This window comes from Podarcis muralis, chromosome Z, assembly GCF_964188315.1.
Source record: "Podarcis muralis chromosome Z, rPodMur119.hap1.1, whole genome shotgun sequence".
Taxonomy (NCBI): Eukaryota; Metazoa; Chordata; class Lepidosauria; order Squamata; family Lacertidae; genus Podarcis; species Podarcis muralis.
The window spans coordinates 8427449-8499537 of record NC_135673.1 but is presented as its reverse complement, the minus strand read 5'-3'; the positions used below and the strand labels follow the sequence as shown (position 1 = coordinate 8499537).

Genomic DNA, 72089 nt, shown 5'->3' with positions numbered 1-72089 from the left:
ATATTCCAATGTCTGTAACAAGGATGGACCTGTTGGTGTTTAGTCGTGTCCGACTCTTCGTGACCCCATGGACCAGAGCACGCCAGGCACTCCTGTCTTCCACTGCCTCCTGCAGTTTGGTCAAACTCATGCTGGTAGCTTTGAGAACACTGTCCAACCATCTCGTCCTCAGTCGTCCCCTTCTCCTTGTGCCCTCAATCTTTCCCAACATCAGGATGGAACTGTGTAGAGGCAAATGGGGTAATATCCTGGCAACTGCTACCTAGACATAGAGAGGTATGGAGGAATAAGCAATGGAGAAAGAGTGAGATGCTGGAACAGGAAGCCCCACACCAAGAGTCTCACAAGGAAAAGGCTTCCCCTCTCTTCCCTTCCCTACACATTGCCTTACAGTTGGCCTGTGAGGCAGGAATGGAGCCAGTGTGGTGTAGTAGTTAAGTCTCATAATCTGGGGAACCGGGTTCGCGTCTCCGCTTCTCCACATGCAGCTGCTGGGTGACCTTGGGCCAGTCACACTTCTCTGAAGTCTCTCAGCCCCACTCACCTCACAGAGTGTTTGTTGTGGGGGAGGAAGGGAAAGGAGATTGTTGGCCGCTTTGAGACTCCTTCGGGTAGTGATAAAGCGGGATATCAAACCCAAACTACTACTACTACTACTACTACTCCTCTCCTCCTCCTCCTCCTCCTCCTCCTCCTCCTCCTCCTCCTCCTCCTCCTCCTCCTTCTTTCTGCATCCCAAACCCAATTCAAGGTGACACCTTGCCCTGTGGGAAAAGGGGAGGGCAGGTGGACAAAAGAGCTCACCTTCTCGTCCTTTCACCATTTCCCTCCATCCCCCCTCCCCATCTTATTTTACACTTGAAACCACTGGGGCCGGGTATAGGGGGCGCTAGGGGCTCCAGGCCCCTCAATATTTTGAATCAGCCCCCCCACAATATTGAGGGGGCAAACATCCATTGCTGAGTGCCCTCCGAGCTCCCCAGCCCCCACCCAGGAGCCAGGAGGGGGCTGGGACGAGCGAAAGCAAAGATCACCCTTCACGCATCTCCCCCCCCCCCCGCGCATGCCCCGTGAAGGAGGTGGAGCAAGGAGCCCAGCGCTGCACTCCTCCCCGTGGCATGTCCCACTGGGCAGGACATGTCACGTGATGCACCCTTTGCATGGTGCATTTCGCCCTTGGGGAGATGAGGGGGTAGCCAAGGTGGAAATGGGAGTTTGTTCCTGCTTGCCTTCAGAGCAAGGGGTGTGAGCCGCAGTTAAGCAGCCAGCCATGGTTATGGGGAGGTACTGAGGCTGGGACTGTTCTGCCACTGGAGGGAAGGGGCACAGAAGGCAGCTGAAAGGGAAGGCATTCAAAGGGAGCATCCTGCTTTCCTCATCTTCCTGACATTTGGAAGGTAGCAGCCAGTGACCTCACCGTCCCCTGGAGTGTTGAACAGTTTGTGATATATTGCCAGATCAAATATTCTGAAACCGTTATTGCGATGGCACATTGCCCAGCTCTACTGCAGTCCTCCTTTTGACTTGCACTGGGAAACCAAAATGGCAGTAACAAGCTTTCTCATGTAAAATGTAAAAGTAAAGGGACCCCTGACCATCAGGTCCAGTCGTGGCCTACTCTGGGGTTGCGGTGCTCATCTCATTTTATTGGCCGAGGGAGCCGGCGTACAGCTCATGTGGCCAGCTTCCGGGTCATGTGGCAAACCAGAGAAGCACACGGAAATACCATTTACCTTCCCACCGTAGTGGTTCCTATTTATCTACTTGAACTTTGACATGCTTTTGAACTGCTAGGTTGGCAGGAGCAGGGATCGAGCAAAGGGAGCTCATCCCGTCGCAGGGATTTGGACCACCGACCTTCTGATCAGCAAGTCCTAGGCTCTGTGGTTTAACCCACAGTGTCACCTGCGCCCCTCTTTCTCATGTAGGGGCATGGTTTTTGGAGACATGATAACTCCTCAAGGGGAGATTAACCCTGACAAATTTCAGACAGGTAGATAGGTGTGTGTGCTATGCTAGCCACCATAAAGTACCCCCCCATCAAGAAATAAAATAACTTATTGAAAAGTAAAATGGCCACAACTGTCTAGTTATTTCGCATACATACATGCAACTTGCAGAAACGGTAGAGGGTATGAAGCTTATCAAATTCTGCCAGTTATCATGCTCCTGTTTGGCATGTCAGGTGGCTGAAAACTATGCCAGAGCATAAACCTCCTCAAATAACCACCTGGTATTTGGAGTAGGCTTGCTTCTAGTCCCAGCAGACGGAGGACAGGGAGGAATCAGGATTGGCTGCTGCTGATACCACCCACTGCTACTCCATGCAGGACTAGATTAGACCATGGGTAGGCAAACTAAAGCCTGGGGGCTGGATCCGGCCCAATTGCCTTCTAAATCCAGCCCATGGACGGTCTGGGAATCAACGTGTTTTTACATGAGTAGAATGTGTGCTTTTATTTCAAATGCATCTCTGGGTTATTTGTGGGGCATAGGAATTCGTTCATTTCCCCTCTCCTCAAAAAGAATATAGTCCGACCCCCCCCCCCAAGGTCTGAGGGACAGCGGACCGGCCCCCTACTGAAAAAGTTTGCTGACCCCTGGATTAGACTAACCTGACTGGTGAAGAAACCAGTGCTACTACCTGCACCTCTGCTGCCTTTGTGACACGATTAACACATATATGCATGTTCTTGGGGGTGAGATAAATTGTGTGAGTGTGAGACGAATGTGTGTGTGAGAGAAGGTGCAGAATACAATAGTGTGCATAAGTGGAAGAGAACATATGCACATCCATGTGTTGTGAGAGGTAATGTGCATGCATATGGAGTTGTGAAGATGAACATGAATAAGTTGGGTATGTCTCTGTGTGAGAGGAAATAAGTGAGAGTAAGAGGAGGATGGAATGTGTATTTGCATGCTCTAGCGTGGGGTGAGCGTGAGGAAGGAAAGTGGATGGATGAGCTGGATATGGATAGGGTATGTGAATAAAGGTAGTATCTTCGTGTGGAAACAGGCAAGAGTGCCCCCAAACTAGGTGCAAAGAAGCCATTGCCTTTGAACAGAACATTAGCTCTTTATCATATAAACCTAGAAAGCTGCCTTATCCTGTGTCTGAGCTTTGCTCCATTTAGTTACCGTATTTTTCGCTCCATAAGGTGCACTGGACCATAGGATGCACCTAGTTTTAGGGGGGGAATTCAAGAAAAAAAATCCCCCCCCCCAGCCCCAAAGAGCAAAGAAGCCAAGACAGCGAGTGGGATCTATCCCACTGGCTGTCTTGGCTTCCTCTTTAGCCATGCGCAACCTCTCCAGCCGGGAGAGGCTGCGCGCGGCTTTGGCAGAAGCCAAGACAGTGAGCGGGATGGATCCCGCTCACTGTCTTGGCTTTGTTTTTAGCCGCAGGGCTGGAGCGGGGGAAGCCCGAGCTTCCCCTGACCCCAGCCCCCAAAACAGGTCAGGGAGTGGCGGCAAGGTTGCGAAGCCTTTGGAGTGCAGTACGAGTTCCCGCTGCTCTCCAAAGGCTTCAGGGATAGCCGCCGGAAGCCTTTGGAGCGCAGCAGGACCTCACGTTGTGCTCCAAAGGCTTCGGGTTCCTTTCGCTGAAGCCAGGAGAGTCTTGCTCTCCTGGCTTCAACAAAAGGAACCTGAAGCCTTCGGAGCGCAGTGTGAGTTCCCGCTGTGCTCCAAAGGCTTCCGGCGGCTATCCCTGAAGCCTGGAGAGCGAGAGGGGTTGGTGCTCACCAACCCCTCTCGCTCTCCAGGCTTCAGCGAAAGCAACGTGAAGCCCCCGGAGCATGGTGGGAGCGCTCCCTCTGCACTTCGGAGGCTTCGCGTTGCTATCGTTCAAACCAAGGAGCCTGTATTCGCTCCATAGGACGCACATACATTTCCCCTTAATTTTTGGAGGGGAAAAAGTGCGTCCTATAGAGCAAAAAATACAGTGTGTATTTTCTACACCAAACCTCCTCAATTTGATGCACTCCAGATGTTGCTGAACTATAATTCCTCACACCCTTGTCCATTGGCCCAGCTCGCTAGGGCTCAACTGTAGTTGTCTTCTAAACATTTGGGTGCGCTGGGTTGTGGAAGGTTGATCTACGCAGACTTGACTTCTCTCCAGGGTCTCAGGCTGGGACCTTTCCCAGCCCTACCTGTAGAAGCTGGGAATTGAATCTGAGACGTTATCCATGCAAAGCCAGATGCTCTACCACCAAGCTAAGGTCATTCATCTTTACCTAGACGTCGATGAGATCCTGATGACTGGGAGAAGGGATGAAATAAGAGACATTTGGGTCTGTCTAGTCCAGCATCCTGTTTCTCACAGTGGCCAATGAGATGTTTCTGGGAAGCCCATGAAAAGGAGACACCAGTCTGCCGTTTCAACCTGTCAGAAGTTCTGAGAAGCACCCTGAGTCTCTAGTAGTTTTGGAAAGCCAACAGAATTCTTTTTGGATGACCTAGTGATTCCAGTCACTTGATACAGAACCCATTTCCACATGTTTTGGAGCACTGGCTCCTCACAGTAACTCTGGGAATTTTGTCATTCTCTATCGTTTTGTTCAGTCTTGCCTTTCTTTCAAGTAAGGCATGTTACAGTGTTACAGGAAGTTAACAGGAATAGGAGTCCCTGGATGGACTAGACAAGATGTAACCTAGTTTCTACAGCAAACTGATCGATTTTGGATCTGCTCTGTGACTTTTCGATTCAACTTGTTCTTCAGGTCCAACTCAGATCCATTATACTTGAATTTGTTTAATTATCTTTTATCTTCTTTTTAAACTTTTTGTGTTTTATCCATGTTTGCTTTGATTTTTGTGAGCTGCCTTGAGTCCCAGTTCTGGGGGGTGGGGGGTGGGGGAGTAGGACAACAACAACAATTCCAGAGCTCTACTTTCCCTCACTGACTATAATGAGGAGTTGAAAAACCACTAAAAGTGCCTGCAAGCGGACCAAGTCTGCCAAATTACAGGCAGATGAATTCAGCGGGTTTTCTGTAGGGAACCTTTACCATTTGTTTTTAAGGGAAAAAAATCTAACTTTTTCTGTCAGAATTGGTTGCAATTTGAAGGCATGTTTGTTCCGTCTAGGACAGGGGTCAGCAACCTTTTTCAGCTGTGGGCCGGTCCACCATCCCTCAGACCATGTGGTGGGCAAGACTATATTTTGAAAAAATAAATGAATGAATGAATTCCTATGCCCCACAAATAACCCAGAGATGAATTTTAAATAAAAGGACACATTCTACTCATGTAAAAACACGCTGATTCCTGGATTGTCCGCGGGCTGGATTGAGAAGGTGATTGGGCCAGATCCAGCCGCCGGGCTTTAGGTTGCCAACCCCTGCTCTGGGATGTCAGTGGCAAGGTCACACACTGAGGCATATAATACCAATCCTGGCCTGACTATAGGTAAAGGTAAAGGGACCCCTGACCATTAGATCCAGTCGTGGCCAACTCTGGGGTTGTGGTGCTCATCTCGCTTTATTGGCCGAGGGAGCCAGTGTACAGCTTCCGGGTCATGTGGCCAGCATGACTAAACCACTTCTGGTGAACCAGAGCAGCACACGGAAATGCCATTTACCTTCCTGCTGGAGCGGTACCTATTTATCTACTTGCACTTCCTGCTCTCCAACTGCTAGGTTGGCAGGAGCAGGGACCGAGCAACGGGAGCTCACCCCGTCACAGGGATTCAAACCGCCGTCCTTCTGATCAGCAAGTCCTAGGCTCTGTCGTTTAACCCACAGCGCCACCCGCGTCCCTTTGGCCTGACTATACTGGCTGCCAATTAGTTTTCAGGCCCAATTCAAATGCTGGTTTAAACCCTATAAAGCTCATATAATGCTATAATGGCTCAGCACCACAATACCTCAAGGACCGCCTCCCTTATATGAACCGACTGAAACCCTGTAATCATCATTGGAGGCCCTTCTTCCTGTGCCCTTTCCATGAGAGATCCAGAGGGTGGCAACATGAGAATGGGCCTTTTCTGCAGTGGCTCCCTGCTTGTGGAATGATCTCCCCAGAGGGGCTTGCCTGCCACCTTCATCACATATTTTTACATGCCAGTCAAAAACATTTCTCTTCTCCCCGGCCTTTGACTGATGAAACAATCTATGCCCTTTTAAGTTGTTTGTGTGCAAGGGTATCGTTCTGTTTGTATTAGGTTATGTGTTTTTGTATTTTTATACTTTAAATCACCCTGTGATCCTCAGACGAAGAGCAGTACTGTATATGAATTTCATAAACAGACAAACAAATTAATACTGCCGACCAATTTTCAGGATGATAGGTGCAGTGGTTCTCACACAATAGAAGATTTTACCAATTTGGAGGTGGGTAAAACAGAAATTATTTAACCTCTCCTCATGTTTTTTGGGTAATCTGTCTGATGATTGATGGTTCTGGGCCAGTGGGCAGCAATAAGCTGGCAATCACCAAACAACTGGGAGGTTATTTTGGAGACATACAGTTTTAGATGAATGGGGACAAGGGCTCCAACTCCTGGGGGCTGAGCCCTTTCACCCCCCTCCAATATTTTGGGGGTGTACCCCCCATGTAAAAAATAATAAATCAGGGGACAGAAGTTGCCAAGCTCAGAGCTGAGAACAGTGTAGCTTTGGTGGCCCACTCCTCTCTTTCTCCCACTGCTGCAGAGGGGAAGAAGGGTCAATCAATCAATCAATCAATCAGTTTATTACAGTCATAGACCAGCAGTCAGAGAATAGAATATTAAGTGGATTAAAAGAAACACCTGATAATTAAAACAGGTAAAAACAAATAAAAACATTCAGTTAAAACAACTGTAAGAGCGTAAGAACTAAAAGACTCGCAGTTAAAACAACTGTAAGAGGCTGCAGAGTAGAAGCCTCTGAAATAGAGGACACTCACAACATTAGAAACTGATATGCAAATATGGTTAAAACAGACAATTAAAACAATGTACAAAAATAAATTTAGACACACTGTGCAACAATAAACTATCCCAGGGAGCTGACTCAGAGTCACCCATGGAACCAGGTTTGGGGATTTTCATGCCGGACTATTTTGAGTTGGGTTATGGTCTGCGTCTACAGATTTGCACACAGAATCTGGCGACCATCCAGGTCATCGTCTGATCTTTGCCCAACAGCAAAAGGTCAAATTTTTGCTTTTGCGGGAGGTCGGCGAGCCTCACCAGTAGGGGATCAATGAACTTACTGCATGCCTCTTCGTAAAAGGGACATTTAAAGAACAAGTGTTCTGGGCTTCCTATCCCCCCCTAATGGGCAGGTGCAAAGTCTCTGGACATAGGGGACTGTTCTAAAGGCTCCATCCAGAACCGGCGAGGGAAGAGCCGCACTTCTGGCAAGTGTAAAGGCCCTTCTTGCATTTCTAGATATGAAAAAGGAGAGATATGCTGCTGGTGCGGCTATGTATCTCTCAATTTCTTTTATAGTCGGGGCAGCTTGCGCAGTCCTGTTGTCTCTCGGTATCTATTATTCTTTGTCTGACTGTGGCTTTTGCCTGGCCCAAGCCCAGACTTAGAAGGGCTTGAGGGGCAAAACCCAGTTTCTGCCAGCCTGACTGGAATTGGTCGCAGAGGATCAGTGGGCCTATCCCTCGGGGGAGCAGATTCAATGTTAGCCATTTGTATATTGATGTTAAGCAAATGCTAGCCTCCACTCTCATCATCCCCGTTTCCAATCTCACCCATGCGTTTGAGACACATCTGGGGACTTGGAGGAGAGCTCTAAGAAGTCTAGATTGAACTCTCTCAAGTGGGGAGAAAGCAGAGGAAGGCGGACCCAAAAAGGAACCATACAGGAGTTGTGCCAAAGTTTTGGCCTTGTATAATTTTAGAGCTGCGGGGACAAAGAAGCCCCCTTGTGCTCTGAAGAATTTAAGAATACAATTTGTGTTTCCCCCCGCTGAACTCCCGATGGAGTTTATGTGTAGTTTGTTGGTTCCTGAGGCCTGTACCACCATTCCTAGATACTTATAGTTTGTGACTTGTTCTAATTTATGGCCTTGGAGTTCCCAGCTTCTAAGCTTTGGTTTTTCCCCAAAGGCGAGTATCTTCGTCTTTTGAAAGTTGATTTTGAGACATTCAGATTCACAGTATGCTGCAAGCTTTCTTAGTGCTCTTTTGAGTCCAATGGGGGTTAGGAAGAAGGGTCAAAGCAGCCCCCCACTGGTGGTGGTGGCAGGAAGAGGAGGAGCCACAAGCCTCTGAAGCCATACTGCAGCTGAATTTGGCTCCCCACCCCCCGACTCCTCCTTATGTACTGACACCACATGCCTGACGTTTGCCCCCACTCCCTGCAATTGCCCTTGCAAGCTGGTGCCTCTGAATGGAGATGTTATCTCCAGGTAGGAGTGAGAGCAGTTCCCACTTGAAACACTTGGGAGCTGCTGCCAATCAGTGAAGTGAACCAGGTGGAAGTTGGTCTGACTTGCTATAAGGCAGCTGTCTATGGTCACATCCACATCCTACATCAAAAGCACTCTTATACTACTTTTAATAGTCATGTTGTTGTTGTTTAGTCGTGAAGAAGAAGAAGAAGAAGAAGAAGAAGAAGAAGAAGAGGAGGAGGAGGAGGAGTTTGGATTTGATATCCCGCCTTTCACTCCTTTTAAGGAGTCTCAAAGCGGCTAACATTCTCCTTTCCCTTCCTCCCCCACAACAAACACTCTGTGAGGTGAGTGGGGCTGAGAGACTTCAGAGAAGTGCGACTGGCTGAAGGTCACCCAGCAGCTGCATGTGGAGGAGCGGAGACGCGAACCCGGTTCCCCAGATTACAAGACTACTGCTCTTAACCACTACACCACACTGGCTCTTAACCACTACACCACACTGGTTTACTCGTGTCAGACTCTTCGTGACCCCATGGACCAGAGCACGCCAGGCACTCCTGTCTTCCACTGCCTGCCACAGTTTGGTCAAACTCATGCTGGTAGCTTCAAGAACACTATCCAACCATCTCATCCTCTGTCGTCCCCTTCTCCTTGTGCCCTCCATCTTTCCCAACATCAGGGTCTTTTCCAGGGAGTCTTCTCTTCTCATGAGGTGGCCAAAGTATTGGAGCCTCAGCTTCGCGATCTGTCCTTCCAGTGAGCACTCAGGGCTGATTTCCATAAGAATGGATGCGTTTGATCTTCTTGCAGTCCATGGGACTCTCAAGAGTCTCCTCCAGCACCATAATTCAAAAGCATCAATTCTTTGGCGACCAGCCTTCTTTAATAGTCATAGCTTCCACCAAAGTATCCTAGGATTTGTAGTTTGTTAATGGTGCTGAGAGCACTGGCGGATGAAGGTGGGGGCGGGGGTGCCATCAAGGGGGGGTTGTGCTATCACGTCTGCACCCTCCTGCAATGCTCGGCCCTCACCGCACACCCCTGTGATGCTCGCGGCACACATCTGGGATGCTCTATGCTCGCCACGCATGCCCTGTGATGCGTGACACTTGCCCCGATGCATGCCACGCCCCCTGGGAGGCGTGCCAGCCATTCCTCCAGATGCATGCCACTCCCAGTGTTGGAGCAGGTAACTTCACCACTGGCTGAGAGTTAGAAGGAGACCCTTCAAAAAGTTACAGTTCCCAGCCCCCTGAACCAACTACATTTCCCAGAATTTTAGGGGGAAGCTATGACTGTCAAATTGAAAGAGTGCTTTCAGTTTATAGCATGGATATGAGTGGAGTTGACTTATGCAAAACTTACAGGGAAAGGAAATAGGGTGATTCATCCATCACTACTTTTCAGAGGATTACACTGGAAATAAACACACACAAATATATTTAATCTACTGGATCCTAGATCTGATATGTGCTTTTGGTGATGCTGTGCATCTAATTATATTCTTACTTGCTGCTACATAATTTTTTTTTGGCCCTGCTTTTTACTGTTTTATTGATTTGTATTGTATTGAAAGTGGCACGGAGAACGTTTGCAAACTGAATTGTTCCAGTGCCACAATAAAAAAAACAACAACCCAATTCTGTGACATCATCTTGACTCAGCAAAACAATCCACAGAGCAACTTGACAGGAGCCCTTTACCAGAAAAGTTTGAGTCAGCAACACTTTCCCCACACTCCATCCAATAACATGGATTCTACTATAGCCATGGACATCCAACTGCACTTTATCTACTCTTTTTCAAGACTGCCAGTGTGATCTTACAATGTTTACTTTGAAGTAAATCTCAAGCAGCAGAGGTGAATTTAGGGCATGGAGCCTTGGGGGTGCCATAGGGGGTGCTGCAAGAATGGAAGGTGAGAGGTGGGAGGGACACACCAAATTTTGGTGTTGCACAGGGTGCTGCTGAAAATTGAGACCCCAAGGCCTGTCACTGCAACCAGTCCCATGTTTTGCTGGCATCTTCTAAGAAAGCAAGCATGACCACCACCACCAGCAGATACTATGCGATTATCAATGGGTGTCTCCAGTCCTCCACTTTTTCATCAGTTCTTTGGTGGCACATGTCACTGGATCTCATGGTAATGGTTCAGCTTGTTGGGTCTGTTCAAGCTCCATTCAGCCCCAATGAACACAGTGGGACTTACTTCTGAGCAGATTGAGCTGGTAATAGTGATGGAAGAATTTGTCCATTCTGCTTTCTCCTACTTTCTTATTTTTTCCAGTCTTAAGTTCAGGTCACCGCATTTCCACAGCAGTCTGCAATTTTCGTTTTTTAGAGAGAAAAAAATGTGGCTCCCTGGATCTTTGTGGAAAGCATCAAGGAAAGGAGATTTTGGATTATTACAACCGAAAACCCAAAAGAGAGCTTAACAAAAGCATTGGAAATAATAAATAACTATGAGAAAGTAGCCGGTTTCAAGTTAAACAGTTCCAAAACCAAAAGTATGGTTAAAAATCTCACGGTGAAAGAAAAAGAAGAAATCGAAACTCTAACTAAACCTAAAGTCTGCCAAAAAGTAAAATATCTCGGAATCTATATAAACACCAAAAAATATTAATCTTTACCAATCTTTACCAAGATGTGGTCAGAATTTTTTTTAAAAAAAGGAGATATGGAGTAGACTGAAATTATTTTTATGGGGACGGATTTCGATAATTAAAATGAATATCCTCCCAAAAATGCCTTTTCTTTTCCAGACCATTCCAGTCTTGGGGGGAACAGGCTGCATAACAATTTGGCAATATATATCTAAATTCATTTGGGAAGGACGGAGACCTAGAATCAAGCACAAATTGTTAATTGACATTAAAGAGAGGGGTGGATTTGGCCTTCCCAACCTGAAGCTTTATTATGAGGCAGGCTGCCTATTCTGGATAAGGGATTGGTGTCTACTCCAAAATACGAACTTGCTTGATTTGGAAGGGCATGACAATCTTTTTGGTTGGCATGCTTACCTTAACTACGACAAGACTAAGGCACACAAGGGGTTTCTGAATCACATTATTAGAAAAGTGCTATATACAGTTTAGATAAAATATAAAGACCTGATTGAATATAAAACCCCATAGTGGATCTCCGCCTTGGAGGCTAATGCAGTAAAGAAAAAGAATAGGCAGGTAGGCTGGCTCATGTATAAGTCATTATTAATGGAGGAAGGCACCAACTAAAGTTAAAACAGTATGATGGTATGAAAGAACATTTTTCAGGATCGTTGCAGTACTTCCAACTAAACAAGACACTTAATAAAAAGAAGGGCTTTGCCAAAGAACCCTCTAAATTGGAAACAGAATTGTTAAATAATAAAACTAAGATACTTTCCAGAATATATGGACTCCTCCTAGACTGGAAAGTCAAGGAGGAGGAGATCAAATCAGTAATGATTAGCAGGGGCGTAGGAGGGGGGCAGGGCTGCCCTGGGTGCCACTCTGGGAGGGGTGACAAGATGGCCCCTGCCTTCCCCCGGCTGTAGAGCGGCCGAGGGCACGTGCAGTCCATATGGGCGCCGCTCATGCGGCATCTGTACGGGCTGTTGCTCTTGCGTGGTGTCCGTACAGGCGTCCATACAGCTGCTGTATGCAAGCGGCAGCCCATACGGTCACTGTGCAAGTGGCAGCCCATACAGACTGCGCACACATGGGATGCCACACATGCACAGTCCGTATGGGCTGCGCCACCCTGGGTGCCAGAGAGGGTTCCTCCGCCACTGATCATTAGGTGGGCCCAGGATATTGGTCATACTATTCCAATGAGTGATTGGGAAAATTTGTGGAAAACAAATATGAAATTTACAGCCTGTTATAATACAGTGGTACCTCGGGTTACATACGCTTCAGCTTACATACGCTTCAGGTTACAGTCTCCGCTAACCCAGAAATAGTACCTCGGGTTAAGAACTTTGCTTCAGGATGACAACAGAACTCGTGCTCTGGCGGCGCGGCGGCAGCGGGAGGCCTCATTAGCTAAAGTGGTGCTTCAGGTTAAGAACAGTTTCAGGTTAAGAATGGACCTCCGGAACAAATTAAGTTCTTAACCCGAGGTACCACTGTATTGCCTGCTGCATGAGCTAGAGTGAGCCCCATCTGACAAAGCTTCAAGAAGAGATAAGCAGACATGTGAGTTTGGCAGCAAGGCAAGGAGGCCAGTGCACACTGCTCTGTCCAACAGCATCCCAAACTCTCAGAAATGCAAGTAAAACAGCAGCAGCAGCAAATACTAACAATTATGCAATGTACGGTAGAAAGCAAGCAGGGGCAAGGGGGCTTTCCAGTGTTTTGCATATGTTAGGGTTGTCATACGTTTGGGAAAACCCACATGCCCATCTGGGAAATGTCCAATTGTGTGTGGGGGGGGAGTTGGGCTTGGGTTTGAGTGGTTCGGGTTCAGGCTGCTCTGCACACCATTGCAGCTGCCAGCCCGAGCTGGGGAAAGAGCCATGCGGGCGTGAGTGCTCTGCACTCCACAGCCACTTCCAACCCGAGACAGGGAAAGAGGCTCGTGGGTGTGGCGATTGTAGCTCCACACGTCTGCACGTACCTCTTCCCCCAGCTCAGACTGGCAGCAGCTCATGCTGTCCTCCTTTTTTGCTCTTCAAGATACTGGCTAGGGAACTACATTGCAAAATTGAAGCATATTGCTTCATAAACTGTGAATCTGGTAGGCTCACCTATTAATGCAAGCTGAATCAAATTTCTCCTCCTGTATGTAGGGACGCGGGTGGCGCTGTGGGTAAAACCTCAGCGCCTAGGACTTGCCGATTGCATGGTCGGCGGTTCGAATCCCCGCGGCGGGGTGCGCTCCCGTCGTTCAGTCCCAGCGCCTGCCAACCTAGCAGCTCGAAAGCACACCAAAAAGTGCAAGTAGATAAATAGGGACCGCTTACCAGCGGGAAGGTAAACGGCGTTTCCGTGTGCTGCGCTGGCTCGCCAGATGCAGCTTGTCACGCTGGCCACGTGACCCGGAAGTGTCTGCGGACAGCGCTGGCTCCTGGCCTCTAGAGTGAGATGAGCGCACAACCCTAGAGTCTGGCAAGACTGGCCCGTACGGGCAGGGGTACCTTTACCTTTATGTACACCTGATTTAGTGTGTTGGGGATGTTTTATTTACACATATGGTGTGTGCAGGGACGTCTTTACCATTGGGAGTAGTGGCGCTGTCAGACAGGGTGCCAAGCAGTGGAGGGGAGAGCAGGGAGGTAGGTAAGCGAGGCAGAGCCGAGGTTTGGTGCCTGCGCGCCTCCAGCGCCCGTCGGAGGCACTAGGACCCTGTTCCGTTCTGCAGCGCCAGGGTCATGCTTCATCCCGGCGCTGTTTCGTCATTTAGCACCTCATCGATCTCCCGCTGCGAGAACAATGGACTCTACCGAAACCTTGTTATCTTGTTAACTCTTTCATAACCTGGATGAAACGTAACAAATCAATGTCAGAGTGTTTCCGAAACCTGCCGACTTTAGGAAAAAGCCTCAAAACTTTGGAAATTCATATAAAATCACTAGTTCCACCGATTTGCTTCATTACAACGCCATTTAATACCTTTGGCCAAGGACTTCAAACCCCATCAGTGCCCGCCATGATCCCTCAGGTGTACTGTCACGTACGCAAACTCTCCTGGGCAGCCCCGTTGCCACTGCAGAGCGCTCCTTCGGCTCACCGGGTCTCGCCTGGTGAATGGGGCTTGGGCTACAGGGCACATACCAAACGTTCTGTGGGATGGCCGCCCCTGGAGCCCTTTCCAGTGACTGCCACAGAGAAGCCCGTTTATTTATTTCCTGGAGTATTTTAATCATAGTATCACAGAACTGGACGGTCTAGACCAACCCCCTCCAGTGCAGGAATCACAGCACAAGCATCTCTCACAAAACAAGTTTGCTCCATCTTCCCTGTGAACAGCCCTTCAGATACAACAGAATAACAGAACCATTCACAGAGTTGGAAGGGAACCACCAGGGTCATCAAGTCCAACCCTCTGCAATGCAGGAATATTTGCCCAACATGGGGCTTGAAACCCTGAGATTAAGAGTCTGGTGCTTTACTGACTGAGGTATATCTAAGTTCAGCATTTCCCCCCCCCCTCATTTTGGAGCCAGGTGAAGCTATGCCATTTTGCTTTGACAATTTAAGACCAGCAGTGACTTGTCAGATTTTGGCTGGCTTATATGCACCCGAGAATATATAAGTGTGTATCTAGGTGCATTGTTAATAAATGAGCAACTAAAAAAAGTTTGTTTATGCTTCCTGTTTTCTTTTCCCAAGCAGAGATAATGTGTAAGCGTGGTGTCAGCTCCCTAGAAAAAAAGGTCAACAACTTTGGGGTCCCCACCCTTTAAAAAGTTCTGGGAAGCGGGGGTGGGTGGGCACCAGAGGGATCTTTGCACCACGGGCGCTGGATATGCTTAAGACGGGCCCTGGGTGTGGGTGTATGCATGTATGTGTGTGCATGCCCCAGGTACTGAACCGATTTGTCCCATCTCTTGGAACAGCAGGGAATATGTTCCCCTCAAAGATGGCATTCAAAAAGCATTCCAAAGAACTGAGAACTCTCAAACTTTGAAAAGGGGATTTCTCCAGCAGCAGCTGCGCTCACCCAGGCATGCTAAGGATGAGCTGATTTCTTTCCTCAACGGGATGCATACCCCCCTCCCCCTGCAGATGTCTTAAAATAGCAACTAACTAATGCTTCTGGGCATGATGAAATTCCAGGCTTGGGAGGAGGAAGTATTTCCCTTTTGTTCCATGTTACATCATATCAGATGATGTTTGGAAGGCTTATGGAGAGGCTGTCACGAGTTGAGACAAGAAAGCTAGATTCCACACTGACATTTCCACTCTGCCTGTGAAAACACAAGAGGCAGCTTCCTTCCGCCATCCAAGCCACAAAGCATGTGAACAATGCTCTGAGATGCTGGTGGCCTTTTGATGCCCCACTCACAAATTTCTCTTCATTACTTGTTTCCTCTTAAGAAATGATGTGATGCAGAGCCTGAACTATGCATTAGAAGAAGGGTGGAGTATATGTGGCCCACCAGATGTTTCTGAGTGACAGCTCCCAGCATCCTACTGGGCTATGCTTCCACTGCCTTCCGCAGTTTGGTCAAACTCATGTTCGTAGCTTCAAGAACACTGTCCAACCATCTCGTCCTCTGTCGTCCCCTTCTCCTTGTGCTCTCAATCTTTCCCAAAATCAGGGTCTTTTCCAGGGAGTCTTCTCTTCTCATGAGGTGGCCAAAGTACTGGAGCCTCAGCTTCAGGATCTGTCCTTCCAGTGAGCACTCAGGGCTGATTTCCTTAAGAATGGATCGGTTTGATCTATGTTTGATAACATAGCCATCTTCAAATATGTGAAGTGTTGTCCCATGGAAAATAGAGCAAGTTTGTTTTCTCCTACTCCAGAGGGGAGAAATCCAGAGGAATGGATTCAAACTACAAGAAATTAGGTTGCAACTAAACATTAGGAAGAATTTTCTGGTGGTAGGAGCTGTTTGATAGTGGAACAGACTACCTCAGAATGTGGTGAACTCGCTTTCATGGGAGGTTGGATAGCCATCTGTCAGGGATTCTTTAATTACAGGGGGTTGGCCTAGATGCACAATTCCATGTACAACTATGTTCAACTCGTTGTTGTTGTTTAGTCGTTTAGTCGTGTCCGACTCTTCATGACCCCATGGACCAGAGCACGCCAGGCACTCTTCATGGATCACTGCCGTGCCCCTTCATGGATCACTGCCTTGCCGTGGCGAAGGGGCTTGAATAACTCAGAGAAGTTTTGGGCTATGGCGTGCAAGGCCACCCAAGATGGACAGGTCATAGTGGAGAGTTTTGACCAAACGTGATCCATCTGGAGCAGGAACCGGCAAGCTACTCCAGTATTCCTGCCAAGAAAACTCCATAGGCAAAGACAACAGGCATGTACAACTCTACAGTTCTATGATTCCAGGATTCTGACATGTGGAAGACCACAGGTTCCCTGTCTTTGTGGTAACTGATTGGAACATACATTCTGAATATGTGGTTAACAGCTTAACACCAGTTGCCCACAATCATCATTCATCTGGTTGGAACAACCCCGGCATCCCTGACTATTGACTCAGCTTGCTGGGGCCAAAGGGACTAGGAATCCAACAGCATTTGGAGGGCTGCTGAGTTCCTCACCTCCAGATTAGAAAGTCCCTAGCTCAAATCTTCTCTGAGCCATGAATGGCCAACTATTTCTTAGCCTCCCTGTCCAGTCTGTGAACTGAACACGAACAGTACCAATTTGTTTTGTAAAGGGACAAATGTGAACTGGAATTATCTTCTTTTTGGACATTTTGAACTTGAACTAGAACTAATTTCTTCTAAAAATGAAATACCCAAGTGCTGCATTTAACTTGATGTGCCTTTCTTCTGAGTAAAGAGGCAGCATTTTGGGCTATAATGTGTTAGTGCAGGGGTAGGCAACCTAAGGCCTGTGGGCTGGATGTGGCCCAATCGCCTTCTCAATCCGGCCCACGGACAGTCTGGGAATCAGTGTGTTTTTACATGAGTAGAATGTGTCCTTCTATTTAAAATGCATCTCTGGGTTATTTGTGGGGCATAGGAATTCATTCATCCCCCCCCCCAATATAGTCCAGCCCACCACATGGTCTGAGAGAAGGTGGACCGGCCCACGGCTGAAAAAGGTTGCTGACCCCTGTGTTAGTGCTAGCTTGGCTGGCATTTGTCTGTGCACCTGCACAGTGAGCCTTCAGGGGTGAAGTCAAACTGTTGGAAAGGTACAGTGCCTGCTATGGCTGTAGAGACCAATACAGGAGAGACATGTTTTGTTGCAACTGGGGCAGATGAAGGCATCTGGTTGTGCTGATGCAGGTGTACTATGGCATTTCTTATTGCTGCACTCCTCCAAGTGTTCATTCCTCCTATGGTCACTGCTGTGGATACATGACCTGACTGACTGCCTCTAGGAACTGTGATCATTCACAAGGGATTCCCACATGGCAGGGCTGGTGTTACCAGCTTTCATGTCACTTTTGCAGACATCTTTGTAATTCAGAGTTGGTCTGCCAATTGGCATGGTGCTTGAAGCCAGCTCACCATACAGCACGTCTGAGGATCCTGCTATCTTCCATTCTGTGGACATGACCAAGTCAGCATAGATGTCACTGAGACAGAGTGCAAGCATGCTGGGGATGTGGACTTTGGAGAGCACATCTTTGTGACTGTCTTGTCATGTGATGCTCCAAATCCTCCTGACACCGTGCATGTGGAAGGCGCTCCTGACAGGTATAAGTTGCTCATGTCCCCCTACCATAAAAGCAGTGTGCTCAACACTGGTAGACCTTCATCTTGGTGTTGGTCATTAGCACTGCATTCTCCCAAACCCTTTTGGAGAGGCGAGCCATTGCCATAGCTGCCTTGTCAATATGTTTGTCTAGCAGAGTTTCAATGGAGAGGTTACTGGTTAAGGTGGAGCCAAGGTAGAAAAAAATTACCTACCACCTCAAGCATGTGGTCACCTGCATTGATGCATGGAGTGCTGACAATGTCCTGACCTAGGATATGGTCTTCATCAGGCTGATAGTAAGGCCAAATTTCCTGCAGGCTTAGGTAAAACAGTTGACGAGACTCTGCAGCGCTTCCTTGGAGTGCACTGTCAAACAACATCTCTTGGATACGAGCTCACCACACCTTTGTTTTGGTGTGGTGATGTCCCAGGTTGAAGAGACACCCCCCCCCCATCATTCCCTGAATGAATGTACACATCTTCAGTCAAGCTGAAGGCATAGGAGAACACCAGGGAGAAGAATATGCTGAAGACAGTTGGGGTGAGAACACAGCCCTGTTTCACACACCACTATTTGTAGGGAAGGCATCCAAGGATGAGCCAACATGCTGGGTGGTGCTGCACATGTAGAAGGACATGGTCATCTTGTGGAGGTTAGGTGGGCAGTGTGAATAATCATTTCTGGCTGTCAAGGTCAAAGGCCTTTGTCAGCTCCACAAAAGAGATATACAATGGGTGTTTTGGTTTTGGCATTTCTCCTGCAGCTGGTGCAGTGAGAAGATCATGTTGACTGTTGACGTCTGAGCTCTAAAGTCGCATTGTGAGTGACTAATTTGTTGAGAACTCCACGGGTGAAGGCTTTCTCCACAGTATTCAGTAGGGAGATTCAATGGTAGTTGTTACTGTCATGGTAGTCACAAAGCTGAAGCCACACATGTCTTTTGGCACATATCCTGTTTCCAAACACTGCAAGAGAAAGCCATGGAGATGCATCATGAGGAAGGAGTTGGCACCAGCTATCAGAACTTCTGTTGGGATTCCATCCTGTCCCAGGGCTTTACCAGTGCCTGAGAGTTGATGGTGTTCTTCAGCTCATCAAGGGAGGGAGGGACACCTTCCAAAAGAGGCAGTCTGGATGCTGTCAACTGCTATGCAGTGACCATGTTTCCCACGATTATAGCTCTTGATAGTGCTCTGCCCATCACTTCATCTGTTTGCTGTGGTCTGTGGTAACCTCTCTAGACCTGGTTTTCAATGGTGCACTTTTCTTGACTGCCTTGGTCCAAAGGCTTCCTTCATGCATTTGTACATTTTGGAAGTGTTGCCACTGTCAGCAGCATGTTGAGTGTTCTGACACAGCTATAGCCAGTAGCCATTGGCATATCATCTGGCAATCTGCTGCACATCACTCTTTGTCTTTTTCAGTGCAGCAAGCACACGCTTGTAGTTCACAAAAGCCTCACACTTTGCAGCAATAACAAGTTCCATGTCCTGAATGCTGGTCTCAAACCAGTCAGGGACCTGCTGATCTCTTTTGCCAAAGGAGGATATAGTTGTTTTGTATGTTTTCCTTTTTGATGTAGTTCCACCTTGCTACATTTCAGTGGAGCTTGTTCGACAGAATCACAGAAGCATTCATAAAGTTCAGGTATGGCTGTACTGGCAGTGGTGATTCATGGCCACACTTTCTGTTGGCACTGTGATATACATACAGCTCTATGTGACACACATACAGTTCAGTGCTGGCCGATCAAGTCCAGTTCATGCCAGTGACCTGACCTTGGATCTCTCCAGGACACTCCGTGTTTTGCCTTGGTAGAGAAGAAAGTGTTTGTGATACAAGCACAGTTCAAGCAGCCTTTGTCCATTCTTGTCCATGTCCTATGCATGGATTGTGTGTGATGATTGCTGCCAACTCTGGCATTGAAATCTCCCAGCAGGAATAGGTGTTCACAGGCTGGGACCCCCCTGACAGCCTGGTCTAGGTTCTTGTAGACCTGGTCTTTGGTCTATATGTCAGAACATATAGAAGGAGAATAAGTGCTCAAGATTTTAATTGAGCCAGAGGTGGTTGAGAGGCAGAGGAGAAGCAAGCATTCTGATCCTTTGGTCAGTGGTTCTATCACAGACAGAAGAGAATTCCTTACTGCAAAAACTATGCTGGATGCCCTTCTTGCCAGAAAATGGTGTAGTTCTTCTCTTGGAGGAAGCCATTTGAAGTAACTCTAGTCTACTGTAGAGCAGCAAGGTCAATGTTGAGCGTTTTCAGCTCACAGTCAAAGATGGCCATCTTCTGTGAGTTGTTGACCTGCAGCATGTCAGTGGACAAGCCAGTGCACACGGTCTTGATGTTCCAGCTTGCTAGGGGCAAAAGGGTTTGCTTCTTTCCTTTTTTTGGCCTGGTTCAGTAGTTTGGTCCACTTGTCAAGTGATACTCTGAGCTCCAAGCACCCATTAAAGCAGTTGGACAGTGGCAGGTCAGCACTTTATTGACCAGGGCTTATGGATAAGAATAATCTTATGCACAATTTCTTGCAAGTATACCGATGAAGGCAACCAGTAGTGCTCATACTTTACGCCAAGCAGGCTGAGCTTATAACAATAACTGCTGCCTTCTGCATTGTTTTTGCTGTGTTAGCAGCACCGAAGTGATTTCTCTGAATCGCAAGCCTGGACAGGGTGCATGGACATCCTGGGCTGCCCCCACCCACACCGATTCTCAGCCTCACTGATGTGGCCCAAAGGAGAGCAAAGCCATACACATCTGGCACCAGCTTGGCTGCTGAAGTTGCTTGAAGGAGGCATAGAAGGTGCCATCCAACCATCTTAGGGTCTCCACCCTGGATTTGCGTAGGGTTTACTCCCAAAGATGTTGTGGAAGGCAGCAAGTATGGATTGCTCCTCAGGGTTTACTCCCCAAGTCACAATTGGCCAGTGAGTTATTTTTATTTATTTACTTGATGGGGGCAGCTGCCTCCTCAGCTCCCTGTCTACACCCATGAAGGCAGATACATGTATCAATACAGGACACAGCATTTTACATTGAAATACAGGACAATCCTGTATTATACAGGACAGGTGGAAACCCTAGCTTCGCACTGAACCATGAGGGGGCCTTTTCAGTAGTGGTTCCCCAGTTGTGGGATGCCCTCCCTAGAGAGATGTGGCTGTCTTCATCATTATTAACTTTCAGGAGGATTTTGAAAACATTTCTGTTTGCTCAGGCATTTGTTGGCTGAAGAATACTGTTCCTGGCAACCCCAAGATCACCGGATGGAATAACATTTTTAGCTGTAAATGTTTTTAGATTTTTTTAAACTGAAATTGTTCTTAGAATGTTTTAGCTGTTTTAGAATGCTTTTGCTCAATTTTTGTTTTTAAATTGTGTATCTGTTTTCTGTCCAGGATTCCTTGAGGAGGAAGGGGGGGGCTAAAGATTCAATAAATAAGAACAGATGAAGAAGCCACTGGACCAGGCCAAAGGCCCTTCTCATCCAGCATCATGTCTTGCAGTGGCCAAATAGATGCCTGTGAGAAGCCTGTAAACAGAACCCAAGCACAAGAACGCTTTCTCCTTCTGAGGTATTCAGAAGCATAGCTGCTCCCAGCTGTGGAGGCAGAGGATACATACCATGGCTAGTAGTCATCAATAGCCTTGCTGTCCATGAATTTGTCTAAACTCTTTTTTTTAAAAATCGAAGTTGGTGGCCATTACTGCCTCCTGTGGTTCTGAGTTCCACAGATGAACTATACAGAGTGTGAAGAACTTTCTTTTATCTGCCCTAAAGCTTCCAACATTCAGCTTCATTGGATGTCCAAGCATTCTAGTGTTATGAGAGAGGGAGGACATTTTTTCTCTATCCACCTTCTCCATGCCATGCATAAGTTTATAAACTTCCATTTTGAAGCCTCTTACTTACATTTTTTCTAAACTCCCAAGCACTTTGGGGTGGGGCGCTCAATCCCCTTGATCATTTTGGCTGCCCCTTTCCGAACCTTTTTCATAAGGGTAAGAATAATCTTACGCATATTTACTTGGACCATTAGGTCCAGTCGCGGACGACTCTGGGGTTGCGGCACTCATCTTGCTTTATTGGCTGAGGCAGCCAGCATACAGCTTCCGAGTCATGTGGCCAGCATGACTAAGCCGCTTCTGGCAAACCAGAGCAGCACATGGAAACACCGTTTACCTTCCTGCCGGAGTGGTACCTACTTATCTACTTGCACTTTGATATACTTTCGAACTGCTAGGTTGGCAGGAGCAGGGACCAAGCAACGGGAGCTCACCCCGTAGCAGGATTCGAACCGCTGACCTTCTGATCGGCAAATCCTAGGCTCTGTGGTTTAACAAGCGAGATGAGCACTGCAACCCCAGAGTCGGCCACGACTGGACCTAATGGTCAGGGGTTCCTTTACCTTTTTGTGTTGAATTTAGCATGGAAAGTTTACCAATGGAGGTGAGGAGAACACAGTTCAGAGGAAGGCAGAAATTTAAATTAAATATTTCAGGTTCTCAAGCTGTTTGCTTTTCCCTGTGGTGTACTCTTTCTTTTCCTGTGACACGAGAAGTTTAAGGAAAGGTGTGCACTGAGAGGGAAAAGCAAGTGACGATTCAATTTCCCATAAATGCCCCCCCCCCCCGCAAAAGGTGAAGGTGCTGTTTTTCATCTCTTTTGATTATTCATGACCACAGAGCCAGAGGTGTACTTTTCTATGGAAAGCCTTTTCAATATTTAACAAAGGAATGTTGGGCAAGCTGCAACATCATGAAATGGATTGTAAGAAAAGAGAAAGTTGGATTGTGCCAAACTGTTGAAAACATCCAGAACAGCGTAGGTGTGCTGGAAGGAAGACGTGCTACAGAGCCCGTGCTTATGTCTGTGACCTCTGGGAGCAATGCTGTGGCTTAATGGCTCGAGCACTATATGAAAAGCATGGAGAGGAGCAGGGGTGAGGAAGCTTTCTTTCATCTTTAGGCAGTGGTGAGGAACCTCAGGGCCATTGATCAATTGTGTCCCTCCAGACCTCTTTACCTGGCTGAAGTGTGTCCTTAAATTCAGATAGTGCTTCTTGCTTGCCTGGATGGAGGATAGATAGGAGTGTGTGATGGTTGGAGCTGATGGGAGGTGGAATTCAATAACATCTGGAAGTCCACAGATGTTCTCCACATCTGCTTTATCTGGAGATGCCAGAGACTGATCCAGGGATCTTGTACATGCAAAGTGCATGATCCTTCTCTAGGGTTATACATTTTGACAGCTCTTTCATGAACACTAATCCACCTCTGACAGTTATAGCAGAGGTTTTCAACCTTTTTGAGTCCATGGCACACTGGTTGAAAACTACTGAGAGAGTTAGACTAGGACATGGAAGACCAGGGTTCAAATCCCTAATTGACCATGAAGCTCACTTAAGTGATTTTGGGCTGGGCATCAACTTTTAGCCTAACCTACCTCACAGCTTTGTTGGGATATAATGGAGGGAGGGAGGGAGGGAGGGAGAGCCATGTGTAGCATCTGCATTTATTGGAGGAAAGGTGATAATAAGCAATGCAATAACAAGCAAACAAATTCTCTTAGAAGTGGGTGCCAGCTTCAGTCCCCGACTGAAATTTCTGTCAAGACAGAATATTGCGGGATGTCAACTTATAGATTAGTATAGATCCTCTCAAGTGGATTTATTCACATGGTGGAGTGCCTGTCCATATAACAACTTTAGGATCCGCAGAGGAGGTTCTTCTTCGTGTTATGTTCTTGGAAGTAGAGATGAAAGAGAAACTTGAATCAGTGTGTATTTATAGGCAAAGTTATCCAATTCCATACCCTCCAACCAGGGGGGCCAACTTGAATAAAATATTGGGGGGGGGACAGATAAGCCCTGCACTGCATAATTGATGACAAGAATGGCAATGCCCATCAACTTGGGAGGGCAGCCCCCTCAAATATTCTATTGGAGGGGCAAAGGGACCTTGCCCCCTAGGAGTTGGCTCCTCTGCATCCAACATTCCTCTGATGAAAAATGGGACATGTGTCTTTTGGTGCTGCGCTCTTGCGGGAAGTAGCTAACTCGCACAAGAGCAAGACTCATCCTCCTCCCTGAGCTGGAGTGGGGGGAAACAGGACATTCTGGGATCAAATCAGAAGATAGTATGGCTTCTGTAATTCTGGGAATGTCCCAGGAAAACCGGGACATGTGAAGCTTTTGCAATTCACACTTTGAATCAATTTTTGAACTGAAAAAGAGACGCCCTCCAACATAGACTTGTACACAAAACCTGATCTGGTTCTGGGACCAATTCAGAGTCTTAGATCTGGTCTGATCCAGCCCAGGACTATCCCGATCCAACCCAGTCTAGGCCCAGAAATGAACTCGCAGTTTTGCACAGCACTATTCTGAATTTTGCAGTGCAGTTCTCCAGCTAATCAATATATTCAAAGGTGCATATATGAGGGGAAAGTATGCATTAAAAGTGTAGGGGGGGAGTAGAAGGAAGACAGAAGAAGCATGCAAACTTCAGACCACTTTGTAACTCCTTTTTATTTTTAGTGTGTTTCTCAGCAGTTTTCTCAGGTTTTGCATTATAAATTCACCTGGAAATAGGACAAGACAAGCTTAGTCTGATCCATCCCTAGGAGTAATACCAGGATGATGACGATGACAACAACAACAACAACAACAACAACATTTCAGAGGGTTGCAAAGGTGACTTGATTAACTAGAATTTATTAAATTTAAGTTTTATTTTAGGTAGGCATTTGGGGAATCTCATATTTTACATCCTAGCTTCAGACATTTTTATGTGTTATTTGCTGTTCAGTAACGCCCACAAGGAATACTTATTGTGTCCCTTCCTCCTCCATATGTTTATCTGATGATGACTTATAAAATATAACTGTTATCTGAGGAACCACCCAAGGTACGTAGCTGCTACCGTCAGGGCTGCTCACATAATGGTTTCATCAGCATCAGAGCTGAACTGATGCAATAGTTCCCAGTCCTATGACATGAGATCTTCCGCAATAGGAGACACTGGGGATTAAAACCCAAACCATCTGCATGCGAAGTATGTGCCTAATCCAAGAGCTAACAACCTACCAAAGCCAAAATCATAATGAACTTTGGGAAACTGATACCATAGTGGTGGTAAATCCAGCTGGGTTTCCTAAAAGAGGCAGTCAGCTACTCAAATTTTGCTGCACATTACACTTGCCTATTTTTTAGGTGTTTCACACATCACCATTTTTATTACTTCACTATAAAGATGCAAAGCTTGCATATTCACCACATATCAATTACAGCTACTCAAATCTTGGTGCACATTACACTTCCCCGTATCTTAAGTGTTTTGCACTTTTTTTAAAAAAAGGTAAAGGACCCCTAACAGTTAAGTCCAGTTGTGAGTGGCTCTGGGGTTGCGGCGCTCATCTCGCTTTACTGGCAGCTGGCGTTTGTCCTCAGACAGCTTCTGGGTCATGTGGCCAGCATGACTAAGCCGCTCCTGGTGAACCAGAGCAGCGCACAGAAACACCATTTACCTTCCCGCCGGAATGGTACCTATTTATCTACTTGCACTCTGACGTGCTTTCAAACTGCTAGGATGGCAGGAGCAGGGACCGAGCAATGGGAGCTCACCCTGTCGCGGGGATTTGAACCATCAACCACAGCGCCACCTGCGTCACAATAAAGTGACAATAAACTTCACAATAAAGTTGCAAAGCATGCATACCAACCACATATCAATTACTAGCAGCCTCATAGCTGGTGTTGTCAATTAATTCTGAGAAGCACTCCACTTCTCCACCCCCCCCCAAAAAAAAAATCAGTGAAGTTTTCAAAGGTTATTGATTTGAAGTGGCTCCTTCATCTCAGTTACACCATGCAAAATTTGGTGGTGATATCTTAAGAGGGGTCCAAATACTAGCAGCCTTGTACCTGATATAGTTCAGGAATTCTAATAATAATAATAATAATAATAATAATAATAATAATAATAATAATTTATTATTTATACCCCGCCCATCTGGCTGGGCTTCCCCAGCCACTCTGGGCAGCTTCCAAAAGAATATTAAAATACTATAATACATCAAACATTAAAAGCTTCCCGAAACAGGGCTGCCTTCAGATGTCTTCTAAAAGCCTGGTAGTTGTTGTTCTCTTTGACATCTGGTGTGAGGGTGTTCCACAGGGAAGGTGCCACTACCGAGAAGGCCCTCTGCCTGGTTCCCTGTAACTTGGCTTCTCGCAGTGAGGGAACCGCCAGAAGGCCCTCAGTGCTGGACCTCAGTGTCCGGGTAGAACGATGGGGGTGGAGACGCTCCTTCAGATATACTGGACCAAGGCCATTTAGGGCTTTAAAGGTCAGCACCAACACTTTGAATTGTGCTCAGAAACGTACTGGGAGCCAATGTAGGTCTTTCAAGACCAGTGTTATGTGGTTTCTGCGGCCGCTTCCAGTCACCAGTCTAGCTGCCGCGTTCTGGATTAGTTGTAGTTTCCAGGTCACCTTCAAAGGTAGCCCCACGTAGAGCGCATTGCAGTAATCCAAGCGGGAGATAACCAGAGCATGCACCACTCTGGCGAGGCAGTCCGCAGGCAGATAGGGTCTCAGCCTGCATACCAGATGGAGCTGGTAAACAGCTGCCCTGGACACAGATTTGATCTGTGCCTCCATGGACAGCTGTGAGTCCAAAATGACTCCCAGGCTGCGCACCTGGTCCTTCAGGGGCACAGTTACCCCATTCCCCCAAAAACAGTACTTCTGTCTTGTCAGGATTCAACCTCAATCTGTTAGCCGCCATCCAACCTCCAACCGCCTCCAGGCACTCACACAGGACCTTCACTGCCTTCACTGGTTCTGATTTGAAAGAGAGGTAGAGCTGGGTATCATCCGCATACTGATGAACACCCAGCCCAAATCCCCTGATGATCTCTCCCAGCGGCTTCATGTAGATGTTGAAAAGCATGGGGGAGAGGAAGAAGCCCAGTTCTGAAAGGTTCTTGATTCAAACTGGCAACAAATTATATCCAAACATAGACCACAACAAGTTCTTAAAATTCCAAATGTGCTCCAAAGGTTGGTGACCCTAATAGTAGAAACGGCCCTTCGGACATGGGAGTAAGCAGTTTCTGAGATGACTCACTTCCCAGGCCATTTAGGATACTGCAGGTGAACGCCAGCGTGTTAAATCAAGCCCAGCAACAAATCGTCAGCCAGGAGGAAAAGGTTTGGAAGCATCCACTCTGAATTGTGAGTGGGAGAAAAGCACCTAGCACCTGCCTTTTAAATGAACTGAAGTTTCCAGATTGTTCTTAAAGAAACTCACATGAAGAGAGATTGTGGCAAACCAATCTGGAAGTAATTACGGCAAAGCTAATTCTATAACTCTCTTTTATTCACTTATCAGATAAAGCTAATTGGTGGTTAGTTGGGAAATATTAGCCATTAACATCTCTTAGCATTCTCTCCATGCCTGTGGGTTTCTTGCAAGCATCAGAAATGTTAGGCATATGATGTTCGACAAGATCATTCTTTGATCTTCTGTTTTAATGTGCTAAGAAAGGAATCTGTGACTCAACAGAGACTGGTTCCTGAGACAAAAGGGGCACTGCCCTACACATTTCAGTCTGCATATTACAGTGATCCTAGCCTGACGGTACTGGCTGACAATTAGTTTCTGGTAGGGTTGCCATATTTCAAGAGGTAAAAAATCCGGACACAAAAAGTTGTTGAGCTTTTTTAGGGCAATCTGCCACTGCTGAGCCCTGAGTTTGGTTTAAAATGTAAAATCTCCCCCGGCTGGGCATGTAGGACCCCCAAAAGAGGACATGTCCAGGAATTCCCAGACATATGGCAACTCTAGTTTCTGGGCTTAAGTCAAAGTGCTGGTTTTGACCTAGTAAAGGTAAAGGTACCCCTGCCTGTATGGGCCAGTCTTGACAGACTCTGGGGTTGTGCGCTCATCTCACTCTATAGGCCGGGAGCCAGCACTGTCCGCAGACACTTCCGGGTCACGTGGCCAGCATGACGAAGCTGCTCTGGCGAGCCAGAGCCGCACACGGAAACGCTGTTTACCTTCCCGCTAGTAAGCGGTCCCTATTTATCTACTTGCACCCAGGGGTGCTTTCGAACTGCTAGGTTGGCAGGCGCTGGGACCGAGCAACGGGAGCGCACCCCGCCGCAGGGATTCAAACCGCCGACCATGCGATCGGCAAGTCCTAGGCGCTGAGGTTTAACCCACAGCGCCACCCGCATCCCGCGTTTTGACCTATAAATCCTTAAATGGCTCAGGACTGCAATACCTCAAGGGCCGCCTCTCTCTATATGAACCAACCCAGATCATCTGAGGCCATTCTTTGTGTGCCTCCTCCACAAGAGGTCTGGAGGGTGGCAATATGAGAACAGACCTTTTCTGCAGGAGCTCCCTATTTGCGGGATGCCCTCTCCAGGGAGGCTTGCCTGATGCCTTCATTATGGTCGTGGACTGGCTGGATATCTAGGAGCGGTAGGAGGCACCAGCTGAGGAAACTCCAAGGGAATCCCCAGGGGAAGAAACTTCAGAGCCAGAGGATTGGTAGTGGAATGATGATGAGTGGTCAGAGGGAGAAGAGGGGGCAGGCTGGGAAAGTGTCAGAAGCTGAAGAGGCAACAGGGTTTAATGAGCAGGAAGAGGCTGTGGCAGAGAGCAAACACAGAGGGGGTCAAGAGGCAGAGCGGAAGCAGGCTGCTGAAGAATCCAGGGAGTCTCCCCTCCTGCTGTGGCCAGCTCCTCTCCTCCCTGGACTCCCAGAACACACAGAGGAATGAAGAGGGCAGAGCAATGAGAGACAAGATGAAGGACCCTCAGGTTGTTCAGGAAGGATCCCAGGGAGGAGGACTCTTAGGGAGTGGTGGGAAGGCAAGGATCTTCAGTCCTCACAACTACCTATTGGGAAGAGTTGCTGTTAACACTAGGCCTGCACTGTTTTGGTTTCTTTGAATAAAGAGTTAACTTCCCTAACCCTGGGGGTTTTATTGCTGACCTGCCTTTGACTTTGGCTCCTGATAAATCTTTAGGCACCAGGCAAAACTCTTCCTCTATAACCACCATACCCTCCATTTCTCCAATAAAAACAGGGATGTCCCATTCTATAATGATAATTTTACTATTTATACCCCACACATCTTACTGGGTTGCCCCAGCCACTCTGGTAGATTTTAAACACATTTGAAAACAATAAAACATAAACATATATTTTTTTTAATTCCTTATACAGGATTGCCTTCAGACAGCTCAGGCTGATTAAACAATCTATAGCATTTTAAACTATGTGTGGAGGTATTGTTTTGTTTGTTACTGTTATGTATTTTTGTGTTTTTATATTATAAAAAACCATGTGATCCTCAGACTAATGATGATATACAAATTATTATTATTATTATTATTATTATTATTATTATTATTATTATATCCCATTTCTGGTAGATTTCCATCCAGCAACTCTTAACTATCACTTGGCAATCAGAGAAAGGTACCCATTGTTAGCAAGCTTTGAATGGCTTGCTAAAGCTACCAACAAGCCTCCTGTTATACATTTAAACATCCTCCAAATCTACACAAATTATTAGTGACAGTTGTACTTAATTATTAACTATCAATTCATTAAATTTGTGTCCCACCCTACACCCAAAGACCACAGGGTCGTTCACAGCATAAAATACAAAATGAGAACACAAAGCTGTCTGACTCATCCTTGTAATCCCAAATGGTGTGTATCTCATGGAGACAGTTAACTTTAAAAATCCCAGGAGGAAAGGAACATGTTACATCAAACAGGACATCACCTGCAGGTCCTGCAATGTACTGTAATTCATATAATTGAATTCAAAAAACCACAGTGTCAGAGGTTTCCCACCACTGTGGTGTTGCACCAGTATCATTTAGTTGTATCCTTAAACAGTTACTACTCTTTAAATCTCTTTAGTACTCTCTGTAGTGAAAGATGATATAGAAATAGAAAAATAGAAATAGCACACACACACACCACTAGATAAATAATTGGAAAATCTTGTTGAGAATAATTATATTCCAGTTACTAAACAGATTCAGATGGATTGTAGTATATGGTATATAATGTCCCAGTTAGGGGAGCCTCAACAGGACTCCTGGGTCCAAAGCTGATATGTTTAATCAGAGGAAAGTCAATGCTAACATTTGCTAAACACTGGAAGCCCCTCACAGACTTTTTATGTGAAAAAGAAAATAAATTAATGATATCTGGGTTTGAGGATTGGAGGTAATGTTGGTTTATAGAAAGTGCTTCTATTGGATGTTATATTAGAGTGGCTGAGCTGTTAGAACATTTGGAAGTTCCTTATTTACTTGATTCTTTCTATCTCTTTATCCTTTTCTATTTCTATTTCTTTCCTTTTTTTCTTTTTCTTTTTGATTTGGGTTTTTATTCAGATTAACATTTTAGTTTTGATAAAAAAAGATGATGCCCTCCCACCAGCTGCCCAGAGTGGCTGGGGCAACCCAATCAGATGGGTGGCATACAAATGTTAAAATAATAATAATAATAATAAGTCATCTTTGTATTACTTTTTCCAAACTCTAATAATATAAAAAGACAAAACAAAACAGAATACCTGGATCAAATCCAGCCTCTGTCATCAAGGCCAAATGGGTCCCAAGCCCAAAAGAAAGGTAGTACCTTAAATGCTAAATGGAAACTTGACCCATCCAAAGAAGTGCCCAACTACAGGCAAGAACTGCTCATGGATAAAGCTCTCCTTGGGAGTAAGACCCTGAGGTTGGGGTGTCATTCCAGCAGCTCCAGCTCAAAAACCTCAGAGCTGGGATGAAAGAGCTGCTGGAATGCTGTTTATGAATGACCTCTATGATCTGACTATTGTTAGCTCACCTGCCTGTGCCAAAGACTAAGCACAGACTGCCCTGAGTTTGCTTCCCACTTGACCCTTGCTGTGAACTCTGCTAGTTTGGATCCTGACCCAGAGCTTTCCAAATTGTGTGTTGCGGCACGTTAGTGTGTCGGCTGCAGTGTGTAGGTCTGCCGCATGAATGCTCCCGGGGCTGGAAAGGATTTAGTTTTTTAACCTCCGTTTTGCCAGTAAAACAGAATTACTGGGTCACAAAATGATGCATGTCTTAAAAAGTGTAACATGAAAAGTTTGGAAAGCTCTGCTTAGGGTGTTCAGATTTGGCATCTCAGAGTGTGGACACTTACTTAGATGGGCCCTGAAAACTGCTTTGTTGCTGCTTGCTTGTTGTTGCTTCTGTCAAGTCTCCTGTTTTTTTCCCAGGAGCCTTGTGAGAACAGAATATGGCCTGGATTAAAAGTCTTATTTGTAAAAAGTGTATATGCCTTTCCAAAATTAAAATCCCCCCCCCCCACGAGCACCAAAAAATGGAACAAATATTGTATATAGTAATGCTATTTGATAAATGCATGTCTAGGAGTTTCAAATTGCCAATATTGTCCACCTCTGATGGAAACATAAAGCAAAGACTTGTATGGTGGGTTACTCTCCTACAAGATTTTGTGGGGCATGTGATTCCACTGGACCTTATGTCCCTCCCCCATTGAGCTACATAAAAGACTAATGAATCAATAATGCTGTAAGAGATCCAGTGCAAGAGTCAGCACTTATCTAGTTTCTTAAGAAAATGCATTATTTTGCGTGTGTGAATATTTTTGAGAGTGAGTCTGAACCAGGAGAAGACATATTTATGAATCAAAACATGCAAAGGTGATACATGCTTTCAGTGCCGGAGTCAGGTACAAAAGGGCCTGGCAGGAACCTCTCATGGTTGTAAGTGAGAAAGTTCAGATAGCCTAAGTGACTCAGTGATTGTGGAATGCGGTAGGTCTTGATTTGCTTACACAGGCAGTGAAAGTTCTCCACCTAACCCAGGGTTGTATGTTAAGATAACTTCCTGACCACTAAATTAGCTTGAGCTAGGTGAGTGACACCCTTATTTTCTCAGTAATGATATCTACCTGAATGCACACACACCCCTCACGCACACACTCTTACATCACTGTTGAAGGGATACTGTTCTCTGTCTGCTGTATGCAATAGTTTACTTTGTGTTCACCTGAAGAGGCAAAGGAAGGGCATTTCTTTCTTTCTTTTGTTGAACAATATATGCAGGTCGGGGAAAACAATTTGCCTCTGATTTCTAATGTTTAGGCTCTGAGTGCTGAGGCTTATAAAGCTAACATGCCAACATTTGTGCATGACAGAAAATACGAGCTGGCTTAAGGAAAATCAATGGGTTTTCTACAAAAGTACAAAAAGGTATTGGGGGAAAATATCAGCGGGACCTTTTCTCCCCCCCCCCCAAAGAAAACCCCAAGGAGAACTGAGGATGCTCCTGCCAGGGAATGCTAACTGGCTATATTTTTTGTGGGGGGAGGGAGAGAAACACTCAAAAACTGGATGGTAGGCAGAATAGAATTGAGTCTCTCTCTTTTTAATATTTCATAGAGTCCAACACCCTGCAACCCAGGAACACGCAGCTGTCCCATATGGGGATCGAACCTTGGCATTATCAGCACCATGCTCTAACCAACTGAGTCATCCATGCTTTATTTCTACAGTGGTGCCTCGCAGGACGAAATTAATTCGTTCCGCAAGTTTTTTCTTCTTGCGAGTTTTTCGTCTTGCGAAGCACGGTTTCCCATAGGAATGCATTGAAAATCAATTAATGCGTTCCTATGGAAACTGCCTTCAGACCAGGTCCGGGGACAGTCTGTCCCCCGACCTCTTCTGAAGGCTGGGGGGGGGGGACAAGGGCTTTTCTTCCCACCCCCAGCATTTTAAAAAACCCCGGGACAGCGGAGGACTTCTCCGCTGTCCGGGGCGATCTTAAAATGCTGGCGGGCGGCATTTTAAAATCGCCCGGGACAGCGGAGGACTTCTCCGCTGTCCGGGGCGATTTAAAAGCCCCTGGGAAGGCAGGCAGGGGGGACAAAGACTTTTGCCCCCCGCCAGCCTTCAGAAGAGGTCCTGGACCTCTTCTGAAGGCGGGCGGGGGGCCAAAGTCTTTGCTCCCCCCCGCCTGCCTTCAAAAGCCGTCCGCGATAGCGGGAAGCGCTTCCCTGCTATCCCGGACTGCTTTTAAAATGCTGGCGGTGGGGAGCAAAGCCTTTCGGCCCCCGCCGGCCTTCCTGGACCTCTTCTGAAGGCCGGAGGGGGGGGGAGGCTTTGCTCCCCACCGCCAGCATTTAAAAGAGGTCCCCGGAGATTTCCCTATGGGCTTTCTTCTTGCGAAGCAAGCCCATAGGGAAATTCGTCTTGCGAAGCAACTCGCAAACGGAAAACCCTTTCGTCTTGCGGGTTTTCCGTCTTGCGAGGCATTCGTCTTGCGGGGCCCCACTGTATGTAGTTATGGTTACTTACTATTACTATATTACTATTACTATTACTATTACTTCTGCAAAATGGAATGGAGTATCACTTGGAAGTGTATGGCTTGCTAACTGGAACTGTAAAAAGGAACACTCCACATTGCTCAGTTTGTTTATAGCAAGGGTGGGAAACCTCAAGCCTTGGAAGCCAAATGTGACATCTGGGGATCTCACCAAATCACACCACTAAGTCTCAGCTGCACACACCCTCACTAGGTTTCACCCCTCGCCAATGTTACTTTATACTTAAGACCCATGGGCCGGATGCGGCCCAATCGCCTTCTCAATCTGGCCCGTGGATGGTTCAGGAATCAGCATGTTTTTACATGAGTAGAATGTGTGCTTTTAATTAAAATGCATCTCTGGGTTATTGTGGGGCACAGGAATTATTTCCAAAATATAGTCTGGCCCACCACATGGTCTGAGGGACGGTGGACAGGCCCACGGCTGAAAAAGGTTGCTGACCCCTGCTTTGTACACAGTGTGTGTGCCTGGCTGGAATATGTACTAGAACTCTGATGATGCCTCTTGATTTCCTTGATGGATGTTAGAGAAGAATGTGGGTAGGTGTCTATTAAAAAACTGCCCCACTGTACAAAGGGAAACTTTGCATTTGTTTTTCTGCCCATTCTTGCCTCTGGCCATTGTCATCCAGATTGCTGATGTTTCCTATTGGATGGGAAGTATCTGAAGAGCATTTCTGAGGATTAGCCATCAGAGTTGGATAAGAGGCCCCTCCTTCTAACAGATTATTGGTTTGTTGTAACACAGAAGTGGGTTTCCCCCCTGATGGCACCATTGCTGTGAAATGCCAGCATGACTAAGCCACTTCTGGTGAACCAGAGCAGCGCACAGAAGCGCTGTTTACCTTCCTGCCGGAGCGGTACCTATTTATCTACTTGCACTTTGACGTACTTTCGAACTGCTAGGTGGGCAGGAGCAGGGACCGAACAACGGGAGCTCACCCTGTCACGGGGATTTGAATGCTGACCTTCTGATCGGCAAGCCCCAAGCTCAGTGGTTTAGACCACAGCACCACCTGCATCCCATTTCAGTGCTTGGTACCTGGCACCAAAATTAAGGCAGTGCCAGCACCAGGTGAACTTCCCAGGAAGTGAGCAGCTAACTCAAAAAGACTCTGTTTCCATTACAAACCATAGCTGATAACTGCATTTAGGTACTGTGCAGTTTCAGGGGAAGACAAATCTAGCAGTTCCTAATCCACTCCCAGGGCAATACAAAACGAAAGGTTTGGTTGTGGCCAAGGTCCAAATACAGAGAGAGCAACATGAGAAGCAAAGTCTGGAAGCAGTCCAAGGTTGCATCACCATTTGCAATACGAGCTGAGTCATACAGAAGAGCTAGTATGAATACAGTGGTAGTTCGGGTTAAGAACTAAATTCGTTCTGGAGGTCTGTTCTTAACCTGAAACTGTTCTTAACTTGAAGCACCACTTTAGCTAATGGAGCCTTCCGCTGCTGCCACGCCGTCATCGTGCAATTTCTGTTCTCATCCTGAAGCAAAGTTCTTAACCCAAGGTACTATTTCTGGGTTAGCTGAGTCTGTAACCTGAAGCATCTGTAACCTGAAGCATCTGTAACTCAAGGTACCACTGTATGTCATTTCAGCACTCTGCCAGGATCCACACCCTGAGCCAAAAGGCATCTGATATTTTCCAAACAAAGATTTAAACCTGCTCCTCCATCTCAGGAACCATCTTGCCTATTGGGTGACAATATTCTTAGAGGTGACCAAACCAGTGCGGTTTGGAACAGTTTAGCCTGCCACCTTCGTTCAAAATAGAGTTCAACAGTATCCAAACATAGATCAAAACCAGCTTAAACTTAAGAAGTTCCACATGCACAGAGAATGACCACACCGGGGTGGGGTGGGGGTGGAGAGGGAATGTTCAAAAGATATAGTAGATAAATAAATCACAAAGAATAGCTTTCTCAAGCTTCCTTATAGAGACAGTAGGTGGCTTCTTCATTCTTTCAGTCTTACTGTCCAATCATATTTGTATTTTCTTGTAAGTTAAGACCCACTGTGTTCAGTAGACCTTACTACCTAGATAAGTGTGCATGGGATTGCTGCCAGAAGCCTCCAGTCTGCTACATGGTGATAATAGTATTTGTGAACCCAGTGCTTTTTTTCGGGGGGGGGGGTGCAGGGGTACGCATACCCCTAAACATTTTGTGAATCTATGTTTCGCCTCATTGAGGGGGATTATTTCAATGTGAGTAGGAAAATTAGAGTACCTCTAAACATTTTTTTTAAAGAAAAAAAGCACGGGGTGTATCTGAAGAAGTGTGCATGCACACGAAAGCTCATACCAAGAACTAACTTAGTTGGTCTTTAAGGTGCTACTGGAAGGAATTTTTTTTTGTTCTTACAGGAAGAGTGTAAGGACATGTGTGCTTTGAACAAACCAATTGCTCCATATATGCTGAAAACACATTTCATTACCCTGGCCTTTGGCAATATTGATATAGCGTATATAGCCTGACTCCAATTTATTTTCTACTCCTTTTTATAGGATATTTTAAGATTACTGGGGCCTTATGCTGAAGGTGTGTAACAAATTGGAACTTTAATGATAAGGATAACATTTTACTCATTTCTTTATTGAAATTTATATCCCTCCCTTCCTCTCAAGGATGCTCAGAGTGGCAGACAATGCGTGATAAAACCAATAAAACAATTCCAGTACAGACTCCGTGGGAGCTTTCAATTTAAAAGGCTTGTTGGAAGAGGAAGGGCTTCAGTTAGGCACTGAAAAGACAGCAGAGGTGGTGGCTGTCTAATATTCGAGGGGAGGGAATTCCTCAAAGGATGGCTGCCACAAGAGGAAATGCCCTGTTCCTCCATTGTGTGAACAGATTTCCTGCTGAGATGGTGAACTCCATTGAACAACCCAGCTATCCCCAATTACTTGGAATCATCTTCTTTTGTCTGTGGGCAGGGGTATGAAGAGGGGGATAAACCAGAAGAGATAAGGGTCTACCAAGAATGCACAAGCTTCAAGTTTAAACTTCCCATGCCATAGAAGTGAAGTAGGCTTCCAGAGACATCACCTTACCAACAAAGGTCTGTATAGTTAAAGCCATGGTTTTCCCAGTAGTGATGTATGGAAGTGAGAGCTGGACCATAAAGAAGGCTGATCGCCGAAGAATTGATGCTTTTGAATTATGGTGCTGGAGGAGACTCTTGAGAGTCCCATGGACTGCAAGAAGATCAAACGCATCCATTCTTAAGGAAATCAGCCCTGAGTGCTCACTGGAAGGACAGATCGTGAAGTTGAGGCTCCAATACTTTGGCCACCTCATGAGAAGAGAAGACTCCCTGGAAAAGACCCTGATGTTGGGAAAGATGGAGGGCACTAGGAGAAGGGGACGACAGAGGATGAGATGGTTGGATAGTGTTCTCGAAGCTACAAACATGAGCCTGACCAAACTGCGGGAGGCAGTGGAAGACAGGAGTGCCTGGCGTGCTCTGGTCCATGGGGTCACAAAGAGTCGGACACGACTAAACAACAACAGGCTTCCAGATGCCATATGCAAAACAGTATACTGATCTATTGTGAAATCAACATTCTATTGAACTTCATGTTTTTGTTTGCTTAGCAAACAACTCAGAAAGCTCTTACAGTCAGATGCTAACATGACCAGTTTTGGAAGTCAGCACAGGACCCACCCTTGGTGAGCAGATACATAAAGTGTACAGCAAGCAGGCAGAGGCAGAAAGAAAACGTCAGCAAAACACAGGGGTGGGGGAGGTACTCGGCAATGATCCCTGGCCATGAGTCTACAAATGCTGTGCATACACGAGAGTGCTGGCAATGTAATCTGTGAAATTTCAGAAATTATGTCATCCTCTCAAGGCCTGATACATTCCCAGCTAAACAAATAGGAGTGGCTTCCCGGACCACACAGATTTATATATTACGTAATTATCTCTCACAGTTGTCAAATTTCAACCAAATGGTAGCTGCAAATCAGAAGCAGGCTTACTTGACAGGGAACTCTTGGTTGCATAAAGATGTGGGGAATGCTGTACAGTGGTACCTCGGGTTACAGACACTTCAGGTTACAGACGCTTCAGGTTACAGACTCCGCTAACCCAGAAATAGAACCTTGGGTTAAGAACTTTACCTCAGGGTGAGAACAGAAATCGCACGATGATGGCGTGGTGGCAGCGGGAGGCCCCATTAGCTAAAGTGGTGCTTCAGGTTAAGAACAGTTTCAGGTTAACAATGGACCTCCGGAACGAATTAAGTACTTAACCCGAGGTACCACTATACTTACATGGACAAATATGCATCCGCAGTATCCTTCTATATTCCTAATTTCTAAAGGATCTCTGGTTGTATTTCTGGGACGGACTCATGCATTAACAGTTTCAGCTTAAGAATGGACCTCCAGAATGAATTAAGTTCTTAACCCGAGGTACCACTGTATTGGTTTCCCCAATATAATGCCAGTGCTTCTGTTCCATTTCCTAATGTTCCTTTCACACTGCAGTACCTGTTAGAATTATAGAATTTTACAGCTGGAAGGGACCCAAGGGCCATGTAGTCTAACCCCCTGTAATGCAGGAATCTCAGCTAAAGCATCCATGACAGATGATCATCCAACCTCTGCTTAAAACCCCCCCAAAAAGGAGAGTCCACCATCTCTCGTGGGAATCTGTTCCACTGTCAAACAGCTCTTATCATCAGAAATGTCTTCCTGACGTTTAGTAGGAATCTCCTTTCTTGTAACTTGAAGCAATTGGTTCAAGTACTACCCTCCAGAGCAGGAGAAAACAAGCTTGCTCTCTCCTCCATGTGACAGCCCTTAAGATATTTGAAGGTGGCTATCATATCTCCTCTCATCTTTTTCCTCTTTTTCCAGGCTAAACATATCCAGCTCCTTCAAGCATTCCTCATTTGGCATAGGTCGTTTCCAGACCCTTGAACATCTTGACTGCCCTCTTCTGAACACATTCCAGCTAACATGGACACCCTACTTTTGAAAATGTTGATCACTCTATGCACTAACGTAGCTAGCGGGCAGGGCGACACTTACCTTGGGGGCGGCATGATGGAGATCAAGGTGACGTGCAAGTCCAGGAGCCCTAGAGCCTGGTGCTTTGCTCCCAAAAGCAGTGCAGTCTGGGGCTGGGCTCTTAGCATGCTGAGCTGCTGTCCCTCCCACCAGAGGGTGGCAAAAAGTGATGCAACTGGCACGCGCTGGCCCCGCAAGCATCACTGGGCCTGCAGCACGCCCAAGTCACGGCATCTCTCCTGCGAGTGACGTGGCACGGTGGCTCGAGTGCCTGCAGGCACTGTGCTGCCCGAAAAGCATTTGGCTGGCACCACCCGCCACTTCCCCCTTAGCCACCCTCCAGCAGGAGGGGGCTTGTGAGTGACTGCGAGTGACTGCAGGGCGGCAGAGCCACCGTGCCACGTCACTCGCAGGCAGCTGAGATCAGCAGTGTTTATCAGCTGAGATCATCGTACAATATCAGCGGTGCCTTGAAATCAGCTGCCCTGCTTTCCCTCGTGCGAGGAGCAATATATTGTTGTGTATTGCTGGGTCAAAATCGTTACCGTGGTGTTATTTCAAAACCGATTTTGGCCAACATATTGAAAAATCACACAGCGCTAAAACAGACCATAAAATTTGTGATATTGCCATGTAAATGTGACAAAAAATTAGTTGGGTGGAGGCAAGGGATGTGGCTGCAAACCCCCTGGGTCGGTTTCACAGACCTGCAGGGGTCCCCAAATCCCTAATTGGGAACCACTGCTGTAGAATATTAATCAGCAAAAGGCCTGGTTGAAAAGGAATGTTTTCACCTGGCACCTAAAGATGTATAATGAAGGCAAGAGGCAAACCTCCCTGAGGACAGCATTCCACAAATGGATGGAAGAAGTACTTTTCTTCTATGTGTCTTGAGTCTTCCAATAGTTAAGGAATATCCGCCCTCCCTTCCCCACAGGTGGGCGGGGTTTGCGGCACCAAGCGAGGCTCACCTGGGCAGGTGCCACCCACCTGCCTGAGCTGGCCTTTGACCCGCCCCCGGCCAGGGAGGACAATGGACAGCCGGCCGGGGGTGGGCCTAAGGCCAAGAGAAAAGAGGCTGACCCCTGAGCTCAAGCCTCTTTTGCTGCTCTTCCTTCTGGGATCAAGATCAGGATCAGGAGTGTATCCAGGCGGCCGGACTGAGGTACGTAACCGGCCTTTGGGCGGTGGCAGGGGGGGGGGCGCACTGGGAGGGCGGCACAGGCCTGACTAGGCCTCAAAATGCGGCCTAGTCCCTTTTCTCAGTGGTGGGGGGCCCCGCTGCTGCCTGCCAGCCCAGGAGTGGCGATTTTAGGCCTTGGCAAGGTAGCCTTTAGTCTAACATCAAGTTTGGGGGGATGCATTCATGCTCCCTCTCATGCGGCGGCGCTTGCAGGGCCCGTTAAAGGGCAAAAGCCAGGAGTCCCTGGCCATAGAGCGGCGGCATGTAGGTCAAACTCCCCGGACGAGGTCAGTGGACGGGCATGCTGTGTAGGTTTGCGCTTTGCAGTCCCCTCTCACTGGGCCTCAACTGCCTGCATATCCTCAGCCAGGCGGGCTGAGAGGGTTACCTGCCAAGGCCTGTGCCAAGTTTCCCACTTCTGAAGTTCAATAAAGTTGTGGCCAGTTTGAACCCATACTCTGGTCTCTTGTGTTATCATTTGGGAAAAGGGGTAGGCACCACAGACAGGGTTTAGCGCGTGTGCCCGCAAATGGGGAAATGGATTAAACTGCTGTGTGAATACAACCTCTGTAACAATCAGTGGCAGTTGGCGATGACGAGACCAAGCTTGAAGACATGTATACACACCTCCTACCCCAGGAAATGCCCAGAGGTGACAATTGCTGGGCTCATTGTTCTCCAAGGGAAGCCAAATCTCATCAGCAGACTTGCCTCAGGCTCCAGACATGCAGAGGAGGTTCTATTGTACTTTGGGTGGTGGGTACTTAAGACTTCCTTTCTTACAAACTGAAACAAGAATGTTGCTAACAGAAATAAGAGCTCACTTGCCCTGTTCTCAAATATTGGCTTAAAACCCAAAGGAAGCGGAAGAAGAAAGGTTACTGAGATTATATCTGTTTTCTTTAGTTCTAACAATAGGTGGTTTCTGTTTTCCCCTCAACATACTCATCCACTTCAGTGGTTGATTCAGAGCATGGATGGGGAACTGGATGTCTTCCAGACATGTGACTCAAAACTCCAGCAAGCATAGCCATGGTCCTCCATTTCTGAACTGCAGAATATAAATGTAATGGGACAATAGGTTCAATCAATATAAGTCCTGTTCAGAATCGCCCCACTGAAAATAATGAACATTACTGACTTAGATCCATTAATTCCAATGGGCCTACTCTGAGTAGAGTTTAGTTGGACACAACCCAGTGTCGATTCGTTCTGTGGCACTTTTGCATAATGCACTATTAACTCTATTGACTGGGTGTTTTTTATATTAAATTAAAACCTCAACTAATGGTTTTATGAGGTGGTCTGAGAGCTGCTTTTAGAATTTAAGTCCTTTGTTCAGACAGGTGACACAGCCTAGGGTTGCCATACATCTGGGAAATCCTGGACATGTCCTCTTTTGGGGGGTCTACATGTCCATCTGGGGGCATTTTTACAAGTTATAGCAATTGTCTGGGTCTGGGGTGTGTGTGTTTATTTTTAATTTGTTATAGTTTTTGTGTGTCTGTGAGGGCTTGGGTTCAGGCTTGGGTTCTGGCATGGTTGGTCTACCTGGAGGAGCACCTTTGCCCCCATACTTCAGCCCAGACACTGAGGTCTAGTTCTGAGGACCTTTTGGTGGTTCCCTCATTGCGAGAAGTGAAGTTACAGGGAACCAGGCAGAGGGCCTTCTTGGTAGTGGTGCCTGCCCTGCAGATGTCAAAGAGATGGATAATCATACGACCTTCCATAAACATCTGAAGGCAGCCCTGTATCAGGAAGCATTTAATGTGTGATGTTCTGTTGTGTTTTTGTATATTCTCATGGAAGGGGGCACATGAAGAATACCCTCAGTTGATGGTTGGGTCATATGGGGAGAGGTGGTCCTTTTTAGGCTTTCTCTGCTCTGTCATCTGCCCGAAAATTACAACTCTATTGCACCATGCTCTTACTCTATAACAGGATATCCTAAGCATCGCTTTCATTTATAGTGTGCTTTTATTTCTCATTATGCTGATCACAAGATAGTGGGATAGTGTGAATATTTGCTAAACAAGGAATATTGCCAAGCTCACATGCAGGTGGTGAGGGCTAAAGCACGGGATGATGTAATCGTTACAGGACAATCATTTTGGGATCAGACAGGCTACAGCTTTATTGATTACAGATGTCATTAGGTTTTGGCATAAGCATTGGGTGTGTATCCTGAATCATCCAGCCTCCCTGCTGTCAAGAACTTTACAAAGATTAATAACCATTTATATACACTTTAGCTTCTTTTATTAAACATCTGTACTCTGTTCATGTAATTTATTCCAGAGTAATCTTAACTGGGATGCAGTGGAGAATAGGAATGAAGGAGAAATTTTAATCCGTTTGCACTGTAAGAGACATTTGACAATAGCATGGACTACCTTGGAAGGTAGTAAACTCACCTTCCTTGGAGGTTTTTAAGCAGGTCGGATGGCTGACTGTCAGGAGTTATTTAGCTGTGAATTCTGCATTTCTAAACAAAAACATTTCAGGGGGTTATAGTAGATAACCCTAGGGGTCCCTTCCAACTCTGCAATTCTGGGGTACTTGTTAGAATCATAGAACTATAGAGTTCCTGAGGGGATATTGACAGCAGTCCCTTGACATAGCTATCTCACTTTCCGTGGAGATTTGGGCTTTCAGCACCCTATCTCCTCTGAAGAGGCAGGGACCTATGAGGATGGGGCACCCTTGAAGGCTGACAGATCCAATGGGTTTCCAGGTGACTCTCTGGGATTTTCTGACTGATATGCTTGGTGCTTCTGTCAAAGCCCTGGATGACTTCTGAACATCAGAACGGCTTAGGCCATTGACATGATTGCCCCTGAGTACTCTCTCTCACTTTGTGGAGCCTGCTTGCTTCTCTGGTATATTCCAGAGCTTAGATTAAGGAAACAAGCTGGGAGATAGGTTGAACGCGAGTAGAGGAAAACTCTAATCAAATGCAATTGAACACGGTGAGGGCTCATCATCAAGCCTACCTAGTGGCAATGAAGGCATACTTTGCTGCCTCCATTGCATCCTCACTGTGCTGCCCAGCAGAACTTCTATTGGGAGTGTGAGGCCTTGAACAGTTTGGCCCAAGGAGGTGGCGGAACCGACAGTAGCTCGTTGTGGCTTGTTTGCAAAGCATTGTGAGGATAAAATTGCGTGCATCTGCAAGAATCTAGACTCTGCTATTACAGTAGATGAATCTCAAGAGATGTCCAGGCTGTGGACCACTAGTGGCTCCCAACCCACCATTTTCCGTTTCATGTTGCATTATGGATTTAGGGATTTTTTCCAAAAGAAAAGAGAAAAAATAACCAGTGGTATTCTAATAGAATTGTCATTGATTGGTAGTTTCATATAGTGCCTCCTAAAACATCAACAAAAGTTAAGAGTTATACCATTCCTCAGAAATTGCATTTCTGAAAAAGAAACTTGCTAAGGTTTGACTTTTTGGAAGTCACATTGAAGTTCTCTCAGATTTTGGGGAAATGTCATTTGAGCTTTAAGGTCATCTTGAAGATACAGCTTTTCTCTTCTTCTAACAATATTATACACAGCTATTCCAATTTCTAAATAAATTCCACTGTGTTTAACAGGCTTATTCCCAGGAAATTGGGTGTGGGATTGCATCCCTGGAATATAAATCCAATGGGCAAAATTGACTTTTAGGTCCAATTATTCTCAGCAGGAGAGAGAAGGGCTACAATCCTATGCACTAGGCCTGGGAAATAATTTTCCACATACCCTTCTGAGCAAGCTTCCTACAGCCACATGCCAAAGTGGTGTGTGAGCCAGCTGAAAGACTAGGCAGAGCAAAAAATGTGAATGTTACTTTTTCCAGTAGGCTAGTTTCTATACACAGTCACGTACCGCTCTCTATCATCTGACCAGGTTTGCAAGAGGCATTGACAGAGATAGTGAATGGTGTGGCCTGGGGAGAGTGGCTGAAGAACTGGTGCAGCCTGGTGGAAATCCCAAGGGCCAAATAAAGAGGCCTGGATGGGCACATATGAACCCACACCTGAGGTTCTTCTATCCCTGTCAGTGGACTCGATGTGGCTTATACAGTGGTGCCTCGCAAGACGAAATTAATTCATTCCGCAAGTTTTGTCGTCTTGCGATTTTTTTCATCTTGCGAAGCACGGTGTCGGGAAAGTTTTGGAAAAGCTTCAAAAATCACCAAAGTCTTTAAAAACCTCAAAAAAGGCTACCACACCGCGTTCTATGAGTTGCTCCTCGAAGTCAAGTCGCAACTGTATTAACGGTGTTAAGAAAAAGGAAACAAACTTGCAAGACATTTCCGTCTTGCGAAGCAAGCCCATAGGGAAAATCGTCTTGCGAAGCAGCTCAAAAAACAAAAAACCCTTTTGCCTAGCGAGTTTTTTGTCTTGCGAGGCATTCGTCTTGCGAGGTACCACTGTATTGGAGCAAACATGTAGAACTGCACCACAAAGCTCTTCCACTGAAATCAATGGGACATATAACTGCTAGATCATACCTGCATTTTCTCCTACCATATAAATAAAAGAAAAGAAAATATAGCACCCAGACCCCCCCCCCCCCATTTCTATGCCAGTTCAGGGTATCCTTGTATTTTATAAGATCAGAAATACCTTTTAACTTTTCTGCAGCAATAACAGGTTTGTTTCTTTGTGTGTGTATGTGTATTTCACACCCCACTTTCTGCCATTGGTGAGTGGTGCCCAAAGGGACTGGGAGGGAGGGCAGAAGCCAGATCCAGATCCAGAGCCAATGACAGGTAGAGTCAACTAATTCCCGTTTTGTCCCCATCCTCCTCCCCTTTGAGTTCTACCAGGATAACACTATGAAGCAAAGAAGAAGGCAGGCAAGGGCAGGCAGATGTTGATGGGGCAGTGCCCTGTTTGTCCTAGTGGACCAGCCTCCACTGTTCTCTGCATAATAGCCACCAAATGTTCCATAGTCCCTTCAAGAGGGCCTGAATTTGGCACATCTCAAATGACAGGCCCTCAGTATACATATACTTTATTTAGAACAATTAAAGTCATTTTTCATCTTCTGTCCTGAACAAAGAGTACCTCCAGTTTTCACCAGTGTACTTGAAGGCTCCAAAAACATTGTTTTCAGGAAAGTCAGATACATCCACATATCTGAAGTCATTGACCTGTACTCCTATTGTATTCCCCTTCTTCAATTCTGTCAGTAAAGTTACAAAGAGGTCTTGTCTTTTGTCTCTGAAAGTTTTCTGAGAGCTGCACAAAGTGAGCAAAGTTGACCTTGCCACAGATGTGTTCACAAGAATCTCCAACTTTATGGTGATTTCCCCACCTTTGCACTCGGCAATGTAAAAGTGCAAATGACAATAAATGAAGTACATTCCAGGTGTCTGGATCACCAGCCTTCCATGGTTGTAGTGAATGTTGTACAGGATGCCCTCATTAATCCATCGCAGTTCTGACTGGTTGATTGGCCTAAGCACTAAAGAAAGGAGAGGATGAGATATAAGCATTCATCATTTAAAATGGGTGGGAAGCCAATTTCAGCCAGACGGTCACATTATCTTCTGGGACAACTGTGTCAGAGGTGGGTGGGGCCAGGGACAAAAGTGAGAGGCCCGGCAAATGCAATTTTTGCCTTTGTACTGTTTTCTACATGCACTCACATACTCCTCTCTATCCTCCATCTAAGCAAGCAAGAAACATTATTACAGCTCAAGGACATATTCCACTCAGGGGGGTGGGGAACACTCAATGAAGCAGAGCCAGTGAGTGGTGGGGCCTGGGGGAGGGAGTGTGGTGTGGAGAGTCCCAAGGGCCAGATAACTTAGAGGGTAACATTTGGTTCCAGGGTTTCCCACCCATGATTTATCCAATCCATTGCTGTAATACGAGAGGCCCTATCAAGATTGGCATTCTGTCAGCTCTTGACAAGATACCTGTTTAGTGAAACATTCCCCTGAACTTGAACTTCCTGTTATAATTGTTTTAATTGCTTTACTAAAAAAGTTTTAAATTGTTATGTCTTTCAACCATATTGTAACTTGTTTTATTGCACATTTTAATCATGGATGTTTTTTGAATGCTTTAATGAAATTGTTTTATTGTGGATTTTAATTCTGTGTGCATATTACAATTGATTATATACTTGTAAACTGCCTATAAGCCATTTTTGCCGGTAAGCAGTACAGTGGTACCTCGGGTTACAGACGCTTCAGGTTACAGACTCCGCTAACCCAGAAATAGTACCTCGGGTCATAGCTGTCAACCTTCCCTTTTTTTGTGGGAAATTCCCTTATTCCAGCGCCATTTCCCACGGCTTCCCGCTGCTATCCTGGATTGTTAGATATCCTGTAGACTGTCCCCGGGACAGGTGAGGCTGCTGATCCCTTATTTTCAAATCTGAAAGTTGACAGCTATGCCTCGGGTTAAGAACTTTACCTCAGGTTGAGAACAGAAATCGTGCGGCGGCAGCAGGAGGCCCCATTAGCTAAAGTGGTGCCTCAGGTTAAGAACAGTTTCAGGTTAAGAACGGACCTCCGGAACAAATTAAGCAAATTAAGTTCTTAACCCAAGGTACCACTGTATAGCTATTAATCACAATAATACAAAAGGATAGCAATTAAATGTATTGGCGTAGAGACAACTTTAAGGAATGCAAAAACTACGGTAGGTATGGATCTTATATGTAAACAGTTAATTATATATCTCTTGGTGGTCACTTGATTAATAATTGCTTAGGGCTGGAAAGATGTGTCATGTTATACTTTAGACTGACTCAAGAAAATTATATCCAATGCTCAGGGAAATTGACCTGTTGTCTTTATGTGGTTAGGGATAGCACTGATCTTTCTGATTTCACTTCTATTTGAGGGTTAATGATTAATTATGTGGGGCTGCCTCTGAAGATGGTTCAGAAGCTTCAGCTGGTGCAGAATTCGACAGCCAGGCTGCTCACTGGGACAAGACGGTTTGAGCATATTATTACACTGATACTGGCCTGACTGCACTGGCTGCCAATTAGCATATAGGCCCAGTTCAAAGTGCTGGTTTTGACCTATAAAGCCTTAAATGGCTCAGGACCACAATACCTCAAGGACTGCCTCTCCCCATTTAACCGTCATGGTCTCTGCCTTCATCCTCTAAGGCCCTTTTTCGTGTGCCTCCTCCATGTGAGGTCCGGAGCGTGGCAACACAAGAACTCCCTGCTTGTGGAATGCTCTCCACAGGGAGACACCTTCATTATATATTTTTAGATGCCAGGCAAAAACATTCCTCTTCCGCCTTCAGCTGATTAATATTCCATAGCCTTTTAAATGTGTCTGTGGGAAGGGGGGGGTAAAGTGTAGGTGGGTTCCCATGAGGCAAGACACAGTGATAACAGCAAGAACCTTTACTGAACTACGTAACTGGGAAACAGAGCCAAAGCAACTACTTATATAAATTTCTGAAAGCCTGGGCCACTCCCACTCCCAACATGATTGGCTGTCTACACTTCCAAACTGGAAATCATGACTCAGAGTTCAAGGGCCAATGGCAGAGGCTAAAATCCTTAAAAGTTCTGTGATTGGACAACATGTATCGAATCAGAACACAGGAGCTCAGAATCCTTAGTCCAGACTCCAGACTCAAGCTCAGGCAAACACAGACCACTGAATACATAACACCAGGGTTATTGTTTTGCTGTTTTAATTATTTCTTGTGTTTTTATCCTGTATTTTATTCTGTGAACTGCACTGAGTTCTTATGATGAAGGGTGGTATATAAATCTAATGAACAATAAATAATAATAAAAACTATACGACAACACAATTACAAACAGGCAATATCCTTTTCTTATCTTTCCTTTTCTTGTTCAATGTAAATCCCATTTATTACTTTTACACCCCATTTATAACTTTACAACTATATTCATTCTATTTACTCCTGATATGTTACTATTTGAGTTTTGGATTTTATCATCAAAAGCTCCTTGTACTGAATTCATACAATTTTTGGTTTGTCTTTTTCCATTTGTACTGTCTGCTTTATTGTTTAATAAAATAATAATAATCCATCAATAATTTTATTTAGAAAAAGCTGGGTACCAGGGTTGGTGCCAGGATTTTGGGGGCCCTGGGGCAAGCAGTCACCAGTGAGTCACACTACCCAGTGTTTCCATCACCTCTGCATCACTGACCACACATTGGCTTTCCTTCTGTCCCTACTCTGTCCACCTCCCAGAGGAAAAGTCAAGGACTCTGGCAGTGAACTGCTCCTTCTTCTCCCACTGCTCATTTGCTCAGAAATAATAGGTATTCAATAGTGATAAGAAGATGCAGTAGGGCCAGATGGCTCCAGATACTGCACATGTACCTCCTGCTGGGGCATGCACCGTGCCATGAGCTCAATAATGTTGACCACCCAATAGGATTTTCACTTTTTTACTTCTTTGTTCTTCTGTGGCTTTGCATCATCCTCAGTTCCTGTCCTGAATTCTTGTTTAAAATAGAGAGTTTCTTTAATTTTTTTTATAATGTGCTCTGAAACTTTCCATTCATTTGTCCGCCCCCCCATGCTACCAATGCTCATTAATAAGAAACTGAGAAACCTAACAGCCAAATCTAATCTTCATTTGATTGTATGATAAAATGCAACATACTTCTGTTTGTGTGGCATTGTGTGGATTCTGTTTGTGTTGCATTTTACTAATGGGAACACACACATTTCTGCCCGTGCAAAAATGTTAATACAACCTCACGTTGCCCTTAAGTAGGCAATAGTGTACCACCTTCTCAAAAGGTGGTCATTGGATCTGGAAATATTAGATCAGGTATCTTCAACCTTCTCAGGCCCAGGACCACTTTAAACTCAAACATGTATTTGGGGACCCATTTCTTATATATTTGCATTGTATTGGTGCTCCTATTGCAACCCACATTGGATCAGGCCACGACCCAGTAGTGGATCCTGAGTCCTGACCCAGCGGTTGAAGACCAGATAACTATTGCCCAGTCACTAATATCCCTTTTTAGGTCAAGTGCTCTAGAATTTGGAAACAGTTCAATTTCAGGTATGCTTGAAGGACACAGATCATCTAGATTCATTTCAAGCAAACTTCAGACTCAGGTGGGAAGAACAAGCCTTTTAGTTTCAGCTCCTCTCAGAAACTATCACTGTCAAATTCACTAATTCTGTGTTGTTGTTGTTATTTTATTTTATTTTATTGCAATTGCACCAAGAAGCACAAATAGATGTTGGTATATATTCAAAGAACCAGGTACTGAAAAGTCTTGAAGCAGGGTAGAGATTGAGAACCTGTAACCCTCCAGATGTAGTTTAACTATAACCCCCATCATCCTTGGCCATTGGACATAGTGGCAGAGGCTGATGGGAGTCCAATAGCAGCTGGAGGGCTACAGGTTCCCCATCCCTGAATTAGGAACTCCAGCAAACGGGGTTTGGTGCCTGACCTTCTGCTACATCACCAGCAGAAACAGGTATGTTAGGATCTGTGAATTAAGCACCCACTTCCGAGCTTGAATCTAGTCAGCAGAGTCAATGTGAACACTCCACCAAGTCAATGTGGACACACCAGGCCATATACAGCAGAAGTAGAGAACTTCTGGCTCTCCATATGTTGTTGGACTCCAACTCTCAACAGCCTCAATGGACATGTCCAGTGGCCAGGGATGATGGGTCTTAGGAGTCCAGCAGCATTTGGAGGTTGACAGATTCCTCATCCCTGATATAATAAAGCCTTCAGTTGTGTTCAGCTAAGTCATACTCAAAGTATAGACCCACTGAAATGAATGGGCATGGCTATCTGAAGCCTATTCATTTCAGTGGGTCTGCTCTGAGTAGAATTCAGTTGACGATGACCCTTCAGATCCAAAATCTTCTCAATTGCAACCTGTTTTAGAATTTAGTTAAGAAAACATGCTAGGAGCAAAATCTGTAAGTAACCGACTCAACATAAAGCATGTTCCTCCTGAAGATGTAATCCCAGAGGAACTTCTTTGTGTATCAGAAACTTCAGTTACATCAGTAACTGTGTATGACTATTGCATAGGACTGAGTCAAATCCTGTCATGCAGCACATCTGCAGGTGGTGGCACACACTTCTGCAGTCCCAGCAGCAGCATAGGAGAAAGCTGAAGGAAATTAGTCATTGAATAGTTTCTAGTTTTGGCTCCTCATTTGACCTTCCTGCTCTTACGTCTGGTTCAGTTTCGCCCTTATGGCTGCTTTCAGCTGAGCTCTGAGAATGCAAGTGGATGTGGATTGAGATCATCCAGTTGATGCAACCATTTGTTGCATGACCAGCTGATGACATTGTGGTGAGATAGAAGCTCATCAATCAAAAGGCTTTCAAGGCAATCTGAAACCTCCAACTGTGCCAAACTAATCAGTAGATTACTTTGCCTCACCCAGAGCAGAAGAGCAGAAGGCCCTTCATCAGGGCTAGATTAACTATTAAGCAAAGTAAGCAGTGTTTAAGGCATCAAGGGAAGGGGGGCACCACAAACATTTCCCATTGCCAGATTTTTAACATTAATTGGCAGAAATTGCTCAGTGAGCTTTCATTTTCTTGGTTGAAGTATATTAAAAACCACAACAGAACAACCAACAACTATGCAACAAGGCAAGCTGGATGCCTTATCTCTACTAAATATAGAAGCAGATGTTCTGGGAAATGATATATAATTAGCTGGGGGGGGGGGATGTTCAATATAACTTTTTTTAAGAAACCAGAAGCTTTTCTTTTAGGAATACTTGGTGACCCTTGGGGTGTTCCTTCCAACTCTACCATTATATAATTCTACTATTATTATTAGTTAAGCGTGTTAGATGCCTACTATAAAAAATTGTCTCAAGGTGACAAGAAGATAGTTGTTGGAAATCCTGCAGTAGAATGGCCTAATGAGGACTCTTGGTTTCTCCCTATTACCCATGAAGCTTTTTAAGCCAAGTCACATGCACCTGTCATCAGTTTAGTGCAAATTTCTCCAACAGATACATTTGCCAACATCATAATTCTTTACTTCATGTGCTGTGGTGTTGAAGTTAGAGTGATGGACTAGGACCTGGGAGACCAGATTTCAAATCCCCACTTGGCAATGAAGTTCACTGGGTCGTCATCTCTTAGCCTACTTCACAGGGCTCTTGTGGAGGAGGGAAAGAACCATGTATGCCACCTTGAGCTCCTTGGGGGGGGGGAGTGGGCTAGAAATGCAACACACGGAAGCACAAAAGCGCCTGATTGTTGAGCTTGGTGACATCTGGAGATGGTATGGGTGTTTTGTTCCTCTGTAACCAATTCCTTCCCTCTCTACAACACTCCCAAAGGTTAAGTAGACTTCAATAAGAAAGATGTGTTGAACAATAAAGTTCTTATTATATAGTTCTGCTATGTACTAAGTTGAATAGGATCCAAAATGCAGCAGTCTGATTGGTCCTAGTACAATAGGATTCAGAATGCAGCAGCCTGATTGGTCCTAGAACAATAGGCTCCAGAATGCAGCAGCCTGATTGGTCCACAGGAGCCACCCAATCCAGCTCCAGGTGGAAGTGAATCCGTGACCTGATTGGCTCACAGGAGAATCCTGGAATTAGCCAATCACATGCAGGCCATTGTGTAAATAATGTATATAAAGCAGACATTCTGGAGGAACTTGCATTCCTCCTCACCACCATGAGCTGAATAAAGAGCATGAAATCCACTCTCGACTCTGAATATATTTTACTGGCGACGAGGATGGGAGCTAAGCTCAACACATGTAAGGTATCTGAATTCTACTTTCCCCACAGGGGTGGTGGAGGAGAATAATTCAGGAAAGTCTGAGCAGTGTTCACAAGCCTACTGCTCATTTACATTTAACCATTGCTTGTTTAAGACATGCTTACTGTGACATGCACACTGGGCAATATGCAGGGGAAGCGTGTCCCTTTTCTCAGCGGGAAAATGCCACCCTGCCCCTGCCCCCTGGCTGTAATGTAGCCTTCCTTACCTGGGTAGTGTAGTGGTGCCCACAAAGTAGTGGGGGCAGGTTCCACATGAGATCTTGCAAGATGTCAATGCTTCTCTGTCACTGCCAGAGGTAGCAAGGCAGGCAAGGTGCCCACAGGGACACCACCTCTCGAGCTTCTACCACTGGTGACAACTGCCTCAGCCTGTCTCATGGGCAGGTCTGCCTGCCAATATGTGTAGACTGGCATGGAGATAAGCTACAAATTTCCTGATTGGTTTTGTTTATATATGTGATACAAGGTGTAGGGCAGGCAAAGACAGCGAGGCAGTCACCTCAGGCAGCATGCTGGGAACAGCTGGCAGGGGCAGCAGGTCTGGGGCCCCAAGAGCACATCTCTCACCGCCTCCTGTGCTTGTTGCTTGCTGTCATCGCCACCTCGCTTCCTGCTCCAGCCCTACCCACTGTTTGCTCCTCTCTGGCTGCCTTTTTTCTCCCCTGCTTCCTTCAGAAATCAGATGCTCCCCTTCACTGCCTCTGGTTGCCTCAGGTGGAGGACGTGGCAATGGTGGGGGAAGGGTGGACCATTTTCTGCTTTGCCTCAAGCAACAACACATCATGGGCTGGCCCTGGCCAAAGATGCCATAAGGCCAAATGAGTGTTTGTGGTGTAGAAGAAGAAGAAGAAGAAGAGTTTGGATTTGATATCCCGCTTTATCACTACCCGAAGGAGTCTCAAAGCGGCTAACATTCTCCTTTCCCTTCCTCCCCCACAACAAACACTCTGTGAGGTGAGTGGGGCTGAGAGACTTCAAAGAAGTGTGACTGGCCCAAGGTCACCCAGCAGCTGCATGTGGAGGAGCGGAGACGCGAACCCGGTTCCCCAGATTGCAAGACTACCGCTCTTAACCACTACACCACACTGGCACTGTAGGGGGCTTCTATTCTTCCCACGCCTAATCTGGATTGAGTCTCAATCCCAGCTATGCCCGGGATATTCTGGATGATGATGATGATGATGATGATGATAATAATAATAATAATAATAATAATAATAATAATAATAATAATAAAAAAATTAATAATAATAATTTATTATTTATACCCCGCCCATCTGGCTGAGTTTCCCCAGCTACTCTGGGTGGCTTCCAATCGAGTGTTAAAAACAATACAGCATTAAATATTAAAAACTTCCCTAAAGAGGGCTGCCTTCAGATGTCTTTTAAAGATAAGATAGCTGCTTATTTCCTTCACATCTGAAGGGAGGGTGTTCCACAGGGCAGCGCCACTGCCGAGAAGGCCCTCTGTCTGGTTCTCTGTAACCTCACTTCTTGCAATGAGGGCACCGCCAGAAGGCCTTCTCGGTATAAGGAACTATGGGGGTGGAGACGCTCCTTCAGATATACAGGACCGAGGCCGTTTAGGATGTATGGCAGCCCTAATGTTAACTATAAAAACTTTATGGCAGGGATGGGCAACCTTTGGTCTTCTGGATGTCATTGGAGTGCAACTCCCATCGGCCCCCAAAGGGCATGGTTAAGAGCCAAGAATGATAAGGCCAATATCTTGTTAGGACCAACGCTTCCCCATTCTTGCTCTATGGAAACACAAGCAAGGAAAATTATCCCAGTTGTAACCACCAGATCCTTATTTCTGGTTGCCTGCTGCAGCCAGGACAGAAGCAGAATGTATGGAGATTTGTTTTCCTTCTATTGTCACCATGGCTGGCACAGTTTGAGTCTAATTTTGTAGGGAATGAGAGGGACTGAATCCTTATCATACCCAGCACTCACCTGATACCAGACATGGAGTCCTTAGAGCAGGGCTTTGGCCCTCCAGATGTTGCTGAACTACAACTCCCATCAGCCCCAGCAAACATGGCCAATAACTAAGGATGATGGGAGTTGTAGTTCAGCAACACCTTCCTTAGAGGATAAATCAGGTGCTCCAAGGACCCTGAGGAGCTGACAGGTTTCCTTGGAGCCAGGGCTGAGGGGCCCTCTGGGAGAGACCTGCTAAAGAACCCTTGGAACTGTCAGAGGAAGTGCAGTCATCACAACTCCAGACATGAAGAACACCAGTGCCAAAAGGTCTGCTAAGACAGATGACATGGCATGTGGCTGCAGACCCAGAGTCATCATGTGGCATGTGAGTAGTGTGGGATGTTATCCATTGGAACAATCAAATGCAACATTCCTTATTTCCCTAGAGCGGGCACAGGCAGGGGGACATCCAGTCAGTGTAACTTCCTGTTCCACTGGTCTGGAGTTTCCTCCCCCTGCATGTGATCTGGGAGATGGGCACGGCTCTGGCTGACTCCATAAAAGGAGTCATACACCCATTTTGTCAGTCTTGAAGTTGTCTTATTCCAGTGTTGTCTTGTTCTCTCTTTTTGCTGTCATGCTACTCTCCTCTAGCCATTTTGTTCTATTAATATAATTTTGCTGTCTGCTGGCTCTCAGCCAGCAGCACACAAGTTCAGTCTCCATATGAGACAAACTCACTGTTTCTTTGTGTAACTATTAAGTAAAGCCTGCCTTTCAGGGATCAAATCGTGAACTGAAATGTGAGTAAACTTTTTGTTACTTTACTCAGAAAGACTCTTGTGTCTTTATTCTTTTAAGAGGGATCAATGGGGACACCAGGAAATAATCAAATCCGCAAACTAGCTTCCAGCTATATTGAGGGGAATTTGCTCTGCTACATCACTCACTAGCGTGAGTGAAGGAAGGATACTACTTAATCATTATATTCTTTCCTACAATCCTTAACATTCCCACAAGTAGAAGAAGACTGGGTCTCCTTGTGTGTAAGGGGTCCCTGAAATGCATTTATTATCAGCAGCTGTGGCTGGGGTTTGTTCTAAGAAGTCAGAGAAGGCGAGCCTTCCATTTTATGATGGCAACAAAAGTCTGTGTTTCCTTGTTCCCAAGTCTATCTTGCTACGCTGTAGCAATTCTTTGTGATATTGACCTTGAACTGGCCTTATCTCTAGATCATGTTTTTGACCTGGGCTGATAATCTGTGCTTGACCTTGGTTTAGACCGCGCACTGCATTACCAACTATGGCTTTGCAAGTGAGTGTGCCCACTTACTGTCTCCTAGGAGTGAGACCTTAGCTGCTGAAGGCATTGGCTGGAGTGCGACAAAAAATAAAGGCCCAGATAGGGGACTCAGTCTAGGTGGATAGCAAAACGAACATAGGAAGCTGGCTTATCCTGAGTTAGACTATTGGTCCATCTAGCAGAGTACTGTACTGCCTACGCTGACTGGCAATCCTATGGATCCATAGATATCTACAACATGCCTCTGGAACACCCTATTCTACACACATGTATACAGTGGAGAGTCATGGGGTAGGTAAGAGCATTTGTGGAACTCAAAGAATATAAGGTATATAGAATGAGGCAATGAGGCTTTTATGGTGGGAGAGGGCAACCTCTCATACTTTGATTTATAGACTATTCTCACTGACCTTGAAGATATGCAGCTGCTTTCTCAGATGCCATTGTCTGCAGACCTTTCAAAGCCTCTGCTGATATTTTCCATGGCACTGAAAAGACAAGAAGAAAACAAACAAAACCCTTGTTACTACCAGGGCCTTGCAGAGCCAGGCAGAGGCCCGGGCCAGGTAGATAATGTGCCCCCCTCTTTTTTTTACCCTGGGGATAACTGAAGTCTTATAAACAAGTAAGTACAGTGGTACCTCGGGTTAAGTACTTAATTCGTTCCAGAGGTCCGTTCTTAACCTGAAACTGTTCTTAACCCGAAGCACCACTTTAGCTAATGGGGCCTCCCGCTGCTGTCATGCCGCCGGAGCACGATTTCTGTTCTCATGCTGAAGCAAAGTTCTTAACCGGAAGCACTATTTCTGGGTGTGTAACCTGAAGCGTATGTAACCCGAGGTACCACTGTATATAAATAATTTTGTGAATATGCTGACTGAGGCCCCCTTTGGAATCAAAGGCCCGGGCCAAGTGGCCCATATGGTCCTCCCTCTATCTGGGCCTGGTTACTACTGCTCTTTCTTTAAATAAAAATGATGCTCCAAGGTGACTTAGAATCCCTACTAAGGACCACAGAAAGGTGCCAAAGTTGTGGGATTCAAATATTGGTGTTTTTTGGAATTATTATCCGAGGGCCAGGAAGCAGGTGTGGGAGAAAAGTACTGGTAGTTGTTTTTTTTTAAAAAAAAACACACAACAACATTTCTTTATTAATGCATTGAATCAGATAATGTGAGTTTATGGGTGGGATAATGAACTTTCAGTGTGCTTAATTCACCAAGAATCACCTAGAGACACCATCTCAAATTATAAACAGTGATTCAGCTTTTTGAGTTCCATCACTAAGGAAGAATTTCACAATTTAAGAACATTACTGTATTGGCTTGGCAAGGATCAGAGCCTGATGCTGAGGCTTGATTGGTGTCAATAATTATGACTTTACATTGTTGTTGTTGTTTAGTCGTTTAGTGGTGTCCGACTCTTCGTGACCCCATGGACCAGAGCACGCCAGGCACTTCTGTCTTCCACTGCCTCCCACAGTCAAGTTCATGCTAGTAGCTTCGAGAACACTATCCAACCATGTCGTCCTCTGTCGTCCCCTTCTCCTTATGCCCTGCATCTTTCCCAACATCAGGGTCTTTTCCAGGGAGTCTTCTCTTCTCATGAGGTGGCCAAAGTATTGGAGCCTCAGCTTCAGGATCTGTCCTTCCAGTGAGCACTCAGGGCTGATTTCCTTAGGAGTGGATAGGTCTGATCTTCTTGCAGTCCGTGAGAATCTCAAGAGTCTCCTCCAGCACCATAATTCAAAAGCATCAATTCTTCTGCGATCAGCCTTCTTTATGGTCCAGCTCTCACTTTACACTAGATGGATGCAGGATTCTTAGAAACAGGTTGTGTACATCTAACACATTTCTCATATGTGATAGAACAGAGCCTTCTACTGGCTTTAGGTGGAAATTTCATGCCTGAACTCAGCTGGGACAACAAATATGTTATTAATACTTCTCTAGGTTCTTTCACTTGATAAAACATGTTTTTCAGTTATTGCCTGGCATTCTGAATGGTTTATGTATCACAACGCTTAACAAACAGCACTGTAACTACAAGATCTAAGCAAAGACTTCTACGGGTACAAGGTGTAGAATGGAGGTAGCCCACATGGTACCCTCCAGATTTTTTTTGGACTCAAAGTCACATCAGCTGTAGTCAGCAGGGCTAATGGAAGTTGGAACCTAGCAACCTCTAGAGCACTGGTGAGGAATCTCCTACCAGCAGATCTAAGTAGATGAGACACAGGTTCCAATTTAGCCTATCAGTGTGATATGTGGAACACATTCTATGGCTGTGTACCCACATACCAATCCAACTCAGAGTCCACCTTGGATCCAGGCTCCAAATTGATTTGGGGGCCTATTTTAATGTTGTCAGAAAGGTGGTAACAGGGGAAGAAGAAAAACTGCACTCAATCCTTCTGGATGCTGCCTTGCCAACATGTTCCCTAGGGAAATTGCACTGGTCAAGGAGCCCATGCAGAAAGCAGGCGTTAATGTTCTGCTCATTGGCTGCTTGTTGTTTCACCACTTGTGCTCCTCGCAGGGAAGGGTTGGTGAAGGAGGCTGTGCAGAGGTTGCCTGCCCTGTCTTTTGACAGCACCGGATTGCTCTAGGTGAGTCAATTTGGCATGGGACAACCAAATCCAGCCAAAGCTGATTTTGTTCAGAATTTGGGTTTCATCAGAATCAGGGCATAGCCCTAGTACAGTGATGGTGAACCTTTTAGAGACCAAGTGCCCAAACTGCAACCCAAAACCCACTTATTTATTGCAAAGTGTCAATGGGGCAATTTAACCTGTATATCCCATTTTTTTCTGTGTGTTTCACGTTTCTTCTTTATGACTGCTGTTGTAATAAATTATCATTCATATTCGGTTCAAATTGGGAAAAATAAATACTGTACAGTGGTACCTCAGTTTTCGATTAGCTTAGTTCGACATCTGGTAACCTTAGCATAACAGGATTTAACCCCTTCACTTATCAGCCAATGAATGGGACTTTAATCCTGCTCAGTTTGGTAGGGTTCCACATCAAATCAGGAAGGGATTTGTATCAGAATCCTTTGCTAAAACTGAGAGGAGAAGGGAAAGCTTCCTTTTAGCAACACCTTGTAAGGTGCATTTCCAAAGTACATTGCAGCTGGCATTGTATCATGACTTCAGATGATTGACAACTGGGAGGTCCCTCAAGGCTGATCCTGATAATGATCTGACCTGTTGAACCAAGAAGCTTGTCTACCCTAGGACTAAATGGATGGGCCATCTTTCTGGATCAGTAGAAAATACCGTAGATTTCAATATTCAGTCAAGGGTAAATGAATGAAACACAGCGCTGACTGCACAAAAGCAGAGCTTTGCCTCTCTAGGATATTGATTCTGTGACACTTCCTCTTTGCTCACAACATAGGCTACACTATGTCACTGAATACAAGCATGATACCCCTTCAATTATCTATCCATGCATTAATCTCAATTAAATCCTAGTGGGCTGTTTCCATTTCAGCCCTTGATGATTGATAGCTGAGTAATGTGTGTGTGTGTGTGTGCGCACACAAAGTCACATTTGAGTACCTCTAGGTATTTAGCTAACGGTATCCTGTTCTCTGCCAAAAGAAATGTGGGATGAAGATTTATTAGGTGGTTTTAATAGCTCTGAATCAACTCAGCAAGGCAGTTTGGCCTTGAGAGTCTTGTAGATAATCTGCTCAATTTCAGACAGGAGCTTCCTTTATCTTGCCAACAAAATATCCTTGCATTAAGATTGGATACTTTGCTCTTTTAATGGGTATATTGACTACTCGTGAACTCATTAACCCCCAACCATCTTATATTCTAATTCTATGGAGGCAAAATGGAAACAGCCAGATGCACTGGACTAGGAGAACTACCATTCTTGTTGCCCTGTGTACTGTGCCCATGTACTAGCACTGGTGTAATGTATTGGTTAGTATGTTGGCCTTGGGAAACCAGGGTTCAAATCCCCACTCGGCCATGAAACTCACTGGGTGACTTTGGGCCAGTCACAGTCCCTCAGTCTAATCCACCTCACAGGACTGTTGCAAGGATTTTGCATCTCTCTTGTGGGGAGTGTGGCACATGCTACAAAGGAAGGAATCAATCTGATGAAATGATATCAGCATGTAGAATAGGGGAGCTTCAGGCTTGGGTGCAAGGGAGAAAATGTGATCCACTAGGCTTCTCTATCTGGTCCTTGGTGCTCTCTCTCCAGGCCACACATACCCTCCTGAACCACAACCCTCACTGGTTCTGCTTTGCAAGCTCCTGGAGTGTTTTTGCCTATCATGGAACTCTGTTGATGCCTCTTGCTTTCCTGGATGGAGAATAGACAGGGCAATATGAGTGTTTGTGTAGGGCAATATGAGTGTTTGTGTAGAAACCAGGTCAATGTACAAAGGTAGAACTTTGTGCTTGTTGTTCTGATCACTTTTGCCTCTGACCTCCACCCATCAATGGCATGTGGCCCTCAGGAGGTTGATCAGAAGGGTATGTATCCATCAGTCTGGAAAATGTCCCCCATGGTGATGTAGAATAGGTCCATCTTTGCCCAAACAATGAAGATTGTGCAATGCAGCTGACAAAGGCAAGGTGAAAATTATAGGATTCACATCCGGCATACAGAAACCTCTGTTTTCTAGCACTGAAACCACTTCATCCTGTCACTGGTACTAGTTCAAGTAGGCACCATGGGTGAATAGCTCTTGTGTCTAAGAAACTGGCCAGTTGCCTACCTTGGATGAGTTTGCTTTCTCCTTTAAGGAGCAGGTTCACAGTTTGGGGTGCTTTTGGATCCAGCTGTGTCACTGGAAGCTCAGGTAGCCTCAGTGTATGGAAGTACAGTGGTACCTCGGGTTAAGAACTTAATTCATTCTGGAGGTCCGTTCTTAACCTGAAACTGTTCTTAACCTGAGGTACCACTTTAGATAATGGGGCCTCCCACTGCCACCATGCCACCAGAGCACGATTTCTGTTCTCACCCTGAAGCAAAGTTCTTAACCCAAGGTACTATTTCTGGGTTAGCAGAGTCTGTGACCTGAAGCACCTGTAACCTGAAGTGTTTGTAACCTGAGGTACCACTGTACCTTTTACCAAGTGCTGCTGTTTTGACAGCAACAGCCATTCCTGGACTGGGGAAGCCTTGCCATAATAGTTCATGCACTGATTACTTCAAAACTGGATTACTGCAATGTGTTCTATGTGGGACTTCCCTCACATTTGATCTGGAAGCTGCAGTTAGTGCAAAATGCTGCGGGACAATCACTGACAGGAGTGAGGCAAATAACACCTGTGCTCTACACTGGTTACTGATTTGCTACTAGGCCAAGTACGTATATAAAGCCCTTAGCGACTTGGGACCAGTTTACATTGTTTTGCGTGACTCAGCAAACCCACCTGGCAGGTGTGACTGTGCCTGCTTTAAGTGCCCCCCTCCCTACCACCAAGGAATTATCAGCCCAAGCAACAACTGGCTCAAATCCAACATTTTCAGACCATCCATGCCAAAAATATTCACTTGTAATTTATCTCATTCATATCATCTTACCACATTTCTCTCTTCCTTGGTGTCCATCGTACTCAGCCGTAGATCCCTTCAAAGAGACAAAAAGTCAAGAGAAAGTTACACCTATGATGTCCTAGACATATTGGTTTTTGTGTGTTCCTTGCTTTCATTATCGTAGATTACATTTAAATGAACTTTGACTCATAATAGTCTTTATTTTAAATCAGAGGTGGCTAAACTGCACCCCATATGTTAAGACACAAAATCCATCACCCCTAAGAAGCGTCCCAGGCTTTGGGAAGGAGGCGCCAGGGGAACATTTATAGGACTAGCCTAGTCTCCCTAGTCCATAATACCATATTTTTTCAAATAACACAATACTATTTTGGGAAATTGTGGTAATGAGTATCCAGCTGTTTCATTGATAAAATTGCAAACTGTGCCCCATCAAACCTGGACCATTGGACAATGCCAAAATGTTGTTAAAAAGTCAATGGTGTTTTGAAACCCCACATTCTCAAAATGAGATGGAGCATCCTTAGGTGATGTGAGACACCAACGATGGGGCATGAAGTTTCAGGGGTGGTAACATCCAGATTTGGATTATTGCAATGCACTCTGCATGGCACTGCCCTTGAAGTTGACTTAGAAACTTCAGTTGGCCTAAAATGCAGCAGCCAGATTACTGGGTTCCATTTAAATCTCACATAACTCCCTTTTTTAAAAAAACAGCAGCACTGGTTGCTAGTTCATTTCTGGGCCCATTTAAAGCTGCTTATCTTAGCATTTTAAGACCTAAATGACACAGACCCCAAATACCTGAAAGACCACGTCCTTCTCTACAGGCCTCCCTGGGTATTAAAATCAACAGTCTTTATAGATCTTGGCCAGGGGTAGGCAGATGCGGTTCAATCACCTTCTCAATCTGGCCCACGGATAGTCCGGGAATCTGTGTGTTTTTACATGAGTAGAATGTGTCCATTTATTTAAAATGCATCTCTGGGTTATTTGTGGGGCCTGCCTGGTGTTTTTACATGAGTAGAATGTGTGCTTTTATTTAAAATGCGTCTCTGAGTTATTTGTGGGGCACAGGAAATTGTTCTCCCCCCCCCTTCAAAATATAGTTCGGCCCACCACATGGTCTGAGGGACGGTGGACCAGCCCACGGCTGAGAAAGGTTGCTGACCCCTGATCTTGGCAGTGCTTCCCCCCGCCCCAGGGGGACACAGGAGTACGCATACCCCTAAACATTTTGTGAATCTTTGTACTTTTGTCCATTTACTGTATTTGTTTTCCCCAAGTATAAAATGGTGATTTTCTTGAGTAAAAATTAGAGTACCCCTAAACATTTTTTTAAAGAAAAAAACCACTGGATCTTGGCAATTCCTTCACCCTAAGAAGCTTGGGAGAGGGCATTCTCTATAGCAGGCTAGTGCCCTAAATGTTCCCTCCCAATGGATGCGAATTTGGCATCTTCATTACAGTGGTATCTCTGGTTAAGAACTTAATTCGTTCTGGAGATCCGTTCTTAACCTGAAACCGTTCTTAACCTGAGGTACCACTTTAGCTAATGGGGCCTCCTGCTGCCGCTGCGCCATCGGCGCACGATTTCTGTTCTCATCCTGAGGTACTACTTCCAGGTTAGCGGAGTCGGTAACCCAAAGTGTTTGTAATTCGAGGTGTTTGTAACCTGAGGTACCACTGTATATAAAGGTAAAGGGACCGCTGACCATTAGGTCCAGTCACGGACAACTCTGGGGTTGCGGCGCTCATCTCGCTTTATTGGCCGAGGGGCCAGTGTACAGCTTCCGGGTCATGTGGTCAGCATAACTAAGCCGCTTCTGGCGAACCAGAGCAGTGCACGGAAACGCCATTTACCTTCCCGCCGGAGCAGTACCTATTTACCGGTATCTACTTGCACTTTGACGTGCTTTCGAACTTCTAGGTTGGCAGGAGCAGGGACCGAGCAACGGGAGCTCACCCCTTCATGGGGATTTGAACCGTCGACCTTCTGATGGGCAAGCCCCAGGCTCTGTGGTTTAACTTTAACCCACAGCACCACCCGTGCCCCTACCACTGTATATAGCTTTCAGTTAATGCTGAGGACAGACCTCTTTACCCTTGGTTTTGACACCTCGGATGTTTATTTTTAGGACCCCTGTTATTTCTTTGATCTTACTTTGTTTTAAACTAGTTTTGACACTGTGTTAAAAAACCTTAGGGTGAAGGGTTAGTAAATAATACTCATAATGATTACATTTGAGTTCAGAATAAACAGCAGCTGCTCCAGATATTGTTGAAGCTCTATTCCCATTCATATTGCCAGCTTTCGTCGGACAAAATAAAGCACAGATCGAAAGCGATTGTGAGATGCCCACCCACTCATGATACCAAATCCTCCCCTCCCTTTATGGAGGGGTTTCCCCTGCATTCATTTGAAGCACAAAGGGACAGGGGACAGGTGATCCCATTTTTCTAGGGATGGGTGGCAATCTTAATTCCTATAAGCCCCTGCTATCAAGACCATCATAGCTAATGATCAGGGATGCTCCAGATTCAGAAGCTTGGTCTTTTGGAAAAGGAACCTATGTACAAGCCTTTGCTTTATCTCACACACACACACACACACACACACACACACACACACCTGTAATTTTATATCCAGGTTAAAATTAATTAAATGGTATACACATAATGAATGCACTGTCAAAAGAGGTGGTGAAGACTGCTAACATAGGCCAGATCCACACCATACCAAGAGAATTTGATACACATTTAAATCACATGGCTTCCCTCAAAGAGGCTTTTAAAAAGGGATTAGACAAATCCATGGAGGAAGAGTCTATCAATGGCTATTGGCCATGATTAACACAGTGGAACTTCCATGTTCAGAGGCAGTTTATCTGAATACCAGTTGCTGGAGGACGACAGCAAGAGAGACCTGTTGCTATCACATCCTACTTATGGGCTTCCACAGCAAGATGCTGGTCTAGATGGGCCTTTGGTGTGCTATTCTGTGATGAATCTGCCAGTATGAGTTTGGGCTAACCTACCTCACAGGGTTGTTGTGAGGTTAAAATGAGGATGGGATAGAGGACATTTTGTGTGCTGCTCTGATTTCTTTGGGTGAAAGACATATAAAGGTAAAGGTACCCCTGCCCGTACGGGCCAGTCTTGACAGACTCTAGGGTTGTGCACCCATCTCACTCTATAGGCCGGGAGCCAGCGCTGTCCGCAGACACTTCCGGGTCACGTGGCCAGCGTGACAAAGCTGCATCTGGCAAGCCAGCGCAGCACACGGAACGCCGTTTACCTTCCCTCTGGTAAGCGGTTCCTATTTATCTACTTGCACCTGGGGGTGCTTTCGAACTGCTAGGTTGGCAGGCGCTGGGACCGAACGACGGGAGCGCACCCCGCTGCGGGGATTCGAACCGCCGACCATGCGATCGGCAAGTTCTAGGCACTGAGGTTTTACCCACAGCGCCACCCGCGTCCCTCCACGAAAGACATATAGCAATGTAATAAGCAGACTTTTTAAATTTTTTTTAAAGTAATTTTGCATCTGTTTTGTTGCAATACTTGAAATAAATACTTCAAAAATATAAAACATAACAACAGTGCCCCCTCCTAGTAAAACAATATCAGCAACCACCCAAAACCTTCTTAAGCTGTGAGTTCAACGAGTTCTTAACATACTGCAGAGGCAGTAAGCTGGCTCTCTGGGCATGGCCTCAATTTTGCCAGATGGAAATTAATCTTGCCCTTCTTTCATCAAAACATAGCTCTGATCAGAAAGGTTAGTGTTTTCTCTTGGGTGCTGGTGCAGTTTCGTTCAATCCTGATATAACTGGTCACTTACAAGCTTGAGGCTGCAACAACATCTGTCTTCCTTAGAAAATCAATTTGGTGACATTATGAGTTGTAGTGATTGCTTGTCAGGAGTGTGGATCACTCCCTGAGGATGGCTGTCAAATGTCTTTGAGACCAATAAGATCAATAGCTGGTTTGAAGGAGGGGGAAAAGACTGCTCTTCTCACTTCTCATAGCTTTGTTTGGGTGGTATGCAGGAGCGTAGGATGCTGTCTTATAGTGAGTCAGAACATTGGTCCATCTAGTTCAATACTATCGTTGCTGACTGGCAGTGGCTCTTTCCAGGCTCAGCCCACCTGGGGACACCAGGAATTGAACTTGGATTCTTCTGCTTGCAAAGCAGATGCCCTACCACTAGGGAAGGGGGACAACTTTGATTCAGTGTACATTTAAAGCCGAATGTATAAGTTTGCACTTTCCAAAACGATTTGAGAACTGAAACACGGCCGTCCCTCAAAATGCGCACTTCTTTGAATTTTGTGATTCATTTCTCCAACCAAGCAATGTTTACAAAAATGCACATGCCAGGGGAAGGTGTGCATGAAGAATGAAAATGGCATCCCAAAATGCATTATATGAGGATAAATTGCTCACAAAATGTGTTTCTCCTAAAATACTGAAGAATGTTCATGGTGATTATTATACTGTATATAAATATCAGAAATTGTGACAGAATTGTGGAGAACCAAATTTAAGAAAAATCAGAAACTGTGAGCACCAAAATGACAGAGCTTTCCGTCCTTAATTGCCATTGAGCTATGGCCCTCTCAACCTTCCCTAGAAGGATACACACACAGATTTCTACCTGTCTGTCATTCAGTCCATCCTGGGGAACTGGATCTATCCCCTGGGTCAGATACTTAACTCCCTCAAACCCCTGAGGGACAAGCTTGATAGGTGGCTGGGTTTACCAATCTGTCAATCACCCGAGATCAAGTTGCACTTTCTCCATCAGGAGTAGGGCCAGTGGATGTGACTTCACCAAAATAGCCTCACTGGCCACATGTGGAGATCTAGCAGGACTAGGACTGGTCAAATCTGTCAATACCAATTTCTCTTGATTTTTCATTTTCCTACATCACTTTGTAAAGAAAACAAATCCTCATTAAAATTCATCAGCCCTGCCTTGGGTATTATGCAGTAGGACTCTTCTTATGTTCTGTCATAGAGGCTGGGCAGTCATGCATCAAGGATGCTGTAATTGGATCTGTTGCAGGAATTTATGTATAGGTTGGGGGGGGGGGTTGCCCCTCCAGCAGATATCATGCACATGCAGCCCACTACCAAAATCAGCACAATCCCTTTGTGACTTTTGTGATTTGTCCCCACAAAACACTTCATCACAGTTTCTTTCTATCTATTCAAAGGGCCTTTGCTGCATGGTACCAAATGTAAGAATTCACTGATAAATGTATCTATGTACTGGCTCACAGGGAAAACTTCAGAAATTCATATAGACATGTGAGCTCAGCTACTCAGCAGCCCCTCTGCCTGAGTGATCATCCCTGGCATCCTGATACATGAGTGCCAGACAGGTAGCCATTCCAGAAATAATAAACACAGATGAAGACAAAAGGGTGTGATTAACTTGGCTGGGAAACAGGGAAATGTAAATACCTCTTTTGTTACACTTGATGGGTGTTTGGTGGAGGGCAAGGAGAACCATGGGGCAGGGTCCAGGATGCTCAGATTACTGCCACCAGACCTCCCCTTTCATGATGTAACCGTGATGTATGAGTGATGTAGTTTGGGGGTGTATAACATGGGGATTAGCAGCTAATAAAAGTTTGGGGGCTCTTTTGTTCGGGGCTTCCACCTTGTTCCACCTTGTGGCAGGTGGGAGTCCTGTCGTGACAGTCTTCAATAAAGACCAAGCCTACTGGCTGCTATTTTGCTCTGGTATTCCTGGCTGGTGTCCTTGTTTTTTGTCCAAGGGAGCCCTCAGATTTCTCCATTTACAGATCCTGCATGGAAGATCCAGCACAGACCCATGGGGTTGGATTAGCTAACTTTGAAGATCCCTTGTGACTCTTTGATTGTATGGCTTTATTTAGGAAAGATATTCCATAGTGCAACCACTATGGAATATCTTTCCTAAATAAAGCCATACAATCAAAGAGTCACAAGGGACTAGGAAGGATTGTAAGCTATGGAGAGATGGGAATACGAAGGAGAGTTCTGTAGACCCAGGGTGGCTGAAGAAAGTGGTTGCTAAATGTCTAGAGTCTAGACATTAACGGGGGAATTTTCCTAGTTTTGGTTTCTATTTTTACTGCAGCTGTACTGGCTTGCCAACGCTAAGAAGAGGACCAGCAAGCAACACCTGATTTTCGCAGCTGGATTTGCATAAACACTATCAACCAATGTAATGACCACAGGCTGCTACTTCTTGAAAATATAGCAACATCCTTTTCTTTCTGGCCTCCCCCGCTTTTGTGACGTCTGGGAAGTGAAGCACTGACGTCTACCAGATCAAAGCACAAATCCTGGGGGCTTTGTTCCTGGCATCACGGTGTCAATCCTGGTGGTGCTCACCCTCATGGATATTATTCTGGGGGCCACACACCAATGGTAAGTGGGACCAGATGCAGATGTGCATCTTAATTTGTGTGCTGTGCCTTACAAAATACTGCTTTCTGCACACACCCCTCATTCCTAGTATTCAGGTGGTAGAACTTAGCCATCAATATCCTCCTTATCCTCCATGAATTTGTCCGATCCTCTATTAAATCCGTTCATGTTGGTGGTGGCCATCACCACCTTTCGTGACATTGAAATCCATAGTTTAGCAAGGTGCTGTGTGAAGAAGTACTTTTTTTTGTCTGTCCTGAATCTTCCAGACTTAAAACCATAGAATCATAGAATCTTAGAGCTGGAAGTTACCCAAGGGTCATCTAGTCCAACCCCCTGCAATGCAGGGATCTCAGCTAAGGCATCCATGACAGATGGCCATCCAACCTCCAAGGAAGCAGAGTTCACCACCTTTTGTGGGAGTCTGTTCCACTGCTGAACAGTTCTTCCTATCAGAAAGTTTTTCTGAAAGCTTAGTTGGAATCTCCTTTCTTGGAGCTTGGAGCCATTAACTCGAATCCTACCCTCAAGGGCAGGAGAAAACAAGGAAGCTCCCTCTTTCATGTGACAGCCCTTAAGATATCTGAAGATGGCTATCATATCTCCTCTCAGTCTCCTCTTTTCCAGGCTAATAATACCCAGCTCCTTCAAGCATTTCTCATAAGACTTAGTTTCCAGACTCTTGATCATCTTGGTTGCCCTCCTCTGCACACATTCCAGCTTGTCAACATCCTTCTTAAATTGTGGTGCCCGGAACTGGACAAAGTATTCCAGGTGTGGTCTAACCAAGGCAGAGTAGAACGGTACTATGACTTCCCTTGATACGTCTGTTGATTCAGCCTAGAGTAGCCTAGGCTTTCTTTGCTGCTGCATCACACTGTTGACTCATGTTAAGTTTGTGGTCCACCAAGACCCCTAGATCCTTTTCACATGTACTACTAGTAAGCCAGATGTCCCTCATCCTATATTTGTGCATCTTCCTGCCTAAGTGCAGAACCTTACATTTGTCCTTATTATAATTCATTTTGTTAGCTTGCGCCCTGTTCTCTAATCCATTAAGGTCATTTTGAATTCTGATTCTGCCTTCTGTGGCATTAGCTACCCCTCCCAATTTGGTGTCACCTGCAAATTTGATGAGCTTCCCCTCAATTCCTTCATCCAAATCATTTATAAAGATGTTGAACAACAACGGGCCCACGACAGAACCCTGTGGCACCTCACTTTTTCCCCAGGATGTTGAGGAACCATTAATGAGTACTCTTTGGGTTTGGTCAGTCAACCAGCTACAAATCCACCTAACAGTTACCTCATTCAACCCACATTTTAGCAGCTTCCTCGAGAGAAAATCATGGAGGACTTTGTCAAAAGCCTCACTGAAATCAAGATATACCTTATTTTTCGCTCTATAGGACGCACTTTCCCCCCTCCAAAAATGAAGGAGAAATGTGTGTGCGTCCTATGGAACGAATGGAGAGCGAGAGGGCTCGGTGAGCACCCACCCCTCTTGCTCTCCAGGCTTCAGGGATAGCCGCCTGAAGCCTTTGGAGCACAGCGGGAACTCGCGCTGCGCTCCAAAGGCTTTGGGTTCCTTTTGCTGAAGCCGGGAGAGCAAGACTCTCCTGGCTTCAGCGAAAGGAACCCGAAAACTTGGGAGTGCAGCACGAGGTCCCGCTGCACTCCAAAGGCTTCAGGCGGCTATCCCTGAAGCCTTTGGAGAGCAGTGGGAACTCGCGCTGCACTCCAAAGGCTTCGCAACCTTGCCGCCGCTCCCGGACCCGTTCTGGGGGCTGGGGTCGGGGGAAGCTCGGGCTTCCCCCACCCCAGCCCTGCAGTTAGAAACAAAGCCAAGACAGCGAGCGGGATCCATCCCGCTCACTGCCTTGGCTTCTGCCAAAGCTGCACACAGCCTCTCCCGGCTGGAGAGGTTGCACGCGGCTAAAGAGGAAGCCAAAACAGCCAGCAGGATGGATCCCACTGGCTGTCTTGGCTTCTTTGCTCTTTTGGCTGGGGGAGAAAATAATTCCCCCCCCCCTTTTATTTCCCCCCCTAAAAACTAGGTGCGCCCTATGGTCCGGTGCGCCCTATGGAGCAAAAAATACGGTACTATATCCACAGCATTTCCCTGATCCACCAAGTTTGTAATCCCCCCCCCCCAAAAAAAAATTTGTAAGGAATCTCATGCTGGGTCTTCGTAACCACAGAATCCTTTTATAAATGCTCACAGACTGACTGTTGAATTATCTGTACTAGGAACTTCCCTTTATAAGAACTTCGGAGTAGACCTGCTTGATCTAGCCCATCTGATCCAGCACCCTGTTTGCAAGGTGGCAAACCATGGATAGCACACAAACTGTGGACCTGAGTGCAACAGCAGCACTGTCCCCACTTATGAGTCCCAGCAACTGGTATTCAGAGGCATGCTACCTCTGACCATGAAGGCAAAGTACAGCCACTGTAGCTAGTATCCTTAATGGTTTTATCTTCCATGAACTTATCGAATCCTCTTTTAAAATCACCCAAGTTGGAGGCCACCAGTATAACTTGTGGGAGTGAACTTCATAGCTTTAACTATGCACTGCAGGGAGAAATAATTTGTCTTTTTTGAATCTTCTGACATTCAGCTTCGTTGGATGAATAGCCTCAAATTCTAGTATTATGAGATCCTCATATTACATCCCTATGTAATCCCATTGGGAAGACCCAGGTAAGCCCTGCCCCACATAATCGATCACATGATGCAATGCACACGCACCATTTGAATGGCAATGCTCGTCAACTTTGGGGGCCCCCAGCACCCTCAAATATTTTATTAGGGGGGCCAAAGCCCCCTCAGCCCCCAGGAGTTGGCTCCTATGCCCTTGAGACTTTGGATTTCAAACCTTTTCAGAATTTTGCTTGTGAAATTTAGCTTAGTCAGGTTTCTCCCTCCCCTCTTAACTCTTACAGATAATTTTTCTATGCAGTAACATTAAGAAACCATTTCCTAAATTCAGTGCTATTAAGACCTTGTTTCCTATTGAAATAATAATAATCCTGGAAACCAATCACATCTATAATGTTAATTTATGACCTGCACAATTTTGGAGAAGTACTCATTTCATAGAATGGCTCTGTTTTGGTTTGCATACTGTTTCAGAAACTGCAAAGCAGGTTGTTTTGCCTTTTAATGGGAATGGAATCTAACCCTCCATCTCTGTTGGCACAACTTTGCAAAGTAGGTTCCATTCCTTCTAATACATACCACTGCCCTTGAGTGACGTGCCCCCCCCACCTCAAACTCAGTTTCTCATGAGATTATCATGGCTATTTCCACCACTATTCATCTTATCTCACTCCCCAAACATTTGGTTCTTTGGTTCTTTCCAAATTATTTATTTATTTATTTATTTATTTATTTATTTATTTATTTCTATATGGTTTTAAACAATATACAAAGAAAAGGATGACAAAAGAAAGAATCAAAAGTAGCATTCAACTGCCTCACTGCCAGGGAAAAGAAATAAAACAAGTTAATACTGCATAGCAAATAGTCTGTCATGACTGTGTTTTACTCAGAAATCAGTTCAATTTATTGTGAGCAGCCATTAAACACATAAAAATAATAACAAGAATACCTGAAGACATTTCAACAGCTCAATGGATAAAAAAATTGTGCCTTGGGGGTTCATTTTGAACTGTTTTAAGTCATGTTTTCAGTATGTGCTTTGTACTGCTTTTAAAACTATGATCTTATTATATTTCTATGAATTTTCTTGAGACTTTTATGTAAAAAGAAACCCACAAATTAATAATGAATAATCAAGGGTTGTGAGAGAGCTTCCTCTGGAGACTCCCCAGGAGCTCAGAACATGAGGGAGAGTATCCCAAAATCATCTACTAATGGGCCATACTTTTTGGAGGGGAAAGTATCCAAGTAAGGGTATTGGATGCCCCTAAAGTTATGGCTTCTGCCATTTCTTTTCTAACCCTTCTCCCCATTCTCTGTTTTGAATCCTTATTGCTATCCTTACTGAGATTCTTGTCTTACTGGGGGTTGGACTGAATGACCCTAAGGGTCACTCCAACTCTACCGTTATATGATTTTATGAATCCAGTGTTTGTTCTACTTAGAGTAGACCCACTGAAATGAATGAATATCTCTGGCTTAGGTTTACTAATTTCAATGTGTCTACTGTGTGTATAACTTAGTTGGATCCAATATGTGTGTACATACATATGGGCACAATTATATGGGGTGCCTTTTTAGTCTATCAAACATTTTCTTTTCTTAAATAAGCATCTTCTAGATAGATCAGGACCATAGCTCAGTGCTAGAGCATAGTGTTTGCATGCAGAAGGTCCTAGGATCAGTTTCAGTCATTTCCCAGTTAAAGGACCTCAGCATGTGATAGGAAAGACCTGTCTCTGCCTTAGACTCCAAGGAGTAAAATATGACCGCATATAAGACAGTTTCCAGTTAGGGATGGAGGAGAATTTAAATTGAGCAAACCAACCTATTTCTCACCTTCTAGACTAATACATAAAACAAAATGTAATAGCACTTTAAATTTTGCTGTTCTCTGTATTTGTGAAATACTTCTTGGCTTAAAACATGCTTGAATATTGACCACATTTCTAATGAGAATTGGAGTCCAACAATATCTGGATATCAACATTTTACCTACCCATGTTTTACAGAATACCATCAGCAAAACAAATGTCCTTATTCCAAGAGCTTGAAATCAACACGTTGAGTCTGCTTGTAGGAATTTTGTGACATTTCAAGCAGTAAAGATCTCAGCCTGTATTTCATATCCAGTCACCTACTCTCTGCAATGCAATTGACTGGCATTGTACAGTGGAGTTGGCTTTCATAGATCAGTTGAAGCCAAAGCCTGAATAATTGCAAAAGGTGTGCCGTGAAAGCTGAAACTCAACATTTTATCTGGATAACAGGAGTTAAGAGAGCCCTAGGGCAGAAGCAGGAAGCAACTTACCGTCCTTTGAAGTACCAAGACCACAATGGTTCCCAAAGATGCAAGAAGGCAGATTGTGAGAGAAATGATGGCGAAACAGAAGTATGTTTGGATTGGGGCACTGAACTTCCTGGTGACACTTTCTTCAGTCATATCTCTGGTAGCTTCCTGAGGACAATTCACTTGCATGAAAGCTTTCCGTTCTGCCTGAGAGTTCATCCCCTTATGAAGTCCTCAAGCCTTTCACTCCATATCTCTTTCTGATCACCTTCAAACAAGTCTCTGCTCCTTAGAGGATTCCCCCACATTTTGGCTCATGTGATCTGGAAAAAATAGATTCATCACTTGCCGTATGAAGAAAAAAAAGGAGAGGAGATCTGGAGGCGGGAGGTGAGTCGACTATGATCTCAACAAAGAGAAGGCTTTTCGGTACTCCCAAAACAGACTTCCATCAGGACAGTGCTTGTGTGAGCCCATTTGTAGTGCCTCACACTGAATAGGGAGTAGCAACAAAACACGGCTCATTCCCCTCTCTCAGTAGATTTGTACAACCCCATTGTCACATTTTGGTAAAATAAATCACTCTCAATTTTGGTGACTTCCTCTTTCACAAATTGCAGACTTGTTTCCTTTCTTCATGTGACGATGCAGCTACACTGAGTGATTTCCGCTTTGGAGATCTGAATTCCCAGAGCTGCTGATTCAGATATACATATATATTTAGAAACAAGTGTGCAGCCTCAACATAAATGCAATGGAAAACATGCTCCTTTCTTTCTACACTGTTCCACTCCATGGTATCAAATATTCACAGTGTGTGGGTTTTTTTTTGGGGGGGGGGCGTATCTAGAGACATCCCAAGCACATGTGTTCATTATTTATTTATTTAAGTC

The 72089-nt window shown here is 45.5% G+C and overlaps 1 protein-coding gene across 1 annotated transcript; it reads right to left on the bottom strand.

Moving 5' to 3' along the window:
- Nucleotides 1-41255: 41255 nt before the first annotated feature.
- TNFSF8 (TNF superfamily member 8) lies at nt 41256-71875 on the bottom strand. The gene is made up of 4 exons (XM_028714507.2): nt 71218-71875; nt 59843-59888; nt 54698-54775; nt 41256-44757 (listed from the first exon to the last, which is right to left on the bottom strand). Exons 1-4 carry the CDS (start codon nt 71413-71415, stop codon nt 44324-44326), a joined length of 756 nt encoding a protein of 251 aa, XP_028570340.2. The 5' UTR covers nt 71416-71875; the 3' UTR covers nt 41256-44323.
- Between the last annotated feature and the right edge of the window lie 214 nt (nt 71876-72089).

Coding starts and splice junctions, on each gene's coding strand:
- TNFSF8 (XM_028714507.2), bottom strand. CDS start 71,415: ATGAACTCTCAGGCAGAACGGAAAGCTTTCATGCAAGTGAATTGTCCT. Junction 59,889..71,217: donor TCTTGGTACTTCAAAGGACG/GTAAGTTGCTTC, acceptor GTCTCTTTGAAG/GGATCTACGGCTGAGTACGA. Junction 44,758..54,697: donor AGCAGCTGCATATCTTCAAG/GTCAGTGAGAAT, acceptor TCCTTTCTTTAG/TGCTTAGGCCAATCAACCAG.